Source organism: Camellia sinensis, chromosome 5 (assembly GCF_055761805.1).
Source record: "Camellia sinensis isolate YWXY chromosome 5, ASM5576180v1, whole genome shotgun sequence".
Lineage (NCBI taxonomy): Eukaryota > Viridiplantae > Streptophyta > Magnoliopsida > Ericales > Theaceae > Camellia > Camellia sinensis.
Genome location: NC_138965.1, coordinates 41,889,455 through 41,961,543, shown reverse-complemented (window position 1 = coordinate 41,961,543; position 72,089 = coordinate 41,889,455). Strand labels below are relative to the sequence as shown.

The 72,089-nt window shown below is 36.4% G+C and overlaps 2 protein-coding genes across 3 annotated transcripts; one reads left to right on the top strand and one right to left on the bottom strand.

Annotated features, from left to right (window-relative positions):
• The first annotated feature begins 15,780 nt into the window (after window positions 1-15,780).
• Window positions 15,781-37,405, top strand: DOT2 (SART-1 family). Of its 2 annotated transcripts, none has more exons than XM_028197779.2 (13): window positions 15,781-15,972; window positions 17,133-18,206; window positions 22,565-22,706; window positions 22,783-22,837; window positions 25,619-25,732; window positions 25,854-25,950; window positions 26,034-26,100; window positions 26,189-26,248; window positions 26,341-26,959; window positions 28,779-29,140; window positions 32,772-32,992; window positions 34,573-34,657; window positions 36,961-37,405. In XM_028197779.2, exons 2-13 carry the CDS (start codon window positions 17,257-17,259, stop codon window positions 37,033-37,035), a joined length of 2,847 nt encoding a protein of 948 aa, XP_028053580.2. In that variant the 5' UTR covers window positions 15,781-15,972; window positions 17,133-17,256; the 3' UTR covers window positions 37,036-37,405. The 2 variants fall into 2 exon arrangements, with proteins under 2 accessions (XP_028053580.2, XP_028053581.2); XM_028197780.2 differs by having other exon boundaries at window positions 15,811-15,972; window positions 25,622-25,732.
• A 6,894-nt stretch (window positions 37,406-44,299) lies between these two features.
• Window positions 44,300-55,470, bottom strand: LOC114257956 (nucleic acid binding/RNA binding protein). The gene is made up of 8 exons (XM_028197781.2): window positions 55,155-55,470; window positions 53,456-53,524; window positions 52,695-52,823; window positions 51,278-51,360; window positions 51,079-51,154; window positions 47,282-47,467; window positions 46,881-47,009; window positions 44,300-44,954 (listed from the first exon to the last, which is right to left on the bottom strand). Exons 1-8 carry the CDS (start codon window positions 55,233-55,235, stop codon window positions 44,790-44,792), a joined length of 918 nt encoding a protein of 305 aa, XP_028053582.2. The 5' UTR covers window positions 55,236-55,470; the 3' UTR covers window positions 44,300-44,789.
• Between the last annotated feature and the right edge of the window lie 16,619 nt (window positions 55,471-72,089).

Sequence of the window (72,089 nt, the reverse complement as noted above, 5' to 3'; positions counted from 1 at the left end):
ACGGGGCTTTAAAGGTGACCTTGGCATCCTTCCAGCTGAAGGGAGATGCGGGTCAATGGTGGAAGTACGAGAAGGGCAGTGTTGGTGGTGTATAGGAGGCATTTGTGAATGCTTTCTAGGAGAAGTTTTTGTCTTCAGCTGCCAGAGAAAAGCTGAGGGAGAAGTTTTGCCAGCTCAAACAGCAGGGCTTGTCAGTGGCCGAGTTTGAGGCTACTTTTACTAGTCTGTCCAGGTTTGCACCTGAACTGGTGGCGTCCGAGGAACGCCGTTGCTTTGAGTTTGAGTGGAAGTTGAGGCGCGGGCTCAAGCTGAGGGTTGGAGGGTCGTTTATCCGGGAGTATAGACATTTGGTGGATACGGCAGCTTATATGGAGCTCATGATGGCAGGAGACAGAGGGGTTCTAACCCTCAGCAGTCTCAGGGTGGTGTGGCTAGATCGACCTTTCCAGTGCCGAGTGTGGGCTCTGGGAGAGGTAGTCACGGAGGTTTGACTTGTTTTGCGTGTGGCCAGCTGGGTCACAAGTCTTCGATTTGCCCGCAGAAGGGAGGGGGTCAGCGAGCTGCTTCTTCTTCAGCTAGACCTTGGGGCCAAAGTCAGGACAGGGGCCAGCCTTTGTCTTGCTATCAGTGTGGTCAGCCTGGGCACCTGAAGAGGTATTGCCCACAGTTAAGTGCCACTTCGGGAGCGTCTGGTTCTAGGCAGACGCAAGGTTATCAGCCAGCTCAGTCTGTGCAGGCCTCGAGGGCCAATCCGGGAGCTTCGTCATCCCAGTCAGTGCAGCAATCTTTTACTCCTAGAGGTGAGCAGGTGGATCAGGGGCCTACAGGGCACGTGTATGCTGTTACCGCGTAGGACCTAGTACCGGCTCCATCAGTAGTGAGAGGTACTTTTCTGTTTTGCAACTCGGTAGCTAGTGTTTTGATTGATACGGGTGCATCTCATTCTTTTGTGTCTGCTGCATTTGCATCTGTGTTGGAATTGGAGTTGGCACAATTGGCATCTCCTATATGTGTAGTATCGCCTGTTGGTGGTGAGTTGATCTTGAAACAAGGTGTTAGGGGATGTGATATAGAGGTCGCCGACCATAGGCTTCCTTTTCCTTTTGTTGTCATGCCCATGAAGAGCTTTGATGTTATTTTGGGTATGAACTGGCTATCGTCATACCGGGCTGTTATTGATTGCTACCGCCAGAAGGTCACGGTTTGTACCTTGAGCGGGGAGTGTTTCCATTTCTTGGGGGATCGGGTTGGTAGTGTGTTGCCACCGATGTATGGTCCTCGAGGGCGAAATGAGCTTAGTGGTCTACTTGCTAGCTTTATGAGTGGTGAGTGTGATGAGACACCGATTGTCTTGCCGATGGTGGTTTGTGAGTATTCGGATGTTTTTCCCGAGGATCTTGTTAGTTTACCACCTCACCGAGAGATAGAGTTCTCTATTGATTTAGTACCCGACACAGCACCGATTTCTATGGCACCTTATCGTTTTGTCCCAGCCGAGTTGATTGAGTTGAAGATTCAGCTCCAGGAATTGCTAGATAAAGGTTTTGTTCGCCCTAGTGTTTCGCCGTGGGGAGCACCGGCCCTCTTTGCTAAAAAGAAATATGGTGCCTTGAGATTGTGTATAGACTACCGGAAGTTTAATCGGGCTACGGTCAAGAATAAGTACCCTATGCCCCGTATAGATGATCTGTTTGACCAGTTGAAGGGTTCCCGTTGTTTCTCTAAGATAGACTTGAGATCGGGTTACCACCAGTTGAGGGTCAGGGAGGAGGATATTCCTAAGACGGCATTCCGTACGCGGTATGGCCATTATGAGTTTCTGGTGATGCCATTCGGGCTTACCAATGCACCGGCAGTCTTTATGGATTTGATGAACCGAATCTTTTGGGAATTCTTAGACCGTTTTGTAGTCGTTTTCGTGGACGACATTCTTATCTATTCGCCTTCTGAGGAGGAGCACGAGGAACACTTGAGAGTGGTTCTTGAGTTGCTTAGAGCCCATAGGCTGTATGCCAAATTTGGGAAGTGTGAGTTCTGGCTAGGAGAAGTCAAATTCTTAGGCCATGTGGTATCCGGGAAAGGGGTGTCTGTAGATACATCCAAGGTAGAGGCAGTGCAAGATTGGGCACAACCTAAGAGTGTGTTTGAGATCCGCAGTTTTCTGGGATTAGCTGGGTATTACCGTCGGTTTGTGAAAGATTTCTCCAAGCTAGCTTCGCAGTTGACTAGATTGACGCGAAAAGGGGTCAAGTTTGTGTGGAGTGAGACTTGCGAAAAGTCATTTCAAGAGTTGAAGGTTAGATTGACCACCGCTCCGGTTTTGATTATTCCGGAGAGAGGGTTGGGTTATGCGGTTTATTGTGATGCCTCACGAGAGGGTTTGGGTTGTGTGTTGATACAAGAGGGGAAGGTGGTAGCTTATGGCTCACGTCAGTTGAAAATACACGAGAAGAATTACCCTACACACGACCTAGAGTTGGCAGCAGTGATCTTTGCCTTGAAGATTTGGAGGCACTACCTTTATGGTGAGAGGTTCGAGGTGTTCTCGGACCACAAGAGTTTGAAGTAACTGTTTACATAGAGGGACTTGAATTTGAGGCAGAGGAGATGGATGGAGTTCATTGAGGACTATGATTTTGAGTTGCACTATCACCAGGGAAAGGCCAATGTTGTGGCCGATGCCCTTAGTAGGAAATCCATTAGTGATGTAGCTTGTATAGCCATCCGGGAATGGGAGATGTTGGGTGCGCTTGGCGAGTTTGATTTGCTTCTGGGCGAATCTGTTGAGGCTGAGGCCTTGTTTTCTGTTGTTGCGCAGCCTGCACTTGTGACTAGAGTGTTAGAGGCACAGAGAGGTGACCTTGAGGTAGAATCACTCCGAGAGAAGATCTCAAATGGGAAAGTTGAGAAGGGTTTGACGGTGTATCCCGACCAGAGTGTGAGATACCGAGACCGTTTGTTTGTGCCGGAGTTTTGCCGAGAGGAAGTACTCCGAGAGTTCCATCATTCACGTCTTGCGGTGCATCCGGGAGGCACTAAGATGTATCGGGATTTGGGTCGCCAGTTTTGGTGGCAGGGTATGAAGAGAGATGTGGCTGTTTTCGTGTCTAAGTGCCTTACTTGCCAGCAAGTGAAAGCCGAGCATCAGAGGCCAGCGGGTTTGTTGCAACCCTTGCCTATTGCCGAGTGGAAGTGAGAGCACGTCACTATGGACTTCGTCGTAGGTCTTCCGAGGACTCAGCGGGGTAGTGATGCCATTTGGGTGTTTGTAGACCGGTTGACTAAGTCGGCGCACTTCATTCCTATGCGCGTGAGAGATTCGGCAGATCATCTCGCCGACTTGTATATTCGGGACATAGTGAGATTGCACGGGGTCCCAGTGACGATCGTCTCAGATAGAGATCCTCGTTTTACTGCTAGGTTGTGGCAGAGTTTCCAGAGTGCCTTGGGCACTAAGTTGACCTTTAGTACGGCTTATCATCCTCAGACTGACGGGCAGTCCGAGCGTACTATTCAAATCCTTGAGGATATGCTTCGAGGTTGTGTCCTTGACTTTAGTGGGACGTGGGAGAGGCACTTGCCCTTGGTGGAGTTTGCCTACAACAACAGTTTTTAGTCTAGCATCGGTATGGCACCATTTGAGGCCTTGTATGGCCGACCGTGTAGGTCTCCAGTTTGTTAGGCCAAGGTGGGTGATGCACCTTTGTTGGGTCCGGAGTTAGTTAGGGAGACGACGGAGAAAGTTGAGATTATCCGTAGGAGGCTTGTTACAGCCCAAAGTCGCCAAAAGAGTTATGCCGACCGTAGAAGGAGGCCTTTGGCGTTTGAGGTGGGTGATCATGTTTTCTTGAAAATATCACCTATGCGAGGTTTGATGAGGTTCGGAAAGAGTAGAAAGTTATCCCCTCGGTTTATTGGTCCCTTTGAGATCCTTGAGAGGATTGGGGAAGTTGCTTATCGTTTGGCTTTGCCACCGCAGTTGTCCGGGATTCATGACGTCTTTCATGTTAGTATGCTTCGGAAGTATGAGCCGGATCCGTCCCATGTGCTGGATTGGACCAACTTGGAGGTAGATGAGGATGCCTCGTATGAAGAGAGACCGGTTCGGGTCTTGGATAGGTGGGATCAAGTCTTGCGAGGCAAGACCATTCCCTTGGTAAAGGTTTTGTGGAAACATCACGGAGTGGAGGAAGCCACTTGGGAACGTGAGGTGGATGTCCGTGAGAATTATCCGGACTTGTTTGTTGACGTGTAATTTTGTAATGAAATTCTGTAATATTGTTGGACTTTAAGAGCATTATGTATGTCTTAAGTTGTAAAACATTGTAAATGTTTTGGTTAATGGAAGTTTGTTTTAACATTGCGTATGTTAAGTATATTGTGGAAATGCAAGCATAATACTAATGTTGCATGTGTTAAGAAACTGTGAGAAACAGGTTGAAATTGTTAGATTTCAAAGGAATGCATGTTGATAATGCAGGTTGTTGCATATAATGTGAAATGCCTCTTGAAAAGAGATGGGATTGGCCGGTAATGGCTCGGGTTGTTTAATATTATGTTGTAATATTGTTGAGAATGGAGAAAACCTGTTTTTGAAAAACTTGTGTTTAATTTCGGGGACGAAATTCTTTAAGGGGGGAGGTTATAGTGAGCCCGGTTGTCCCTTTACTGTTCTGTTGTATTCCGAACTCGGTTCCGTGAAGTTGGTAGTTGTATCTATCTTGTTGTCGTCCTTTAATTCCACTTGATTGAGTTTTAGGATGTTTTGGGCAGGGTTGTTACAGGTTGGTTAGGCCTTGGTTTCAATTCCTTGTTGCCCAGTTTTTAGGCGGTCCGTTCGAGCGGGTCTTCTTGCGCTCGAGCGGGGATTGCACACTCCCAGTATTTCGTGTCCCTGTAAAACTTCTACAGGTGTGATTTCTACGCTCGAGCAGGTTTCTTTACGCTCGAGCGGTTGCGCTCGAGCGGGTTTGTTGGCGCTCGAGCGGGTAGTACCTTTTTTGTGTAAGTTCTGGGAGGGGGAAATCTACGCTCGAGCGGACTGGTTTTCGCGCTCGAGCGGATGTGCTTTATTCTTATGTCTTGGCGCTCGAGCGGGCCTTCTTGCGCTCGAGCGTGTCCAGATTTTTGTTCTTGACGCTCGAGCGTTGTGTTCTCCGCTCGAGCGGGAATGTTGTATATCAGTTGGTAGCTGGGCATTTTAAAATCACTTTTTGCATTCTCTCTCTCTCTCTCTTACTTTTCCAAAAGCCATTTGAGAGCTCCTCTCTCTAAAACCTTAACTCCTCTCTAAGTATTAATCTAGCTAGGGTGTTTTCCTCACCTTTGACCTTTACAAAAGAGTTGTTGATCGTTGAGGGCTATCTTTTGATCCGAGAAACTCGTGGTTCGGAGCAATTTCGTTTTCACCATCTTCTTCTTTGGGTGTCATCTTTTGAGGTAGGGATTCCTACTCACTCTTATGATCTTTGACATAGATTATTGTAGTTTTGATAAAGTGTTGTAATTGGGTGATTTTGGGACTTAGGGTTTCAAATTGTGTTAAAGAGGGTTTTGTGATTTTGGTCTCAAAATGTGTATTTTGAGTTTCAAAATAATGATTTTGTTGTTGGTTGTTGATTTATAGGTCATTGGGTCAATATTGGGAAATAGGGTAGAAAACCCTAATTTGTTGAATAAATTAATTGGTATGATTAATTTGAGAAAATGATGGTTATATGGAATTGAGTTGGAAATAATGAAATTGACTCATTATATGGTTGAATAGTGGAGTTGGATTTATAAATCGCTCACTTTTGAAAACATTGATATTTTATCTGTTGAAACTTTTATTATCTGTTTAGAAATAATTGCTTGGATTACCCGTGGAGGGTAATTTTGATTGTTGTAGACAATGCATGATGATTAGGCAAACTAAAACTAATCAATTGGATATGTCATAGAGTATGACTGTTGATAGAATACATTAATGTTATGTATTGATTGATTGAGTATATGACCTATGTGTATATACATTGTGCGTGTGGGAGGAGATAGGGGATGTACTCCACGGTTTAGGGGAAGATAGGGAATGGACCTCTAAACCGGATGTTGTTTGGGAGGAGATAGGGGATGGACTCCACTGATACAACTCATATGCTTGTCAGATACTGTGTGGATATAGCTCATATGCTTATCTTTGGAAGTGTTGATACAGCTCATATGCTTGTCATTGGAAGTGTTGATATAGCTAATATGCATATCTGTTGAAAAGTGGATACAGCTTGTATGCTTATCTGTTGAGATGTTGATACAACTAATAAGTTTATCTATTGTAAAATGGGAAATGTTTAATATGAGTCATTGTCTCATATAAGTGGTTGGCCAGGTTCTGAGCCATTGATGTAAATTGTGAAATTGACAAGAAATGAAAACTGAAATGAAACATGAACATGGTGGTCATGAAATGGAAATGGATTATGAATTGGTTTATGAAAATTAAACATTTATCAATTACTAATGTCTTAGTCATTGCTCATACTGTGTTTAGCATATCTCTACTGGGCGTTGGCTCACCCTTTATGGGACATTATTTTCAGGTACAGGTAGTATGCCACCTCAAAGGACATAGCTTGGATGATGATGAGAGTTGAAGACTCTTTCTTTTGTTTATTTTGATGTGTTACATGTAAATTCAAGCCAAGGGCTTAATATGTATTGAGTTAGTACTCTTCTTTTTGTAACCAAGTGTTAACTTGGAAAGCTGTAAGCCTATAGGGCATTCGCTTTTGTTGTTAACATGTAATACAGTTGTAAGAATTACTCTAATGAATAGAAATTGTTGATTTCTTTTGTATCAATGCATGTCTAAAATGTTGGTTTAATGCTATTATTTCGATGGCGTTACAAGCACCAAATGTCATCATATTTTTCTTTTAAGTAAGAGAGTAAACAAACTGCAAAATAATCATTATGAATCCACTAAATCCAAGCCAATGATTATATAACATCAAACAAGATCCAAAGCCAAAAGTGAAGTATATACCAACAAATGACACAACCTATCAACAATAATTGAAAACATAACAGGTTTTTCATTACCCACATTGAATGAAGCACAACACATACCCACAATCCATCAAGTCCATTCAATCCATAACTACATCCATCAAATTCCCCAAAAGCTATCAACTCAGTAATTTACATTATAAAATAGAAAACAATACAAAATACAATGACATAAAGCATCACATTCAATTTCATCTCTACCCTTCGAAGCCTTCTACCATGCTCCTGAAATTCATTATCCATCTCATAAACCCTTGTGCTTAGATCGTTAAATTCTTCGCTTATTATAGATTTACGAGGTGTAGCATTGGAGATCACGTCGTCATCATTATCATCTACAAGCTTAAAGTAATTGCAATGTTCCTCACTAATCTACAATGCATGACAATCAGTTAATCAAATCAGGCTAATAAATTTCCAAACAAATTTCCATACTGCTTACATATTTCGATGGACACACAAAGTACACACGCCCTTTATTTCCATTTTGATTGGTTCGGACAATGTGCATGGCAGCTGTTCTCCCACAATCGCACAATCTTGGTTTCAATCTTATGTTGCTATTGTTACTAGAGGAACAAGCCATTTTGTAATCTGCATACAAAATGGAAAACACAAACATGATACATACATAGCTATGTCCAAAATTTATATTTAGTTTTCCAAAATTCCAAGCTCTAATATGAGACCTTAACTGCTATGTCCAAACCTCAAAATCAACATTTCCAATCCAAAGAAAAACCCATATGAATTGAATTCAATCCAAAGAAAAGAAAGTTTTAAAACAACTATTTCCAAAGGCAACCCTCTAGAATTTCCAGCTATTTCCTAGATTGAAGTAATCTACACGAAAGTTTTAAAACAACTCACCTTACTAAAATATCAAAGGTGCTTTGACCCGCGCCTAAGAAATGAAGTTGTGCTTAAATTGAAGTGATGAGATTGCAAAGAGAGGGATGTAAGGCTCTATTGACTAAATGTTGATTCTTCGTTTCCTTTAGAATGAAAATAGTTACAAAATTGGGTTTGGGGGATTGTTGCATAGCCTATTGGGCTCATTCTAGAGCAGAAAACCTATATATATTCTATTTAATGCATTTCTTACCAAATATCAAAAAATGCATTTTAAAAAAAAAAAACTAAGATCTGAGCAGAATATTGCACTAGATCCCTCTTATGGCCTCCCAACTCTTGAATTGATAGACCTCACACTGTGCAGGACTTATCAACAACAATTATTTACACATCAGCCCTAACAACACCTTCTCAAGAACCCAAGTCACTAGCTTAAAAGAGGCCATTATCTACTACAATCCGATCAACTTTTTTATTAATAGTAATATAACCAAAAGAGTTGCATAACCATCTAATCCCCAATAATATTATTTAACCATAATCCAATCAAAATCAACACAACAATCAAAAATTGAAGGTAAAACCCATAATGCCCAAACCCTAACAAACAATCATTAATTGATAAGATTCTGTTTCATGTTCTACAAATTCAACCCAAAACCAAAACCCTAACACAAATTGCAAGAAAAATCCAAACATATAAACACAAACCCTAGTTTTTTTGCGATTATGGGTTTACTTTTTGTTGTGGTACCTTTTTTTCTGCTACTCGACACCGCCGTATGCGAGTCCACACCCGTAGCTGAAGATCTGTTATGCGAGTCCACACTCATAGCTGATGAGAGGATTTGCAAGAGATTAAGGGCTCGAGGAGTGAGTGAGTAGAGAGAGATGAGAGGATTTGGAAGAGTAAGAGCTTGAGGAGAGAGTGAGTAAAGAGAGATGAGAGGATTTGGAAGAGATTAAGGGCTCCAATGGAGTCGACTCTGAGGAGAGAGTGAGTAGCGAGTAGCGAGAGATGGTTTTGGAGTCTGATGAGAAGTGGAAGGGAAAGTTTTTGAAACGACGTCGTTTCAAAAATTCGGGCCATTCGGGAGGGAAACATTTTCGAGCTGCAAAACATTTTTGAGTTTAATTAGGGGTCGATAACTTCTAGTTTTTGGTTCTTTTGTATTTTTATTTTTGTTTTTATTCAAATCTTAGTAACAAGTAATAATTTTTTACAATACAATATTAATTTTTAGTTTGTTCCTCTCTGTTGATAATCTTCAAAGAAGTTTTTCAATCTGTCAAGATATAAGACACCAACCACAATTGCCTAATCTGCTTGTTATTTATGAAATTTTGATTATCCTATCGAATCCATTCCGTCGATTTGACCGAAACCAAATTTTGCCAACAGTATAAGAGAAAAAGTGATTAAGAAAAGCAGAGGAGAGAGAAAAAACAAATTGGTTGATGTGTTGTAGAAAAGAAGTGATTTTAGAATTATTTTTTTTCCTAAGTAATTGCTAAATAATCTGTTATGTTTTAAATATATATGAGCGATCCAAAAAATATACGTAAATAATAAATAAAATGTGAATAAATAAAAAACAAATATAATAAATATGAAACGTTTTAAATGTATATACATTGAGTGGATATATATCAGAAAAGCAGATTTAAAATTTTAAAAATGTTCTTACGGACTAATATATGTCCTATAGATTATATTAGATCTATTTACAGAGTATATTTAGATTATGTATTTAAAAGAAGTAAAAAAAATAAAAATAAAAATATATAATGATAACAAAAATATAATAAAATTAATATTGTAAAAAATTTGACTACAAGACCAAAAAAAAAAAAAAGTCCCAAAAAATTGTAATTAAAAACTAGTTTTGAAAATTCCTAACCAAACAAGTTTTTATTTTGTAATTTTTTAAAAATTATATTCAAAATATACAACTCAAAAATTAGTTTCAAAACTCATAACTAGGACTGGGCATAGAGTTGTCCGAACCACCCAACCCGCCCAACCAGAACCGATCCGCATACAAATGGAAAGTTTCCCAAACACAATGCGCGCAGATACGGTTTGGAATATGGCATGAATTGCGGGTTTCGAATGGGTTATGGGTTTAACTCGCATCCGCAATAACCCACCCGCACCTACATTTATTTATTTTTTACTTGGACCGTTGTTATTTTATTATTTTATTTTTGATGAATGTAAAAGTTAATGAATAATTACTTTTAGGTAAACTTAGAATTTTGATTGATTTTACTTTAATTGTATTGTTGGGTAGTAGATAGTGAATGAGATTGATAATCTAGTTTAGGTTTTTGAAAGATGTACTTGTGTTAATTTATGATTTGATTTAAAAGTTAGGATTTTGAATGATTTGTTTGTATTAGGAATTGATTTTATTGTGTTTTTAATTTTATAAGTTTTAATTCATTAATTATAAATGTTTGAGCATTTTAGAAAATGGGGGAAAAGGGCCAACAATAAATATTTACAAAATAGGAAAAAAAGGCTCTAAAATAATTTTTCAAAGAAAAAGGTCTAATCCGCAAATCGCCCGTACATCCGCAAACCTATCCACATAAACCGCAACCTGTACTATGGGTGGTTACGGGTTGAATTTTTCCCAAACCGCATATATGCGGGAATGACCAAATCGATCTGCAAATCATCCAAAACTGAACTGCGACCACCCTTACTCATAACTAAACATGTTTTAAAATTTTAAAACTCTTTTAAAAAACTTATCTTCAAAAATGAATTTTAAAGGGGCAATTTTTAATAAATCCCTTTTTACCTACTTATGTTTCATTTAGTCCACATTATTTTCTTATGTTCTAATAAGTCCTATGAGTGACATAGTTACCAAAATAGCCGTAATAATATTCACATTTACAGTGTGAATGTTCACACCATTAATGCGAATGTTAACATGTCAATGTGAATATTCACACGTCAATGAAAATATTCACATTGTAAAATATGAATGTTCAAATCATCAAATTACTAACCGTTCAAAAAATATTTGTAAATATATAAATATCCATAAAATACCTTAAATATGAGAATTAAGATTTGGTATATCAAATATCCTAATAATAAGACTTATCAGAATATGAGAATACCTTATGGACTAATTAAAATACAAACATTTAAAAGAGGATTTTCTAATAAATTTTTCAATTTTTAAACTAAACCAAACGGAGCCAGGATATGCTAACATAAATTTTTATAGAGAATTGAATTTAAGAATTATGTGATAATAATATTTTTAAAAATATTAATTATTTTGACAAATATTCTGTATTTTTTGTTGACTTATTTTTACTCTATTTTTTAAAAAAATTTAGATTTATAAATTTTACTTGACAAGACAAATCAAAAAATTTTAAAATTGAAACAAAAATAGAAAAAAAAATAGACTCTTTTTGACTTATTTTAACTTTTTAAAATTTGTTTTGAAATTAACATATATTTATTTTTAAAAATTTATTAGATGAATCGAAAAAATAAAAAAATTAACATAATTAAAAAGTTAAATACAATATATAGTTGGTGGGGGAGTTTGAAAAAGAAAAAAATAAAATTTCTTTTTAAACCTCTCAACTAAGGGTGTAATAATGGCCCGGCCCGGTTCATTCGAGCTTTGTGGGCTTGCGATTTTTTAGTGGCCCGGCCTGGGCCGGCCCATGGGCTAAAATGTGGGGCCCAGGCCCAAGTCCACTCATAATAGGGCTGGGCCTAGGGCCGCGGGTCGGGCCTAGTTAGGCTTTTTTTAAATAATAGAAATAAAAAAAAATTAAAAAAAATTATACTAAAGTATTTTAATTACGATTAATGAGATATTTTGTTTGATTATGTAATGTTTTGTAGTGATATTTAAATTTAATTATATATGACTTATGTTTTTTTAATTGTGAACTTATAACTAAAAAAATATGCAATTATGTAATTTTTTTTTCTTTCGAAATGAATAATTTTATATATATGAAATTGAAACTTTCAATATTACAATATTAAATTATTTATATAACATTTATTGAATGAATAATTTTTATTTCAAAATGAAATAAAATATTAAAAAAATTGATATTATTAAACAAATTAGGTGTAGATTACTAATGATGGTATTACAATTGCATCACTATAGATCAAGTACATCCCAACTAGGTTGGCACCTACTAACTTACCAATCATTTGCATTATACTCCACCTCAATAATCTAATACAAACAAAAAGAAGCAAAAACCAAGAAAAAAAAGAAATGAAATGAAATAGTAAAAAATAAATTGTTGATCAATCATCAGAGAAGACAGACATTTTAGTCGCGTTGCTCGATGATATGTCATCCAAATCATATTGAATTCGTTATTTTTCACTAAAATTTTGTCTTCTTGTAAGCGCGTGCATATGATCCCTGGATATCATCAATGCCTCAACCATTTCGGGTGAAAGCCTGCTCCTGTAGTTATTCAGCACCCGTCCATCTACACTAAAAGTTGTTTCTGAAGCAACTGTAAAAATATGAACGGTTAGTATATCACGGGCCATCTGTGAAAACACAGTCCACATAGATTCATTTTGTTTCCACCATTCCAAAATGTCAAAATTATCGGAATCATCCACTGACGGGCTTTCCAAATAACGTTACAGTTCATAACTACTTACACGTGTATGTTAAGATATTCTTCTACTTTTTATTGCTGTGTAAATACTTAATCTCCTGCCTCGAGATTGTTGGACTGCTAGTGTAGTGTGTGTAGGTGTATTTATAGATGCAGATGCAGCTGCAGCCGTCCTGTATTCTTGAAATAATATGTTGCGTGTTTGCATAATAGGGGCAAATTGTATTTGATCATCGAAAATACGCTCTAAAAATTATTGTAAACCAACCTCTTTACATCTAGGATCAAGTATTATAGCTAAACCTAATAGATGAGGCAAATGATGAAAATATTTATCAAAATTTTCTTTCATTGAAGTAATAATTGTTACATAAGGTTCATTACCCATATATTTTATGAAAACTTTAGTTATTTCTGCTAGCATATGTAAAACAAATGGTGAGGTAGGAATATATATATATATATATATATATATATAAATAATTTTGTTGAAGTATCGGAAACTTTTAAAAAATCTTTATACAAGGCTACTTGGCGCCAATTAAGTTCAGCGAGTGTCAGTACTCCTCCTATTGATGTTGTTGCAAAAAATAAATTTATTGCTCTTCTTTGTTTACAAGCTATTTTTAACATATTATATGTTGAATTCCACCTACTATCTATATTTAAAATTAATTTTTTAAATGACATATTTTCTCGTTGACAATTTTTTCTATATTCTGAAATTCGATTACTATAATACATAATAATAACAACTACATTTTTTATTACAAGTATAAAAGTTTCGTATACATGCATAGCTTCTTTAGCAATCAAATTTAAAATATGGGCACAACAACGAACATGAAATAAATCACCATCAACAAGTAATTGTAAAGTTGATTTTAAATGGGTTACAGTTTGATTATAATATGATGCATTATCTAAACTAATCGTAAATATTTTATTTTGTAAAGTCCACTCATATAATACATTTCTTATTTCTACACCAAGCGAATGACCATTGTATGGAAGTTCAATTAATTTAAATAAAATAATTCTTTTATTTAATTTCCAATCATTATCAATAAAATGTGCAGTGATACATTGATATTCAAAACCATTATTTGACCACAAATCATATGTTAAACAAACTCTTCCATTCAAATTTTTAAAGATATCAAATAATTCACTTTTAATATCCTTAAATTTTTTTAAAATCCTGTTTCTAGTAGTATTTCTTGAAAAACTTGGATATTGCGGTGCAAAACTTTCGTGAATTATTTTGATAAAATCAGGACATTCACTAGTACTAAAATATTGTTCTTTTTTAATAATATAATCAACTACAGAATTTTGTGCATGTATAGGATGATATGAAAATGTTTGCAAATTACCAGTTGATGAAGCCCCTAATTGCATTTGATTTCGAATATCAGGTTGTTTACTTCATAAATATTTGTCAGAATGCCTTTTTAAATGACTAGTACATCTTGCAGATGCAACACTAAGTAAACGTGCATAATATTTACATTTTGCTTTAAATATAATTGTGCCATCAGAATTATTTATAGATATTTTTTCAAAATGTTCTCAAACACTACTACTTCTGCTCCTAGATGATGATGTAACTGTTGGAACATGGATATTAGAAGGAGAATCAACAGATTCATGTGGTGTAGTATATGTATCAACATCGACATAAACATTAGGCATATTAGGATCCATAGTAATGCAAGTAAAACAATATATAAGAATTAACAATTAATTTAAATAATGTGTAAATTCAATAAGTAAAAAATAATAATTAATATATGTGCATAAATTTAATTAAACTAATTAATATTACCGACTGGCGAATGCAATATAGAAATTTTCTTCTTCTGCTAAAAGTTTCTTATTGCGCAATTGCAATAGCCACATAGGGACGACACTTCAAATTAATTGAGAGTTGAAAGAGATTGAGAGAGTTGAAGAGAGAGAGAGAATGATTTGTTGTGAAATATATTTTGAAAACTAAAATATATTTATACTAGTTTAAAATCTATCCGTTTGAATTATTATGACCGTTTTATATATATTCCTTTGAGTTTGGCTCAAAATTGTGGCTAGGCTAGGAAATGGTTGCCTCATTCTCAGGCAACTATTTAGACGGTGTTCTTTGGCCAGTGAGAGCCATCACGGGTCCCATTTTGCTAATCGAACCGTGCAATGTGTACAACTCGTCAAGTATTATATATTTGTAAAAAATCACGTTGATCGAATATCTATAACTATCTGATCGGATTAGTTTTTTTTGTAAACCATTAACTGTAACACAATGCATTTTTATACCAAATAGATTTGATCATGTAGTTAGCGATATTCGATTAACGTGGTTTTTTACAGACATATAGTAATGGAAGAGTTCTACACATTGAACGGTTCGGATTATCAAAATGGGACTCGTGGTGAGCCCCCACAAGCCCAGCATTACCTTCCAACTTAATATATATATATATATATATATATATTTTTTTTTTTTCTTTCACGCGAGCTTAGGACCTTAGGTGTACTTTTCGATATATATTATTAAGTGCACTTTCCCACTTTCCCAGCCACACGCACAAATTGTGCTGCTGTGCACACAGTGATACATCATATCATCATTTTTCATTAAATAATTCATAATTTGATTTTAATTTAATAAATTATTATTAATTTTTGTTTTATTTTAAAATTATTAATGTTATTTATTTAAGAAAAATGCCTAACACCCCCAGTAGGGTCACTGGGGTCGCTCCTGATTGGCTGAAAAATCCTTTTTTTTTTTTTTTGAATTCCAGCCACTGGCAGTGTGCCACCTGCCACTGGGGGTGCCCCCAGCTTGGGATCGGTAGCACGGCTGTTTATTCTGGGGTCGGTAGCACGGCTGTTTATTTAATTATATTAATTTTTATTTAATTATTTTATGTTTTTATTTTTATAAGATCAATCTTTTTATTTATTTAATTATTTTATTTTTATGAGATTTATTTATTTATTTATTTTAATTATTTAACTATTGTAAGTTATTTTTTATTATTATTTTTTTGAAATTTATCGGGCCGGGACGGGTTGCCCGCATGCCTCTTTTTTTTGGGGTTGAACCGGGCCCAAAAATAAAAGATCCAAATCCAAGATACTGGGCTGGGCTTAGGCCCGAACTTTACCGTGCCGAAACAAACCGGGCCCGCCGCAAGCTTCAGAGGGACTTCGGGGTCCCTCGGACCATTTTTACGCCCCTGCTCTCAACCAAACACACATAAATAAATAAGTAAATAAATAAATAAATAAAACGTGAGGCTTATTTAGCTCTCATTAACCTGTCTTCTGTTGGGTCAGTTTTCTACTCGTTACTCTCCTCCTCCAAGTTCCGACTTCTTGTATCTTCCAAATCCAGCCAACACGGAACGACCGCAAGCAAAGCATCCGGTGAGTCCTCTCTCTCTCTCTCTCTCTCTCTCTCTCTCTCTCTCTAACACACACACACACACACACTCCTAATGGAAGAAACTTTTCCCTGATTTTTGTGCCCTACTTTTCTTTGCCCTAATTTCTTTACCCAAGCGGTCCAGTTGACATCTACTTCTCCACAAATGGGACCTTTTGTTTTTGTTTTTGTTGTAATTAATTTGATTTGTTTTGATTGATGTTACAAATTCTTATTTTTTGAATATTATGTATAAACACAATCTAACCCCTCGCAAAACAACCATTAGCAGGTACCAATTGGGTGATTTTTTATTTTTTTTCCCATCTTTTTTAAAGTTTTAAGCAATCGTGCAGATTTTTATTTTATTTATTTTTATTTATAATATTTTAGCAATGATGAATATTGTGAAGAACTAGTTGTGAAACCAAATGGGTGATCAATGAATGAATGATAACTTTGTTGTATATATAGAAACAAACATTTTTGTATGGTATGACAAAACCCCAAACTTTCAAAAAATATTTAACTTTTTTATGTTTAATACTAATTTAAAAAATTATTATTATTATTATTATCTTATTGTTGTTGATTACAAAAAGAAAAAGTTCAAGATTGTGATTAATGGGGTCCTGAATCAATTTCCTGGCTCTGTCTCCCTTAATCTAATAGCATGTAATGAAGATGCTAGTAAAAATGATACTACATTCTAAAATTTGTATTTGGTAATTAATCTAATTGCATATACGAGACGATAAAGTGTAGACACAATGGTATCATAAAGTAACACTAATATCTATTTCAAATTTTTTGATGTAATTACTAATTAGAGGGACGGTTTCCTTATCGGATCTTGAAAATATCGAAAAGCTTTGCTGTTCTAGCAACATATTATTTGCACATCTCAATGGATTGTGAATTTGTGTGGATTGTTGATAATAAATTCATGCTCTCTAGAAAGTATATTTTAATCTATGTAAGTAAATTTTAGCTATTATATGCGCAAGTAAACTGTGTATGGAATATGGATACCAGCAAATAATTTTTTTTTTTTTAGTATTTACTAATTGTTTCTTATAGTGATCTGAAACCCGTCTTCTTTTTCTGTATCATGTATATGTGAGTCGAGTAAATTGAGCTTTTGCCTTTCTCCAATTGTCAGGTATCGGCAGTTTGGTGTTTGTGTACAAATTAAGCAAATGGTACACAGTTGGGCTGAGTGCAAAGCTAGTTTGTCTGTGTGTATTTTGCTTTGACATTGAAAATTTGCCATAATTACAATAGACATGGAATCTTCAGAATCAAGGCGTGAGAGAAGTATTGAAATGAGGGATCAAGATGACTCTCATGTGAGAGAAAAGTGGGAAGGAGGATATGATGATTTCGAAGAAAATCGCACAGAGAAGTCGAGAGACACAGGTAAGCATCGGAGTAAGGAGAGGAGTAAGAGCAGCCGAAGAGAAGAGAAGGATCATAGAAGTAGAGACCGAGAAAGGTCAAAGGCTAGTGATGTCACAAAAGACAGAGAGAGAGCAAGTAAAGATTTGGAGAAAGATCGAGCAGCAACTAAAGATGGGAGAAGTAGAGATGATCAAAACAAGGATAGGACCAAAGATAAAAGAAGGGAGAAAGATTATGATTGGGATAAGTACAAAGATAAAGAGCGTGATAAAGATAAAGAGCGTGATAAAGATAAAGATCGTAAGGATCGAGGGAAGGAAAGAGACCGGGATCGAGAAACCGAGGCAACGGAGAAGGATAACGAGCGAGCAAGGGAGAAGGAGAGGTCAAAAGAGAAGGGCAAAGATAGGGATAAAGAAAGAGATAAGGCAAAAGACAAGGAAAGGGAAAAGGAGAGAGACAAAAATAAAGATCGAGATAGGGAAAGGGAGATTGACAATGACCGAGATAGAGATGTGCTTGAGACAGAGAAGGGAAAGGAGAGAATCAGGGAGGAGAGGGAGTCAGGTCAAGATAAAGAGAGGTCTAGAGAAAGAGATAAGGTGGGTCGGAAACACCGGGGTGAAGGTCATGATAGGGGCAAGTATGCAACAAAGGATGATACTGTAAAATTAGACCGTGAAGATGGCCTGGATGGGGATATAACTACCCGGGGGAAGGGTTCTCATCATGAAAAGGATGACATTAGGTCCACTAAGTATCAACAGAGTGTTGAGGGAGGAGAATCCAGAGGTTCACACCCATCAGCTTTGGAGCTTGAAGAGCGCATTTCAAAGTAAGTAATGCTTCCTTTGTGCATTAGTTTTTATTTTTGGGTACTGTCAGGCTGTTTTAAATTTGATATTGTCTCTATTTACCTATTCCTTGACCTTTATACTGTTGAAAATTCTCAGATTTTTAAAAGTTAGATGTTGATTTGCTTCTGGTTATGTTGCATATCTGAAAAATGAACACTTTGGATAAAACTACATGCTTAAAGTTAATGGTGTGTTGCAATTCCAAACTTTAACGCTATTATGCTGATAGATAAGTAATAATATATTCTTGGAACCAGATGTTTGTATAACAAAGAGAATTAAGAGATTCTATTGTAGAAGTTATGCCCATAGAAACAACATAAAAGAAAATATTGGAACAACAATTGCTTTCATTGCTAGTTTCCTCCATTGGTGTGTAAATTTCCTTCAGTAATATGGGAAAATCAAAATTGAGATGTTCTTCATACCAATAGATAGAATACATTGTACCGGGCATGCTCATAGAATACTAATGCCCATTTATTCCTAATTATGTTGGAAGAGCGCAACAACGTCATTTGTATCACTAGTTCTAGTCTCTTGTTGACATGCCTCTTTATTTGTTAATTTATTTCCTAGAATAGTTAATAAAAAAAACTTATCTGCTCTTAAAAAGAAACACATTGTGGAGAATGCTATGGTATGGGGGTGTCTTATGGTGCATGAAGCTTTTTTGTGCCAACATCATGGATTAATGGTGGAAGTGGGTAATAGGGTCCTCTATATCCAAAGACCTACACTATCTAGGAAGAATGTAATTGTGTCGTGAGTTACCCATAGACCCGAATTGCTTCAATGTGTTGTTGTAATGACATTTTCACCAACGTCATTTTAAATTGCATTGTGTCGTGCGGCTTCTTATAGAGCAATCTTCTTGTTGTTTATGTTTTAAGGTCCCAAAATTGCAAATCGGTGAATGATTTGAGGTGTTGGCCTCTTGTCTCCCAATAATGGTTGCCAGCCTAGGGTATAGAGAGAGTACAAAAGGAATTGTTGTTGCTCTGTAATGTTTTTGGTGTATCCTCTACTTTTAAGTGAAGGAAAAGGATACTAAAAAGGTTTTCACTGTTGTGATACATATATTTTTTTTTGATGAGTAAAATATGATTACAATGAACAAGGATCAAAGAGGCTGTTGGAATCCTCTCCCTCCCCACAACGCCCCTTGTTTGGATATTTTTTAATTAATGACCATTTACAATAGGTTTTTCTTAATTAAAAAAATCAAGTTGGAAGTCAAAGGCAAGGGATATAGATGGACACGAAACAAGATTTTTACCAAATAAGAATTTTTTTGATGCTCTTGACATAGGCTTATATTTTTAATTGTAATCTTGATCAAACATTTGCCTCTAGAAATGCCGAAGTTGGCAAAAATTGAGGTAATATCCTTGCTTCTTGTCTAAATTAAATATTTTTTATTCTTATTAATAGAATTTTCGTGATTCTTCATTACAGCATTTGCTATTTTTAGTAGAGATTTAATCTATTCCGCTTTCTGAGGAGGTCCCTCCCGACGAAGTTTCTCCTAGTGTGTATGGTGTAGTAGTGGTTAAAGATGCTTTAGTTTAGTAGTTAGTAGTTTGTTATTTTTATTGGAGATTTAATCTATTGAGTTTTCTAAGGTGGTCCCTTGCTAATAAGTTTTTTTTTGGTGTGTATAGTTTAGTATTGGCTGAAGATGCTCTAGTGGTTGATTGCTCAAGTCAAATGGGTAGTTAGTAATTTGGGATGTTTACTTATATGGACATGTCCATGATTTTGAGGTGCGGTCAACTTTGGATTTTATGGAAATTCTTTGTTGGATTGATAATGCTAGGAGTGAATTGGACGAGGTTCAAGTGTTGATTCCAAGTCAATGAAGTTTGAAGTTAAAGCTTATTATATCTCTTTAATAATACATTCCCTTGGAAAGGTATGTGCATAAGTACCATGAAAATATAAATTTTAATGTGTTCAAAAAAAAAAAAAAAAATATTTATTATATATTATATATTTTCAAATATACAAATAGCTTATTCAAAAGAAATAAAAAAACAATATAACACTATTTAAAATTAAAAAGTCATATATATAGTTTTTCTAACGTAAACATCAAGATATCATTCACATAATGCAATTGCATTGAAAAGAATGCAAAACAACTGTAAAACATTGAAATACACATGATATATTCATCTTGTGAATGTTTCAAAATATATTTGAGATGTGTTTGTGATTGTCTTTTTTAGTGACTTTTTTGTTGATTTTTTTTCGTGTTTAGTGAACTTAAATTAATTTAAAAAAAAGATTTACAGTTGTAGGTTTGACTAGACAAACTAGAAAATTAATAAAAAATAAAAAAATTTGGGAAAAAGTTCATTAAAGAAAAAAAAGGGGCTTTTTTTGGCCACAAATTTGACGCAAAAACCACTAAAGCCAAAAAAGTTCAGAAAACGATGTGTCCTTTATAGGTGGATCCCAAACTCACCCTTGGAGTGCATAAATTGCATTCCAAAGAAGCAGGGCATTGTTGCTTGAAGCGATTAAGCACATAGGTTGTGTTCAAAGGGTTCAAAGTGCCATTGAAGTGTATGTAAAGTGTCTTATATTATGAATTTAAAATTTTAATTATGACGCATTGAATATGTGTTGGACACACTTTTAGGACTGTCTCTAATGTATCGTGTCCGAAACGGTGACAAGCCTTCTCCATAGAAGTGTTTGTGCTTCTTAGATATTTGCCTATTAGGAAATCTAAAGTACCTATCAAGATGACATTTTGTTATTGTTTTTTATCATTTGTGAGCGTGTGTGGAGTCAATAGCCCGTTGCAAAATTTTGATGATTGACAGCTTGTCAGCTATACTGTTGTCTATACTGTTATGTAAATCCTACAAGTCAGTGGTGTGAACAACAAACTGAAGTTTTGTCATCATAATTTCTAATGCCAAAAATTGTTCCGATAGAAACTATTTGTCACATTTGTTTCAATTATTCCTATGATCTATCTATAACTGTTTGGGCGAATTTGTAAAAAAATAAAGACTACACAATGACTCTACATTGCAAACTACCAAGTTTCCCACTCATTCTCATTAAAAGCCATGTTTTGCAACTACATCATCATTAAAAGCTGTGTTTTGTGCACGCATCGTGTGTGCAAGGTTCTCTAGTTTGTAGAAAAGTGAAAATTAAATCCCAAGTTGATGTTTTCTTGCAAGGAAGTGGTACAATTTATGGATCATCTGCTTATTCAGCCGGTGAGTTGTCGAATCTATTCCTTTCTTTGCTTGCATTAGGAATGTGGAAACTTTATATTTAATGTGGTGTATTTGGGGAGAATCCATTTCCTATAGTCATTTTTGGATTTGGTGAAGATATGATTTCTTCTTTTTCTTTGTTTGTTTATTTATTTATTATTTTAAATAAGGGTTTGTGGGTTTTAGTACATGTTAATCTGCTTGGATGTGCCCCTATAGGTACTGCTTATAATATAGTTTAACTCAAAAATTATGAATTGATTTGACAAGGCCATTAAAAGGTGACTCTGGTTTTAGTATTGAGGTGCCATGTTTGAGATGTAGTCTTTATGTAGAGAGTAGGAAATTTGATTTGGCTTGTTGTGAAGATATCAAAATTTTTACTTCAATTAGTGTAAAGTCTTTTACCCTCATCATATTGACATCTTGGCACCTTTTCTTGGACTAGGAAAATTATGTGTGATATGATTTGTTGATGATTTGGCCTTGGTCCATAACGCTAGAATTAGTAGCATACGCCTTGCATTGTTGCAAGAGTCTTTCTGCTTTGAGATACTTGTAAATTAGCCATCTTGTTCTATAACTTTAACAACATTTTGAAGTGGCTTTCAAGTGGAAATCATGCATTGACTGTGTCTATAATTAGCATATCTATTAATTATTTCGACTCTGTGACTTTCAACTTGTAGTAATTCTGTGGCCTAGTATAATTAACATATCTATTGATTTTCAGATGTGTATTTGTATTATTTTTGGATATCTAGGGTATTCTCATGTTTTTAACTCAGTTATGTACTTGGCTTATCTCAGTTGTGCATATTGGCTTCGCTAAAGAATGATGTGATTGGAGAGTACCTCCTTCTTGCATATATCTTATCATAATCAATTTTGCAATTTTTGTTGTTTGAAGTAGTGGAATGCTAGTATGAAATAATATTTTGGAATGTTCTTTTATTTTTTTGGTGATAAAAAGGTAACTACATTTGTGCTTAGGGAACCTTATTCACATATTTGTTTAGGAATTCAGGTAAAGGGGCTTGTATTTATTTCCTTTTCTTCTTCTACATCTTAAACCTTTTATTTTTTATATTTAGGATGAAGGAAGAAAGAATGCGTAATAAATCTGAGGGAGTACCTGAAATTTTAGCATGGGTTAATAAGAGCCGTAAGCTCGAGGAGAGAAGGAGTTCTGAAAAAGAGAAGGCCTTGCAGCTCTCAAAGATTTTTGAGGAGCAGGTTAGTTGGTTTCCTTTGTGCTTCCTCTTTATTTTAGGTCTGAAGTGAACAATTGATCTTACATATAATTTTTCAGGACAATATCAACCAGGGAGAAATTGAAAATGAGGTGGCACCCCAGCATACTGCTCGTATGGTTCCTTTTCACTCTCATTATTATTGTTGTTGTTAGTGTGTTATTATTGTTATTGTTTTTCCAAAGCTTGTCATAGATGATTGATTTTTGGCATTGGATGCCACCTAGGAAGCACGGACACCTTGCTGAAGGCAGTGTACAGATGTCCGACACGTGTCAGACACCGACGCGGTGGACACATGTCGGACACTCTACCACAGTGTTTTAAAAGGCTCTAGGCGCACCGAGGCGATATGGTCTCCTATAGCCTAAGCGCGAGGCGAAGCGCCCCTCACCAAAGTGAAGCTCAAATAGTAGAAGAAAAGCTAAATTATAAAATAGGCAAAATTTTTAACATAAAAAAAATATATATAATTTAAAAAATCATAACAATTTTCGATAACCTCTAAACATAACATTCAATCTTCTAAAAATTAGAAATATAATATCCAACAAGAGATATAAAGCATAGCATTCAATCTTTTATCACTTTCTGCTCTCTTTTGACCACATTTGGTCATTTTATATTAAAGATTTTTGAATCCCTATAGGTATGCCCACAAAAAAAGCACTTAATCGACAATTGGAGTAGAAAAATAGGTAAAGTCCATGAAGCCTGCGCCTTGTGCCTCGAAAAAAAGCCCTCGCCTCAGCGCCTAAGTTGCGCCTCGCCTCGACCTGTTCGAAGCGCAAGGCTGTGCCTCATTGCGCCTCGCGCTTAGGCGTGCGCCTAAGCACCCCTTTTAAAACACTGCTCTACCAGACATGTCCCTTTTTTTTTTTTTGAATTTTTTCATCCAGACATGTTTTTGACATGTAAAGACACGTTGGGACACTCTATAAAAAATAAAGCTTGAAAAATAGAGAGGTGGATTGAAGCCCTAACCCGTTGGAAACAAGAAAGAGAGAGAAAGAGATTGAGAGAGAGAAAGCCCTGACCTGTTTTTCCTTTCTTCTGTTCTCCATTCTTCCCCTGTCTTCTTCGTTTTTCTTCCTCTGCTGCCTTCATTTTTCTTCCTCAGTCTGTCGTCTTTGTTTTCTTCCTCTCTGTTTCCTTTGTTTTCTTCCTCGCTCCCTTCTTTGTTTTCTTTTCTTTACCAAGTTCGTGGAAACCAATGTTGATCTATTTTAAAATGGTATATGAAATAAGTTTGTGGGCCCACTAAAGATTTGTGTCACCATTCCACGAAGCCTCCATCCCACTAACCTCAATATTGCATTTACCTTCATACATCTTCCATTGTAATATTATATATGCATAATATTTTGATATTAAAATACTCCACACCAACACAAATCTTTTGGGTATTGTGTTTATTAATTTTATTATTATTGTAATTTTATAAGAACCTATATTTGATTCTTAAATATGGCATTGACTTTATATTATTTTGTATTTTTAGTTATCTTCTAATGATTTTTATTTTTATTTTTATTGACATATAATAAATAAATAAAATTTATACATATTGAGCGTGTCCCCAGCGTGTCGTATCCCTCATTTTTTGAAAATTTGCGTGTTCGCGTGCCCGTGTTGTGTCCTGTGTCCATGTCCATGTTCATGTTCGTGCATCATAGGATGTCACATTTAACTTGGATCAATTTGTTGTTACATGGCATGGCATTTGAGCACACGAGTTGGTGGTTTAACATGGATTCATCACTTCAACACTGAATTAAGTAGAATGAACTCATGGATATTTCTTTAAATTTTAATAATATCTTACTCCTATCAATTGTAGAACATAAGACTGCCCAATTTCCTTGAGATATTCAAACACAACTTTGAATAACTCATGTCAAGAATTTGTTTTTCATCAATGTTGTTGGAATTGTTAGGTACATGATGTGTATCGTATGAAAAAAGATGCATATTGTGAACTCATATCTTTAGTGACTTGAATCATGAGATATGTTTCCGTATGATATAGTATCTCAACGTGTAGCGCATGATTAATTGAATGTTACCTTGTCCTTCATCTTTGTCTTTGTTAAAGGAGTTTTGACACTATCATTCACCTTGGATGATAATCATTGAATAATCACGAACCATTTTCTTAGACAATTCCATACAAAGGAGACCCAAATCGAGATAAAAAACTTGCATGAAAAATGACTCCCATGCTCCATTTGCTACTAGAAATTTAATTATTCTCATGGATCTATTTCGGGGGGAAGAAACAAAGACTTTACACGTACGGTTGGATTTGAGTTTATTCTGTGATTTGAGCCAAAAAGCTTGTTTGGACAATAATAATAAACCCTCTAACAAGTATGTTTGAGACTACTCATATCCAAACAAATCCAAAAGAAAATATTTAGTTGCAAATCATGCACTAGATGGACCAACCTATCAGATTCGATTAGGAAAAATAAATGATTGTCTTATTTTTTGATGTTTGCAATGAAATGTCATTTATCTCTTGTTATATTAAATTTTTCGATTTTCTTAATTTCTTATGAGTTAGATATGAGATTTTTAATTTTTCTCTTTGACCAATTTGTAAGTTTTTAAGAAATAAATTTTTATGTCATTTATTATATGATTTAGTATTTTATTCTTGCAATATATGTTAGTTTATCTTATGATATTCTTTATGATGCACACAATCCTGTATTCTGCACTCACAGTATTGCATTCTAAAATCTCTCAGTGAGAAAAAGTTTGTGATGATGAACTTCATTTGCATAAAGTTTCCCACTGTTTTATGCATGTTTTTTATTTTGTATGTTCTTGCAACTTAAAAGTTTCAGTTTCTTAGTATCACTCAATTATGTTCACTTTGGTTTTGAACAGAAGACTTAGCAGGGGTTAAAGTTCTTCATGGGCTTGACAAAGTAATTGAAGGTGGGGCAGTTGTTTTGACACTCAAAGATCAGAGCATACTTGCTGATGGTGACATCAATGAAGGTAAACAATTTGTTCATAGCTGCTTCTTCCCCCTTCCCTTCTGCCCTTTTTCTTCCTCCTCTGTTGTGGCATATTTTTTTGCTTCAGATGCCATATGGTGATATGACATCGTATATAACAGAGGTGGACATGCTTGAAAATGTGGAAATTGGAGAGCAAAAGCGGAGGAATGAGGCTTATAGTTCTGCAAAGAAGAAAACGGGGATATATGATGACAAGTAAGACTAAAATTACTGTTAACACTATCTGTAAATGTACTTCAGATAACCGACTCCCCTTTTTGTTCATTGTACAATTTTAGGTTCAACGATGAGCCAGGTTCTGAAAAGAAAATACTCCCAAAATATGATGATCCAGTTGTGGATGAGGTTATATTTTTTTTTCTTAGTATTTGTAGAAATGCTGGGTTTGGTTATTGTATTACCTTTTGTACTTAGCTGCGGTTTACTTCTCCAGGGGATAACTCTGGATGCAAGTGGTCGTTTCACCGGCGACGCAGAGAAGAAACTTGAGGAGGTATTTATTCTTGTTAATGTTGTAGTTTATGAATGTCATTAAGGAAAAAATTTGTTTTGTTATCTTATTGAAAGTGCGTGTTCCTTTGCCAGCTCCGAAGAAGGATACAGGGTGTTCCGACAAACAATCACTATGAAGACCTCAACTCATCTGATCAAATTAAATCAGATTACTACACTCACGAAGAAATGCTTCAGTTTAAAAAGCCCAAGAAAAAGAAATCATTGAGAAAAAAAGAGAAGCTGGACATAGATGCACTTGAAGTGGAAGCTGTCTCTGCTGGATTGGGAGTTGGAGATCTTGGTTCTCGGAATTATGGGAAGAGGCAGGCCATTAGAGAGGAGAACGAGAGATCTGAGGCTGAAAAAAGAAGTAATGCATACCAAGCTGCATATGCTAAAGCAGACGAGGCATCTAAAGCACTGCGACTGGAGCAAACTATCACTGTTAAAACAGAGGAAGATGATAATCCAGTATTTGGTGATGACGATGATGATCTACGCAAATCATTAGAAAGAGCAAGAAAATTTGCACTTAAGAAGCAAGATGAGGCTTCCACATCCGGTCCTCAGGCTATTGCATTCCTTGCCTCTTCAACAGTCAGCAATTCAACTGCAGATGACCAAAACTCTGCATCTGGAGAGACACAAGAAAACAAGGTTGTCTTCACAGAGATGGAAGAATTTGTCTGGGGACTTCAACTCGATGAAGGTATGCTTTCCATGGTCTGTTCCAATGAAATTAAAATTAAGTAGCATTACTTTTAGTTCATGTTTGGTATCACTTATAAGTTAACTTTTATGATTTTAGCATTTTAGATTACTAGCTTAAAAGGCTTAAAATGAGTTGTAAGTATGTTTGGTGTATTGATAATCTGTAAAAAAAAAAAAAAAATTGAGCTTGTTTGGTTAAATAAGTTGTGATATATGTTTTTTATTGTGCAAATATCTATAATACTCTCAAAAGTTATAATTAGGAAAAAAAGAGATGGGGCTCTTTTAATCCCAAGGAGGGGTTGGCCGAGCGGTAAAGACTTGAGGATAAGATCTAAAGTCTTGAGTTTAAGTCACCCCAAGGGGCCATTGGAGCTTTGCCTAGTTGTTAACTTCAAGACCTTGTGATTAGTCGAGGTGCGCGCAAACTGGCCCAGACATCTAGTTGTCAAAAAAAAAAGAAAAAAAAAGATTGGGCTCTTTTGTCCACATTTATCTAAGGGTTTCAAATAAGCTGAAAAAAATCTACAAATTGTGTAGCTTAAGAAAATCTCATTTTTTGTTGCCAAATTAGCTGAAAAAGTCAAGTAAGGTATATTTAAATTTGCAACCGAACACCACTCAATTTTTTTTTAGCAAAAAAACTAATTAAGGCCTCGTTTGGGAACAAATTTTTTTATTAACTTTTTGGTTTTTTATGAAAAGATGTGTAGAAAAGTAGAAAGAGTGATGTGACAACTTATAGTGGCTTTTTGACTTTTTGGCTAAAATAGTTACTCCCCAAACTAGGCCTAAGTTAACATGTAAGTGCTACCAAATGGGGTCTTACCACATTTCTAGAGGTAATAGTAGTATATGTGTCAGCTATCCTGTGGAGTGTTGCTGTTTGGAAACTTCCAAATAAGCCAAATTTTTTTTGAGGAACTTTTTTTGTCTTTAATGACATTTTTTCAAAATTTTGTCAATTTGTTTTGCTTTTTTGGTTCGTCAAAAGTTTTTTTCTTTTGAAAATTCCACAAACCCCCCCCCCCCCCCCCCCCCCCCCCCCCCCCCCGCATCCACCCAAAAAAAAAAAAACTCAACAATTTTTGGCTTATTTGTCTTTTCTAGACTCTTTTTTTGAACTTTTTAAATTTTTTTTATAAGTTTTTCGGTTCGTCTCGTCGAGTAGAATCTAGAAGCATAAAGCTTTTTTGAATTTTTTTTAAAAAAGTTCACTAAAGACAAAAATAAGCCAACAAAAACGTCATCAAAAGAGCAAACCCCAAACACAAATGTCTCTCGATCCTAAAATTAGACCCAATCAAACGGGATTAATTTCATTAAATTCCATGCTTTTCAATGTTGTATGTTCTTTAGTATATAACTGTCAGATGGTAGCCATATTTTGCATCTAGGCAGAAATATGGTTGGGAGTTATTTGGAAGTAGCCCAGCTGCCCGGGAGTAATACTATTCTTCCACCATTTACACTCCTAATGTCAGTATCTGGTAAACTTTTGAATGTATTACAGTTTTTGTTTTATTGTAACTCAAAAGGTTTCTTGACATCTGGTCCATAGATGTTCTGCAAGTAAAATGCTATATTCTTTGTTGACTCCATATGCAGATCCTTAGACTAGTTTATAATGGGTCTTGTTAAGCAAGATTAAAAGGATTTTACATTCTTCATTGTACTCACTTTTATTTTATGCAAAATGTACAATCCTTTTAAGCTTCTTAATATGTGCCTTAAGGGCACACGTTAGCAAAATCCACATATAATATATATGTTAATTTCTGAATTACTGATGTATACTGTCACTTTTGCTCTTTCAGAAGCCCATAAGCCAGATGGTGAAGATGTTTTCATGGAGGAAGATGTAGCACCAATAGCCTCTGATCAAGAAATGAAAGATGAGGATGGTGGTTGGACAGAGGTAAATGATACCGACAAAGAGGAACCCACTGCTTATGAGGATAAAGAGGAGATAGTTCCAGATGAAACGATTCACGAAGCAGCTGTGGGGAAAGGGTTATCTGGTGCTCTTAAGCTGCTTAAAGAGCGAGGATCACTGAAAGAAACTGTTGAATGGGGTGGCAGAAACATGGATAAGAAAAAAAGCAAGCTTGTTGGCATTTATGATACTGATCGGCAAAAGGAGATACGAATTGAAAGGACAGACGAGTTTGGACGAATTGTAAGTAATCTCTTTGCAAAGAAGCAATTGCTTCCATTTTAAATGTTTTAGCATTACAATTAGGTGTAATGTGCATATGTAGCACCTCACATTCAATTGATACCATGAAAGAGAAGAGAATTAATGGATAAAAGCTTACTTCATGGAGTGATAATAAAAATTTGATCAATTGTATTCTCAGCCATGTGTGCCATGACCCAATTTGTCACACTAATCAGTGTGTTTGGTTTCAATTTTCTAGAAATTGAGTTTTTTTTTTTTTGTTTTTCGTGTTGTTTTTAGTGAATAATTTTAAAATTTTAAGTAATTTATTTATTTTTTATTTTTATTATTATTTTTTTTAACTTTTTAAGATGCACCTTACTTATATGTATACCAAACCAAACCAAACTAAGCCTTAAGTCCCATCAAATGGGGTCGGCTACATGAATCCTTCTTCTCCACGCGGCCCTATCAAAGGCCATTTCATTAGTCAAATTAAGTAGATTCATATCTCTATTTATAACGCTAGTCAACGTTAATCTAGGCCTACCCCGTCCCCTAACACTTCCATCTACCGTTACAGCGTCGCATCTCTTCACTACTGCCTCTGTTGGTCTCCGTTGAATATGACCAAACCATCTCAAACGATTCTCTCTCAACTTATCTTCTATCGGTGCTACTCCTACCCATTCTCGAATACACTCATTCCTAATTCTGTCCTGTCTAGTCTTACCACACATCCACCTTAGCATCCTCATCTCAGCCACACTCATCTTATCTACATGTTGTTTCTTAGTTGCCCAACACTCCATCCCATACAACATAGTTGGTCTAATAGCTGTTCTATAAAACTTACCTTTTAGTCTAGTGGGTATTCGTTTATCGCACAATACCCCAGACGCACTTCTCCACTTACACCATCCCGCCTTAATCCTATGGGCCACATCTGCATCAATCTCTCTCGCTGTTGTGATAATCGACCCTAAATAACGAAAATGTTCACTCTTACGCAGTTCTTGGTTCTCAATCTTCACTTCTCCTCTGCTTTCATTGTTACTGTTACTAAATTTACACTCCATGTACTCTCTCTTAGTTCTGCTTATCCGAAATCCTTTAGATTCAAAAGCTTTTCTCCAAATCTCCAACTTTGTGTTAACTCCTTCTCTAGTCTCATCCACTAACACAATATCGTCTGCAAAAAGCATACACCATGGCACGTCATCCTGAATATTTATCGTCAACTCGTCCATAACTAAAGCAAAAAGATAAGGACTTAAGGTAGATCCTTGGTGTAACCCTACAGTGATAGGAAATTCATTTGTTTTTCCAGCTAGCGATCTAATAGTGGTCACCACCCCTTCATACATGTCCCTAATCACGTCAATGTAGCCTTTTGTCACCCCTTTCTTCTCTGACGCCCACCATATTAAGTAGTAAAATATTTTTGAAAAAATATTTTAAAAAATTAATAAATATACAAAAATATGAAAAATGTACTGAATTTTCATATATATATATATATATATATATTTATATTTTTGGTATTTAGTGAATTTTTTAAAGATTTTTTTCACCAATATTATACTTTTTAAAGTGTATTTATGTTAGGTGTGTCTAAATATTAAAAAAATTGCTTAAACATTTTTACCAAGTATGTAGGCCACTATATTGATTTTAACTAGAAGTTGAAAGTATCATCTATTGTGAGGGGGTGTTTGGGAAGTTGGGTTGGAGGCTAAAATAGCTAATAAAGGCAAAATAGGCTAAAATAGTCAATAAGACAAAATGTTACATCCAAATTATAATCCAACCATTATCCCAAACACAGACTCTTTTAGTCAGGCTAAAATAGTCAAAAAGCCAACTAAAATAGCCTATTCTCAAACGGGGTCATATATATATATACACACATTTGGATTCATGTTCATAAGGGATCTGATGGGAATTATTACATGCTAGCTGTTAGGCTACCTAACACAGCCCTCCTCCTTTGTCTGGGCATGTGACCGGCTGTATAAAAGATTAATTGAGCATGTAGCCCTTGAATGGAGAAAAAAGATTAATGTAGCCGACCCTACTTGATTGGGACACAAGGCTTAGTTTGGTTTGGTATATATAAATTTGACTAGGGATGTGTGATATTGTATTGCTATAGCCAAAACACCCCAAGGGTGCAAGCCATTCAAAAGGATTGAAAAAAGCTCAAATATAAAATCCACAAGTAGAAAAGGATTCACATAAAGATCCTTTACACCAAAAAAATAAAAATATGCAGGAGATCTATCATAAGAGATCCATATTGTGTTTATTAGTCCTCCTAAATCCAACTCCTCAAAAGTATGCCTATTCCTCTAGGTTGTCCCTATTCCACTGCCACATCAAGCATGGACAAAGCAAAGCAACCATAGATCGGCAGTAGCGAGTCTAGTAGAAAATGAACAATATTGTTTATTATACAATAGTCTAGATCATAGTTTCGTCTGTGTCGTGCTTAGCATTTAATCTTTTACACAATTAGTCCCAAGCTTGGATAATGAGGGTTGTGTGTGAGCATAAAAATCCTCGTTAGATCCTTTATGAACATGAATCCTAATTTGACTATGTGAGTAAAGACCAAGGCAGCTTAGTATATAGCCCTTGACAGAGCAAAATAGTGAAAGAGGATTCATGTAGATGATCCTACAGGAGTGGGACACAAGATGTAGTTTGGTTTGATTTAGTCTTGATTGCAGTTAGAGAGAAAAGTATGGTAGCAAGTTGCTACTAGTTTTCATTCTATGAAAATAAAACAAGCTTTGATGTTTGACATAGGTAGGAGGAGCATAATGTATTAGGTAGGAAAGAAAAAAATGTGGTGACTTCAAAAGTTCTATTTTTGGAAATGGATTCTCTTCATCTTGGCATCCAACTGGAGAGGTGTTGTTGGGTTTGGTGGGCTCACCTTGAGGTCCACCTCAGTGATCTGGATTGTTCATTTTGTATGGTCCATTTATCAGATGATCCATGCAAAAAACCAGGTTGGTTGGGCATCGCTAGCTATATGATCAGATTTCATTTTAAAATTTGGAAAAAAATGGATGTTAAGTATGATTTTGGAAACAAACCATCCATTTTTTATAAAGACAAATGTGATAAGATCACGTGGCTACTGATGTTTGATCATCTTATGTTTTGCATGGTTGCTTTATCCAATTGATGCTACAAGATGAACAATTCGGATCACAAAGATAGGTCTTGAGATGGGTACACCAAAGCCCAACAACACCTCAATTGGAGAGGAATCCTTTCCCTTGATTTATTTATTTATAAAAATAATCCGTCTGAATTTGTCATGAATCCACTTGTTTATTTGGAAGTGTTAAATGCTACAAAAAGTCTGATATGGACTTTTCTGGAGAATAGATTTTTCCTTGTGACATAATTACTATCAAATGTTGACTGTTAGTCATGGAGACTTCTAGAACCCTGAGTGGCTAAATAGCTGCTCTTTGGAACTGTACTTGGCTTGTTGCATTTATGGTTTCACATTTATGTTTTGTGAATTCCTATGCTAGTTTGGTTTCATAATGTTTTCTAGGATCCAAAACATAATAATGATCAGTAAGCCATATTTTATGATTCATTGAGGTTCTTTGTTTGTGTTTACCAGTTGACCCCAAAGGAAGCTTTTCGGTTGATTTCACACAAATTCCATGGGAAGGGGCCTGGGAAAACGAAACAAGAAAAGCGCATCCGTCAATACCAAGAAGAACTGAAGGTGAAGCAAATGATGCCTTCAGATACGCCATCGTTATCCGTAGAGAGGATGAGGGAAGCTCAAGCTCGATTGAAGACACCCTACCTTGTTCTCAGTGGGCATGTCAAACCAGGGTATGTTTTCTTTTTGCTTATTTGCTTATTTGTTTATTTGTTTATTTTTTGTTGGTTGCTAATTTATGTGCTGAAATTTAATGAAATGAAAGTATATTTGTGGATAGCACGATCTTCATGATTGGGTGATAATGGACTTTTTTGTGTGTGGTTGTATTGGGTGAAGGGGGTTTGGTTATGTGTCAAACGTGGTTTGAATGGGTTGTTATGGGTGTGGGGTCAATGGCCCCTGCCATTTCTCCCTAACATTCCATGCTTTACCATATGTATTGGCAATTGTAGCCATGTATAAATTTTGCCACTGAATCATGGCTGCTTTTGGTAATAAAATGAAGTAGGCATGATCGCTCAAATAGCTAATGGTAATTTCCTGGTACCAGAATGGCGGTGGATGAACCTTCTTTATTGGGTCTTGTCTGGAACTTCCCCATAACATTCAATTTGGGGTTTTAGGGGCTTTTCACTAAGAAAATGTATGCTGTGCCCACCCGTGAATGTTATCAGGTTCTTTATCTAACCTGGGTCTTGTTTTATTTCCCAGCCCCAAGTTAACTTCCATATGGATAGCCTTATTTCACCTAATAACTTGAAGGAACGAGGTAAAATTCAGTTTTTGTAGAGCTGGTGCTGGCATTTGCCAAACCACTTTTTAGCAATCTGAGCTGAGTTCTTTTGCAAGTTTGGATTTTATAATTGAGTTGTTGAGCAGATCAACATGCTTGATCTATCCTGCAGCTATTGAAATTCCCATGGCAGTATAACAGAATGCTGGTCCTTGTTGCAATCCCACTTTATTTATTTTGTAGATGATTGTTCATTTGTTCTAGGAATTTCTTGAATCCTTCAACCTGATTATCTATCATAAATCCAATTTTAAGGATCAAGTACACCAATTTTGGATTCTAAATGATAGTGATGTGGAATGGTTATTAAGAAATCTGTTCGACTATCTAATTGATCCCAAAACCAGAATATATGGAGAATTGATCTAAAACAGAAGATCAAAAAGTTTCAAGAAGATTAAGAAGAGAGAACACAATGGTCATGACCCTAATATCACAAAAACAGCCAGTCTTACACTCAAATAATGTTGTCTTAAAGCTGATCTAAAGTTATTACATAAAATCCATTAATATAGGCAACATAGAAGACCCTAATTAAGGTTACCAAAAATTCAACACTAACCTAATAAATATCTAAATTAAAATAAAACTTATAAATAAATAAAGTTACAAAATCATCAATATTTGTTTATCCAACGCCTTTCTGTTCCGCATCAGATAAGTTTCTGTTTGTGTAGCGTTAAATTTTGTGGCAAGATGTGGTGCAAGGGTGGTTACCACATGTCTCTGTGTGTTTGTGTTTGTTAAAGTAAATAAGTTCATTGAAAAACAACCTTGAAAAGTTTGTACATAACCTGTGGGAATTCCATGCCATTCTGTCAACAGAACTAGGACTTTTAAATGATGAAGCTTAACTAGGATTATGTTTGATGTCTGTAATGCAGATATCCTTCTCACTGCAATCTTCCCAATTTATTTACTTTGCTTGACCTTACATTTTATTTTAATTGATTGCAGTCAAACTAGTGATCCAAGAAGTGGTTTTGCTACAGTTGAGAAGGACCTTCCTGGTGGCTTGACGCCCATGCTTGGGGACAGAAAGGTCAGTGTAGCTTTTCATGTTCTGTACTTTCATGTCTCAAAATCTGTGTGTGCATACATGGATTGATTATGTACAGATTGGTGTAGACTTGTGGCTTGGATGCATTGTGGTTTGCATTTCGTTCTTCTAAATTAAGTGGAAAGCATCATAAGCCTTATTGTTGATAAGTCTTATTTATATAAAATTATTTCCCATCATCAATTTCTAAGATTAATAGTTTAATTGCATTTAATGCCTGCTATGTCTTGGGGTGTTTGTCATATTATTAGGAAGTTATTCTAATTTTCGAAAACCAATGTGGTGGATACCACAGATGCAGTTGATTTTATATAGTACCTGCACCATTTGCAATTAGTGGTCTGAAGTCTGTTTGAATTGGCAGGTTCATGTTGCTTATAATGCAGTATTGGTTGTGTTGGGGTTTGTATATCTTGACCAGATTATAGTTGGATCTGAGTTTTCGGTTGTAGTGGAACTGAGCAGTTTGTCGGATTGGGAGCAATTGATGCTGCAGTAGTTGTGTTCAATGAAATGATGTTTCTGGCTTGGGTCTGTGTGTGTGTTATATGCTTGTATGTATTTGGAAAACTGTGTTTGTATGATAAACTTGAATGACACGCTTCCTAACGTTCATAATTTTTCATCATATGATTGCCTATAGGTTCTTTACTAGTAAATTAAGAAGTACGGATACGGACACGTGACACGACATTGACATGTTGACACAAATTTTCAAAAAATTACATGGAGGACGTGCAAAATATTTAATTTTATATATTTATTATTATATATCATATGTAAGGGTTAATAATTATTATATGTCATAGATATGAATATTTAAACGAAATATAATAATTTTTGAAGTCCAAAAAAAGATAATAGATATAAATTTACATTAAATGTTGAGAAGTGCCTTGTTGTGTCATGTCAGTGCCTAACGTGACACGTAAGCAGGACGGTTAGGGACAGCGCTGTGAGAACGGGACAGTTGGATTTTGTGGGTTTTTATTGTGATTCAAGCTGAAAAGTAATGAAAAATTAGGGCATTTACTAATATATGGAAGAATTAGGGTTAGGGGCTTAATGTAATATGCTCGAAGATTGAATTTGAGGACTCTTCTGGGTACTTACTGTGAACAGTACCCGTGAACAGTATTTTGGGCTGTTAAAAGTGCTGAAATAAAAGAGGGAAAGAAAGAGAAGAAAAAGAAAGATGCAGGAATCACTCTTAGAATCCCTTAGGCATCATATCTAGGGTTAGGGTTAGGGTTAGGGTTAGGGTTAGGGTTAGGGTTGCATCACACAAATCCAAAGAGGCTTCAAAGCTCTCAAAATTGTATAAAATATCAACTCCCTCTCTTCAATTAGAAGTATTACATGAATTTATGTAGACTTGAGACTTCCTAAATCAACTATAACAAAAAAACAAGAAATTATTAAAATATTTTTGACTTCTAAAACCAATTTAAAATTAAATAAGAAATATAAATAAGACCCAATTAAATAACTTGACCCACAAGATGATCCATGGGCGACGCTTACCAGTGTTGTGAAAAGCGCGCCTAGGCGCCAGGCGAGGCGAGGCGTACCCTTTGCGCCTGTACAGGTCCCAGGCGAGGCGACTTGAGCCAGGTGACAGAGGCGCAAGGCGCACGACTAGGTGCGCTTGATGTATTAGCAGCTTGATCTGATCTAACGACTTCGACTGTGGACCTCGATTCCTCGATTCGACTTCGACTTTGCAGTGACTTCGACTGTGGACCTCGATTCGACTTCGCACAGGTATGCTTCGATTCGACTTCGACTGTGGACCTCGATTCCTCGATTCGACTTTGACTGTGGACCTCGATTCCTCTTCGACCTCTTCTGGTCTCCTCGATTCGATTTCATTGGTTTTTTTTTTTTTTTGCTTCGACTTCTTCTGGTCTTCTTTGGATCTCACTCTCTTTCTCTCTCCCCTTCTTCTTCTTCTTATGGCTTCCATTCGACTCTGTTTTATTTTATTTTATTTTATTTTTTTATTATTATTTTTCAATTATGTTAGGAAAATAAATAAATAAATACAAATACAAATACAAAATAAATAAATATAAATACAAATACAAATACAAAATAATAAATAAATAAATACAATGCTACTGGTCTTTTTTTCCCCTTTATCTGTTAGGGGAAAAAAAATAAATTCTGTATTTATTAAATTCTGTATTTATCTGTTAGGGGAAAAAAATAAATTCTGTATTTATTAAATTCTGTAGTTATCAGTATTTAATAAATTCTGTATTTATCTGTATTCCATTTTTCAGGTTGAGCACTTCCTAGGGATAAAGCGGAAGTCCGAGCCCGGAGACATGGGTCCGCCAAAGAAGCCTAAAACATGAAGCTTCACGTAGGAGAGATTTCCGGCTGGATGTCATGCAATTTATGGAAGGCATTCAATTTGGAATGGAATAGGTATATGCTGGTGAGCGACCATTAATTGTCTGTTTCTCCATTGCTGTAGTGTCAGGTTGGGTTTTGCAAGAGTCACAGACAAACATAGCTTGCTTGCTGCTCTAGGTGCCGACATAAACATAGCTCTCTCTCTCTCTCTCTCTCTCTCTCAACCAACCCACCCTAGATTGCGCTTGTTTAAAATTTTTCCTTGCCTTTTGCATTCGACATAAACAAGAAGAGTGTAATTCAAATTTTGGAGAAAATAATTTGCCAATGTATTTTGCAGCTGAGTCAGTCTCCAGTACCAGCTTTCCAGCTTGGTGTTTGTTTGAATATCTTTGATGGGGACCAAACAAAGCCCTTCTCTCTCCTTGGATTGGATAGAAAGAAATTTTTTTCCTTGGCAAGTTGGGTTGGGTTGGTTCTGTACTGGGTAAGAGCAGCGTGAATAGGTCCAATTATGATACACTAACATTGGTTTTGATGCACCTTGCTCTAAATTTTTTATTATTTTTTTTGTTAATATGGCAAATAGGATCAGTTGTTGCAGTAGTAAGAGCGACTCCAACGGTATTCTTCATTTTTTACTAGTTAAAATATAAAAAGATAAGTCTTTTTGTTTTTTTACCTAGTTACTTTTTTATTTGTGATCCAACGTTACTCTTTATCTTATGGGTAAATTAAAAACACCCCCTCGAGGTTTGAGGAAAATACAGATTTCCTCCCGAGGTTTGAAAAATTATATTCCACCCCCTGAGCTTTATATTTTCATAACAAATTGTCTCCTGAGGTTTTTATTTTCATACAGATTCCTCCTTAATTTGTTATGCAAATTTGATCTTCGGGGGGCAATTTGTAATTTTTCAAACCTCAGGGGGAATTTATATTTCCACCAAACCTCGAGGGGGGTGTTTGTAATTTGCCCTTATTTATTTATTTATCTACATAATATATTTAAAGAGTTTTCCAAAACTCTTGAAGTGTAATTAGGCTAGAAGATTTTTGTTAAAATAACTATTGTAATAGATGTCCGTTCAAGAGAGGAAAATAAATTAGTGATAATAGTCAATATGTCTTTTTTTAAAGAATTCGTTGGAAATGCTCTAATTAATCAGATAAGTAGAGTTAATGAAGGTGACTGTTTATTTAAAAAAATGTTTGTCTTTTTCACCAAATGTAAAATATGTGGACAACCACTAGCAAAAGAATGGGTGTAATTAATAATAAGTTTCTTCACAAGTGGTAAATTAGTTGAGTTGGTGAAAATTGTTGAACGCGAAGCAGCATTACGTTGCACTATGAGTTGGTTTGTGAAATGACATTTTTAGTAGTATTCTAGGAAAAATGATTTTTCCCCTGATTTTGAGCCCCTCGAACACCCTGAATGGAGAAAGAGAGAAAGAGAGAAAGAGAAGAGGGAAGAGAGAGAGAGGGCCCCTCCTCCGCTTCCGCCGCCGCTGATCGATCGCAGGTCGATCGGCCGATCGTCGCAGCAGCTCGTCGCAGCCTCGCCGTCGCCTCCGCCTCTGCCTCTGCCCCGCACTCCCCGCCTCTGCCCCCCGCCTCTGCCTTCGCCCCCTGCCCTGCCTCCGCCTCCGGCCCGATTTTGTTGGCCCCTCCAGTTTTTCTCCTTCTTCTTCCTCCTTCTCTTCTTCTTTCTTCTTCCTTCTCTTCTTCTGATTTTCTTCTTTTGAAAAAAATAAATAAATAAAAACGACGAAACGACGTCGTTTTTGAATTCGGGGGGATTCGGGGGCCTTTCTTTCGAGCTATCAATCACTTCTGTTTTTTTTTTTTTGGTTAAAATATGAGGTGAAAAAATTAAAGTATTTGAAAATGTCTTTATGCCAAAAAAAACTCTCTTCCTAGGGTCTGAATTGTCTGCAGTCGATTTTGTGAATTGGACAATGTTATTTCGGCCTGTGTATGAGTTGAGTTTCGTTTCGTTTCGATAACCTAAAATTCATCTTATTTTGTTTGGACTAGTTTTTTGAGAATTGTTTTTATTTTTTGTATTTTTTATTTTTACTATTTTTTTTTAATATTTAAGAATTTTTTTTTTCTACTTTTGTAGATGCATCTAATCTTGATGAATCTAAAAAATAAAATATTTGTGAAAAAATATTTTAAAATTTTAATAAATACAAAGCTGTACTGATATATATATATATATATATATATATATATATATATATATATATATTTTTGTATTTTTCATATTTATTGAATTTTTTAATTTTTTAATTTTTTTTCACGAATCTGATTTTTTTTTTATCAATAGATAAAAGAGTAATTATAAATATAAGAAATATTTATATCATCAAATAAATCACGAGCTCACGATAGTTAGTTAAAAAATCAACAAAGTGTAACAATTAATAAACGAACCAGCCCAAGCCCAATACAACTACTACTAGTTACATAAGCTCACATAATAGGGAAGAAATAAATGGGCCATTAACCCTTTTGGTTTTTTTTATTCACAAATTAAATAATTAGGTTGCTAAATACCTTTTATGTTGAAATTTAAAAAAATAATAATAATTAAGAAAGCGTATTTACGTTTTCATCATAATTTTTTTTAAGAGAAATTTATGAGAAAATCTTTTTTCAAATTTTCATATTCTAATAAGCCTTATTATTTGGACATTTGATTTACCAAATCCTAATTCTCATATTTATGATATTTTATGGACAATTTTAGCTTTACAAATATTTTTTAAACGCTTAACAATTTAGTGATCTGAACATTCATATTATACAGTGTGAATATTCGCATTGACGTGTGAATGTTTACATTGACAGTGTGAATGTTTATATCACAAAACATTCACGTTAATAATGTGAATATTATTATTAGGGATATTTTGGTAAGTATGTCACCCATAATACTTATTGAAATATAAGAAAAATAATTTAGATTTAATGGAACATAAATAGATATAGAAGGATTTATGAAAAAATGTCCCTTTTTTAAATAATTAATACAAAACTGAAACGTGTTTTGTAAATATATTTTCATCATAAATTTTTTGTTAAAATAATTAATAGAAAGCATGTTGAAATAGAAAGCGTATTTCGTAAATACAATTTTATTTTTAAAAAAATATTTAATAGCGTTGAAATAGAAAGTTTATTTTGTAAATATTTTTTTTTTAATTTACAACATACACTTTCAATATAATTTTTTTAAAATAAAACGTGTTTTCTTACAAATAAATCTTTTATTTATGTTAAAAACACGCTTTTAGTTTTTTTTTTTAGTTTTTTTTTTTTTATGCTTTGCATTTTATTACTGTTATACACTTTTTTTTTTATCCACGTCTCTCAATCACCCTCATTCATCTCTCTTTCAACATAATTTTCTTTCATATTGAGTGCTTTCAGTTAAATTTTTTTTAACGCTTTGCATTATAAATATATATATATATATATATATATGTATTAAAATTGTATTGACAAAACACACTTTCAACATAATTTTTTTAAAAACATTTTTATCATTTTATTATCATTGCTTTGAACATAAGTTTTTGTCGATTCCATATTGAAAGCGCATTTTTAAATTATTTTTGGTAATAGTTGCAGCATTTTATTACCGTTGTTTTCAACCCAATGAAAACGTATAAAAGAAAAAAAATAATAAATTTCAATTTTGAGAAAAGGAAAGAGAACGATCAAAAAAATTTAAAAAAATTATTGTAATGATGAAATTTTTTTTATCAACAGCAGTTAAAAACAGAAACAGAGCGATGAAAGAAAAGAAACCCCTAAAATCTAAAACGGAGAAAAAAATATATATAATAAAAACGTACTTATAAGATATGTTTTTAGTTTTTTATTTGAATTTTTTTTTAAAATAAAATAAAATTATGATGAAAACGTAATAAAAACGTACTTGCGTTTTGTCCCATTTCGAGAATTAAATTTCAAAGCAATCTAATTATTTAATTTGTGAATAATAAAAAATCCAAAAGGATTAATAGTCTGAAATAAACCACCACAAAAAGTATCAAACTCCTCTTCATATGAGTTGAATTCGAGATCTTATACCACAAAGAGTGTTACATAATCACTAGGCCAAATGCAGAAAACATCAATCCTGATGAAAGGTTTAAAAAGGTTTTTTAAAAAAATAAATAAATTACTTAACATGGCTCAGCCTCCGTTTGGGAAGTGGGTTGGCTTTTTGGCTTTTTAGCTTTTTTGGCTATTTTAGCCTGGGCTAAAAAGCTTGGTTTGGGAAGGGCTTTTTGGCTTTTTGGCTTTTTTGACTTTTTTTGTGAGAGAAGAAAGTAATGATTATAGGTTGGATGTGATGTTTTGTTTGTTATGGCTAAAATAGCCTATTTTGTTTTTTGTGGCTAAAATAGCCAAAAAAGCCTGAAAAAGCCCTTGCCAAACACAGGCTCAACATCCTATAATTGAAACCCATTTTGTTATCCCCCTACATAGATCAATTGCTATGCTACAACAAAACATGATTTAGTCACTCGAAATTCTATGTCACAGTATAATGCATATGTCCACTCTTGGTTGTTAAATCTCTCTCTCACCTTGGCACATCCGGTTTCATTTGGCAATGACACATTCTAGTTAAAATAAATAAATAAATAAAATCATTAAAAAAATCATATAAATGAATTAAAGAACTCTTCTTTCTTTTTTCTTTTTTTTTTTTCAAAACTATAAGATATTAATTTATTAGTAAAATTAAATTATAACAAAAAAAATCACCGCAGCTCTAACCTCTGACCTTCCCTCAGCACACTTAAAATGCCAAAAAACCCAAAAAACTAAACACTTTATTTCTCCTCATTTTACCCAAAAAGCCACTAAGGACAAGGGTAGTGAACAAGTACAGAAAAAAGTTAACGTCTTGGGTAAATAGACTGACCCCTTTTGAAATTTATGTTTATTATAATTCTTCCTCTCACTTTTTAAAAATTATATCTCTTTTTTTAAGATTTAAAGTTTCATTACAAATTCTCCTCTCAGTAATTTAATTTTTTTAAATATCAATTTTGTCCTCACTAGGTAAATTACATTGACAACCCTCACATTTTAGAAATTATAATCCCCTCCTTAAGGTTTAAAGTAGCATTACCAATTACCCCCTCAATTAGTATTAATTGAAAAAAAAAATTCATTAAAAAAAAAATAATTGAAAAAAAAATTATTAAAAAAAATTATGTTAGTAAAATTTTTAAATTTCTGTTTAAAAACCAACTTAAACTCATTTTTTGAATTTACGTTTTTTTTCTCAAATTCACAAGCTGAGACAACAATTTATAAATCAAAAAAATTATCAAACACGTTTTTATGACAGTTTTTAAAATTTTTGTAAATATAAATTAAAAACTGAAAACGAAATGGTTACCAAATAGGTTTCAGATGGTAAAAATGTCATAAAATTAACAAATAATTAAATAAGCTACCAACGTAAGAAATGACTTATCAAATGATTCTTAGGCTCCAGAAACTGTAGACCCGACTTTCTTCACTCGCCCCCCTTTCGGAGAGAGCGCAAATTGGTCTTTCTACAGTTCGGACTCATGTCATAGTTCTGAATCTAATCTCACAAAGTGTAATGTGAGACTAATAAACACTAAAAAGTCCAAATCTGGCAATTGATTTTGGAAAATCAATTTTAAATAAAAAAGCGTCAAACATAGACTGCTTTACCAGATTACAGAGTCACCACCTAAATATTTTATTTTAGAAAATTTAGGAAACCCTGACTCGTGCCAAAGGCCACGTGTCCGTCATCACCAAAGTTGCCTTGGCTCGGGAACTTGGGTACGAGCGGGGGTGTATGGTTTGATTTTTAGATTGCTTTTTAAAAAAATTAAAAATTAATTTGGTTAAGAAATAAAAAAATATATCATTTAAGGGTAAAAAATAATTATCATTTTAACTTTTGAGCAAGATATATACATACGTATAGCTGTTTCAATTTAATTTGTAAAAAATTATTTCTAACCACTCGAAAGATAAAAATTACATAAAAATGATAATTATTTTTTATTTTTTATTTCTTAACCAAATTAATTTTTAATTTTTAATTTTTTTTTCTAAAAATCAAACCATACATAGCCTAAGAATCTTTTGATAAGTCATTTCTTACGTTGATAACTTATTTAATTATTTGTTAATTTTACGACATTTTTACCATCTGAAGCATGTTTAGTAACTATTTCGTTTTCAATTTTCAATTTATATTTACAAAAATTTTAAAAACTGTCATAAAAACTTTGTTGATAATTTTTTTTGTTTATAAATAGTTGTCTCAGTTTGTAAATTTGAGTAAAAAACATAAATTCAAAAAAAAAAAATTACGTTGGTTTTTAAACAGAAATTTAAAAAATTTATTAACAAAATTTTTTTTCAAATAATTTTTTTTTCCAATGAATTTTTTTTTCCACCTAATACTAACTGATGAGACAATTGGTAATGCTACTTTAAACCTTAGGAAGGGGATTGCAATTTTTAAAACGCGAGAGGTGTCAATATAATTTACCCAGTGAGTGCAAAATTGATATTTAAAAAAATTTAATTGCTAAGGAGAATCTGTAATTAAACTTTAAACCTCAAGGAAGGAGACGTAATTTCCAAAAGATGAGGAGAAAAACTGTAATAAACATATAATTTACCCTAAAATCTTTTTCTGCATTTATTAGCTTGAGTGAAGAAAGAAAAATAAAAAAATAATAATTATCTTCATATATAACTCAAATCAACATGATAATTTAACTAATAGATTTCTTATGGTGAAAAACTACAATGGTCGAAAAAATCTGATGTTCAAAAGAGAGAGGGAGCCAAAGTAGTTGTACCTTAGATTTCTTAAATAAGGTTTGATATTCAAGTGTATGGAAAAACATTAAACACCTAGCCGTGTTAACCTAATTTACTAACTCGCTAACATTCTATAAACAGAAATTAAAATCACCACCAGATTGCAATTGTTGATCCATCTCAATAAATACAGGATGGTTAGGAATGCACGTTCCATCCTCATTCTTCCTAGACACAGATGTTTTTCCTCCATAGAATTCAAGGAGAAACCAAAAAACAAACAAGACATTATAGAAAGTTCCAAATTGCAGCAACTGAAGCAACTTTACATAAGTTGGAGTCAATCTAAATTATTGCTTCATACCATAAAATAACACCATATCAAGTGCATCCAGATTCCAACATTTCATATTCTAACCAAAATATTTGCAATCGCGATCTCTCAATAACTCTTTGAAGCACAGGTGTTACCAGAAGTTGCATCATGTAACAATGAGACTCTTAACTGTGAATCCATGTATATCATACAACTACCACCGTTTCAGTCAGACTCTATTCCATGGTTGTTAATGTTAAATTAGTATCCTTGCATCCTAATCACCTGAATAAACAAGCATCTCAGGGGAATATATTTGAACCCCAAGACCCCCCGCCCAAAAAAAAAATACCAGAAATGAAAGCTGGGATTATTTGAGTAGCGGAAGATGAAAAACCAAGAATGATTAAGAGAGAAACCAAAAATTCTAATTAGAAATCCACTTCCAAAGTCGAGGAATCCTCAGATGGTGCACTTTTCATATATGCAATTCTCTGCCAAATTGCTTGGCCAGTTAGACTAAGAAGCAGATAGAGAATAAACCATACAGACACTGAAGAAACTCAGAGCAACTCAATTATATGTCTATTCATCACCAGAGTCTCCATTTGCCCCCTTGAGATGCAAGTGCTTTTCCCTCTTCTGAAAATCTGTCAAACCTTTCCCACTTCCAGTCACTCCAACTTTCCCATTTGGATCTTCAGGGGACTTAAATATGCTCTCCTTCTTGCGACCGGAGAAAAAACCAATCTGGGAATTTAGAAAATAAATTAGGCATGGCCTTCAAAATTAGAAAAGAAAAAAACCTTACAGCCAGAAAGTTCAATAAAAATATGAAATATCTGCTTGAATGCTGTTTGCCTCACAAGAGGGCTATTGAGATTTTCCATGTGTAGTGAGAGCACAGATTATGCAATTTTCCCCCATATACATCATGGAAAAGCACATTAATTTTCAGTTGAGAAACAAACTTAACGTGCATCTAAAACATATCTTTGCATACATACTGACAAGGATATATTACAGATTACCATGTAGACATGGAATTTTTATTGAATCACATGCCACATTAGATTCCAATGCCTCACAAACTTATTTTGATATATGGCATTCAAATAATAAAAACATGCCCAGGAAATCATTTTGCACTGGCATGAAGTTACACTAATCAACTTATAGCTCATACATAAGATGGATCACACTTAACATGAATTGATTGGAAAGATAGAATGTAAGCTCATATTATATGCTACTCAAATTCTCTAATCAGATGCTATTTATTAACAATAAATAAATGAGAAGGCTCAGATAGGCAAGCCATATCCCACAAATGACTATAGTTGTAAGCCGACAATACTAAGGAACAGTGATGAAATGTTAGAGGATTGAATAAGTTCAAAGAAAAGTAAGGCCAAGCACTCAATATAAATGATGCATAGCTAACAAAACTAGTGATAAAACAAGAAAGTAGTTAGACTTGAATATTGATGAACAAGATATATGAAATATTGACTATTTATGTTATTTGAACTCTGTTCTACGTGCCGGCTCACTACTTTGCTTTGTGCAGTAGTTGTAGCGTCACTCCTCAAACATAGGCAGACAAACATTGGGGCAAGTGGGGAAAATCCCCCACTGAAATTTGAAATTTTTATATAGTCCCCTGGGGAAGAATGGAGCACCATTGATTATGACTTTGCCTGCTCTCAAACATGACCATATATTCATATCTATGTTTCGAGTGCCTCTTAATTTTGTTTCACTAGGGACCCTTTACTATTCATTGAGTTTGTGCATTGATGTCTAAGTTATTTAAGTAATTGGAATAACATGAATAAACACACACAAATTTGGTTGGTCCCTGGGTTTTTTGTTTTTTTTTTTTTTTAATGCAGTGTTTATTTCTCGATTTGTTGTTTTATTTTATGGGGATCTATTTAGGTTGTAAGCCCTAATTTTATCTTCTCGAATCAAAAATGTATTTCTCAATTGTCAATTAGGAAGGCAAGATTTTGCCCCCAATGAACAAGAATATTGGCTCCGCCCTTGCTCAAGCATGCATGGGTTCAAGTCTAAGAAGAGCAACTTCATTTGCATAAAGCTAGAGGGTCTGTGAGGGCTTGCCCCCAAATTTATTTTACATGTTGTCCTTCAAAGTGTGTATTATAGAATTTCCCCTCTTATTATATTTAACAAATTACATTATATATAGATAAATTTACATATAAAAGTTAATTGTTTAATATACTCAGGGAGGGGATGGGAGAAATGGGGTGGGGAAAGCAAATTGCCATCCCTAGCTAATCTGAGGCAAACTAAACATGACGGAACAACTGGGACTATAATCCAAATAAAAATGTCTAGTAACTTCTAAAATTGAAAGTTGAACTATCTGCCATTCAATTGTCCCATATGAAAAACACTCTAGCGAAACAATGGTTGTCACAGAAAGCCACGGTGACGGATTGAGGCACTGTAATTAATGACTTTGAATACAATAATATGAGACATCAGTTTGGAAATTTAATAGCATAGTTCACTTCTGTTTTAAAAGACAATGCATTATATCATGTTTGTAAATGGATGAGTAGTTATATGACCTCCATAACAATTGAAGGTTTTATGAAAGATTACAATAGTTCATTTTGCAAGTTCAAAAAAGGTCATGGAGGATACCTTCTTAGCTCGGCCTTTGTTTGTCTGGAATTGCTGCCAAGCATTTTGTCTTTTATTCTGTGTGACTTCAAGTTGCTCCAGTCGCATCTTTGACTTAAAAGCATGTATCTTCTTACGTTTGGTAGCTTTCTGTAAATAATAGGGCTCACAAATGTCAATAAAAACTAAAAAAGAAAAGAAATTAAGCAAAACAATAATGGAAAAAGCTGGATTCCAAAAATGGTCTACCAACCAGGAAAATAAGAAAATAGATTTTCTTGGAGTGAGTAGATAGGAACAATTGAAGGAAAGTATAAATGGGAAACAACAAATTAGACTCTCTCTTTTGTCAAGTTATACGGTAATATTGGGATTTTGGAATCTGATAAACCAGGCAGCTTATTCAAAATCAACATACTTACCACATCTTCAGGGTCGTTAGGATCTATACGAAGCTTTTCTGGTAAAGTTCGTGACTGGAAGTCTGAGGCAGCAGCTTGTGCAATTTTCCGCTTGATATCTTGTTTGGTGGCTTCAGCTACCTTCTCAGCTTCCAGCAAAGCATTGACAACCCCTTCTTCAACTGGCCTAATGTTAGCAGGATCCACCTGAATTTATTGCAGTTAGTACCACATTAAGAAGCATAAACACTTCTAAAAATGTGACGTATCTAAGGACTTATCGTGAAAACTGTCCTATTAATTTTTATTTTATTTTTTAATTTTATAGAACCGGGCATTCTTCAAACAATTGGGAACACACATGCCCATCACTTAGACACACATAAAATACATTGATAGTTTGAATACAATAACTTGAAAGCTAGTGATTAAATTCGATACAATGTTGATTTACAAGACAATATAGACGTATACCAATTAATTCTTTTACTTCAGACATTTTATTTTTAGGTACTCAAAAGCTCAAAACTTGCAGTTTGTTTGTGAACGAAGTTAAAAGATATATTGGGACATTTTGATCACACTTCTTTTTTTTCAAATATAGAGAATGTCAAAAAAAAAATTCTTACTGTTTCAATATGGTAAAATATCAGCGTATCTGTATCGTGTCATAATCCGTGTCCAATGTCTATATCTATGGCTCTTAGGTAAGGTGATAATTGTGATGACAACAGGTAAAATAAATAGACGGTGAAGAAAGTTGGTAGCCAAGTAATGCTGTTGACCCCCTTATAGATTGGATCCATTGCCGGGAGCCTTGGAAGTAATGTCGTTTCCACTCAGTATGTTTAGACAAAATATTTCTCTGAAAATATGGCAAATATTATCTGGTGTTTGTGTCAGTGTTACTTGAAAACGCTGATAACCTAGTCAATCATGTTTGTTTTTTTTTTTTTTTTTTGAACGTTCCGAACCATGGTACACTTTCATTCCAAAACGGTAAATTTAGCGATCCAAAATGATCCCAAAAGGTTTTTCAATATATTTCTTTGTATCAAATATAATGAATTAAAATCTAAGGTGAGTGAAGTTTTTGTGAAGCGAAATCCCACATCGCCCAAGTACTAAAATAATGTCAAGCATATAAGCGTGAGGCACCCTCACCTCTTGAGCTAGCTTTTGGGGTTAAGTTCTACCCAAGACCGTGTTAAAGCCGAAGCACTTAGGGATAGGTAGGGTGTGTGTCCCTAGCCTGCATGTCGCAAGTGCTGCTGAGTGAACACGTTGGACGTGAAGCGAAATCCCACATCACCTAAGTAGTAAAATAATGTAAAGCATATAAGCGTGAGAGCCTAAGAAGCATGGACACGGACATGTCGACACTCCAATTTTCAAAAAATACAGGACACGACACATAGGTACACGCATAAAATATATAATTCTATATATTTATTATATGTTATATATATAGATATATCATTCAAAGATAATGAAAGATGCAATATGATACTAATTCCTATAAATATATATAGTTTTTGTTTTATTTTGTATCTTAAATTGTTTTGTTCAAACTTATAATTAGTTTCACCTTTGTCTAATTGATAGACACGTGTGTTTAAGTGATAAATACGTGTGTCTTCCAAGTGTCCAAAGAGTGTCCGAATCTTAAAAAAAAATTAAAAATAGGATACGTTTTGAAGAGTGTTGAAAACGTGTCGGGGAAGTGTCTGAAGAGTGTCGGTATCCAACACGGGACAAAACACGGATACATCACCTTCTTAGAAGTGTCCGTGCTTCTTAGCTGAGGGGACCCTCACCTCTTAAGCTAGCTTTTGGGGTTGAGTTCCACCTAAGATTGTGTACTAGTTTTAACAAGGCAAAACGTCATAAATAGGTCACAATGACCATAGAAATGTGTTGTTAGATGATTAATTTGGAAAAAGAACCACATTCTGTTAGATATCTAATTGTTAAAATAAATTACTCAAAAGTACCTTAAATTCTTGTAGTGTAAACTATACAAGTCCACCCCTATCATACCATAATTCAGAACATGTTGTGTACCCTGTTCCACATACTGGAACGATCCACGTTCCAAGTAACATAGGTTTGTGTAAACAAAGTCATAAAAAAATATATATATATATATTTACATCAAATAGTTGGAATATAACTACCCAGTCCAACTTTGGTATGTTATTTTCCAAACAAATTTCATGAGTTTCCACCCATCCTTTCAACCCCAAGCGAACAAGAGAGAGAGAGAGAGAGAGAGGGCAACAGAGTTCTTCTGATTTTAATCAATTGTTAATATTATTTAAAAGGTGTAGTTTGATTTCATTTCTTTAGGCTGGTGGTTTTCCTGAGTTTCCTTGGTTTCGGTGATTTGTATGGATTTTGATTGTTTTAAATAATTCTATTCAAATTAAAGCACAATGTCATAGTTACCAATGTCGCTTTGAAGTTTCTATGATTGTAAAACTGACTTGGGATTATGTGATGCAATTATAACCCTAGGTGTGATGCCTATAGTAATAAAGGTGCGAATCTTGATGCCCACAGTTCTGCTTCATCTTCTCTTTCTCATTTTCTACAATCGTAAGCCTTTTAAAGCCCTCAATCAAATCTACTCAACCTTCATTTTTACCCTTAAATTCCCAATTAGCAAATCTATTTCCATTATACAACTATAGCACTTCAAACACAAAATCTGCAAAAAGTCCCTATTCTCAGGTACTTTTTTGGGGGCAAGTACTATTCTCAGGTGTTGCCAATGAACTAAGCTCCAAATTTTCTTGCTTCATAATGGCCCCACCACTATTTTTTTAGTTCCATACAAAACCTTCATGCTATATATTTTAACGATCTTTGTCCACAAAAACTAGATATCAATCAGCCTTATAGAAAAGCCCTCCACTGCTGCCCTAAATCAATTTTGATGGTGTAGCTTGTAAAGAGTGTTCCCCACACTCATCTTACATCAAAACAACTTGAAGGAATCCTAAAATTAAAATTTCACTTCTTTGAATTAACTTTTCGTTTATATTTTCATGGCTTATATAACAGTGATTCAATGAAGATGGTAGGTGAAGGAGGAAGGGATGAAGCAGGAAAATAAACATTAAATGATTTGATTAATTAATATTATTATGGTTCAAGAGAGAAACTAACAATATCTACTCTAACACTATAGTGGAAGTGTGTTGAATCAAGGGCAGACAGTAAGCATTTATTATGGATGCTTTATTTTGTCTCCACTTAGAGAGAGAGAGAGAGAGAGAGTGATCACATTCTCTTTCTTATGTCACTCAATGAGATTACATTTCCATTGTTCTAATACTACTAAGAACTCACTTTACTTTCCGAAGACTTGAACAAGAGTCAAAAGTTTTTAGAGAGATGTGGTCTAAACCACTGGTATGTCCATCAAGATTCTAATCACTACATGATAGATTAATTTGAAGAAAAAAAATCAGTAACTCTGACCAAATCAGTTTGTTGTTTATAGAAAATAATAATAATAATAATAATTAATGTTTCACTTTTAAATTGTTAATTATGATCAAATCAACTTAAATCAGTGTGAACTTCTACCAAATTTAGTTTGATTTGTACAAGTAATAAGAGTTAGAAAGATGTGATTTTCCCGTACATTTTCCCATTCCAAAGCAATAAAGGGGAAAAAATGGTAAATACGATATCATAAAATTAACATATCACAAAATAAATAACACCTTGACCAAAATTAAAGCAAGCTAGGATAAATGAAATCTGGAAAGAGGATGCACTTGAAAAGTAGAACACAACAAAAATCATACCTCTTCTTTATTACCCCACCCATCATAGCAAACAAAATAACCATTTGGAGTAATTGCCTCAATTGTCGCATCATACCTGCACATTCAACTAATCAAACACAGAAAAGAAGAGGAAAAAGGTAAAGCATACGAAAATGAAAAAAATAAACATGGAAAGTTTGTTGTTTATCTCTAATCATTTTTTTTTGAAGTAACGTACCACTCCCCATCATCACTCCAAACTGCTTGAACTTTGGTGCCAACAGGAAACCTGTCAGAAAGGTCAGACATGCTTCTTGGTTCCTGATTGATAAAAGAGGGAGAAAAACAAAATATGAGCTCCAATATATGTGTCCAACCAAGACAAGGAAAGAAGCAGACAGACAGAAAGGTGGGGGGCAGGGAATGGCATCATGTGCCTCACTCTTGAAAAAAAAACTAAATTAGTCATTGGACAAGCAACTTCTTCAAATCAGGACGAGGATAAAAGGATATCTTGTGCTGAGTTGTACAAATGAGCAAATGCGAAAAACATAAAAAATTCAAGGCAGTGTATCATTTTTTATGTACATATAAGCCAAATACAAAGAGCAATAACAAGATAGCAGAAGATAAGGAACAGAACAGCCATACATACAAGCCATTATGCACATGATCCAACTGCTATATCACCACAAATGGTGCACATAAAATTTTTACATGCTACAAAAGCAGTGTCTCATGCATTTAATGAGAAAGCTCAGAGTTTCTAGTTGGCACACCATTTTCAAGGTGCCACATTACATGCAGTATAACAGAAGAATATCATGTGAAACAAAATTAGTTTCCCCCAAAAAAAGGCTTGCTTCAATGGGTGATTTGGGGTGTTTGAGGCTGTCTCTGAAGATTTTCCTACTGCCTTTTGTGTTTGAGGCTTCTTGTTTCTTTAGAGAAGATTCCTCATCTCTCCTGTACAATTTCTTCTCAGCCTCATCAAATTCTCATATAAAAAAATATAAAATAAAATTAAAAAAAAATCATTTTCTATCATATAAGGGAGGGAAGGTTCGAATGATTAAAGAAAATTGGCAAATAAGTAAACTATTGCCTTTAGGCCCACTGAAATTCTATCATATATGAATGACACAAAAATTGTTTCCAGTTGTCCAAACTCAGTCTAAGCGCCCATTTGGGAACTTGACTTTTTTAATGACTTTTTGGCCTTCTTATGAGATGAAAAAAGTTAATGTGTTTGGAATGGTTTTTTTTAGTTAAATAGATAATTGTGAGGGAAAAAGTGATTGATGTGTATGACGTGACATTTTGCTAATGGGGTCGAATTTGTTGGCTTTTCAACTTTTTTAGCCAAAAAGCCTCTTTCGAAACGGGCCTTAAATAAAAAAGGTTGTGTTCCATCTAAATGACTTGAAAACTATTCCTACGTAAAGCTATTGAAACTCGTGGGAATCTAACTCCACATGCATTCCAAATATCTATTGCCTGAAGCACACTGCTTCTCATCAAATATTTTACTTTTTCCTATGCTAAAGTAGATCACCTTCATAGGCCATAGAGTAAATGTCCCACGAAACTCAGACAAACAAAATTAATCAACTTACAGGAAGAGACAATATACGGATACTTTTAAATATATTTACTTTATCATGCTCAGAGGAACCCCAGGCATTGTTCAAACTGGGAGATGCATAATCAGCTATCCCAATATTCAATACAGAATTCTCACTTTGCTTTGCAGTTGCCAAGAGTTCTTCTGTCAAAGAAATCACCTGCATGCCCAAGAATTTAGCGAAATCCTTCAAAATAATAATAATTATTTATAAAGATCAGACTATAGTACAATATCAACTTAGAATCTCAGTGTCAAAATCTGAAATCAGGACAGACGAGGCAGGCTGGCCATCACGACACATAGCACACCTGCACAGGAACCAATATAGAAGTGATGGACACTTGATGAAGTATCTAGCTTGAATAATTTTGTAAATTCTCCATAGTGTTCCCATTTCCGGGTTTATGAATTTCATTTTAACATTAACATCCTCACCTCTTGAACTCGAGAAAGAAGCAATCCTCTCTAGTCATGGGCACTTGTTATGAAGAAAAGATAATTAATTGTGAGAGATAGAAAGGGCAGGGAGGGGGAAGATAAAAAGTCGCACTGAGAAGTTAGAAAACCAAATGATCACCTATAGTCAAATCTGAGAGCCCTTTATGCATGAAGGGAGCAAACTCTGTTTCCCCGAAACAGATGTTCAGATACCAACTCCACATGACAAACTAGAGAGGTTCAATCCTATACATTTCATGATAGGAACTGAATGAAATACCCAAGGAAGACATCTCTATAAGATAAAAGTAAGGAAAGGAGAGAAATGAGAATAAATTGAATATTGATCACCTCTGCAAGCTCCTTTTCCATGTCCACATATTCAGAGTTTCCAGGGTCATCATCCAAAAGCTTTCTGACCTGATGCATAGGCAGGGAAGAAGTAAACGTTACAAAGAGATATATGCAAGAAGAATAGAGAGCACACGTAATTCAATCCCGAATTACAACTAGGTCGCATAAACATCTGTACGGTTAAGGGATAGGCACATAACACAACTAACTTCAACACAAACCCACAACTCCGACAAAGGAAAAACATCACAAACAAATGGATCATATTGATTAAACTGTTAAATCAATTATAGGCCCGTGCCCATAAGTATATACCGTACAGAGACTTCATTCTAGAGCAGGGTAGGAATGATGAAATTTGTGAAAATTCAAAGTCGATGGGATCCAAAAATTTGGCAACATATTTGGCACCTCCTACATTCAAGATGCTTTCCAAAGTCGACGCATCATAGTTTACTATTGAATAATTCCATATTTATGCCATGCTTTACCAAAGAAAGATTACAGAAACAGATCATGCCTAGGTACTTTAATTGCTGCACACTATCACTTAAACAACCAGTAAAAACTGCTTTACTTCAATTTTTGAGTTAGTTGTGGAATGCCATTTGGGGAAATACTATTTATAATTTTGTATACTTTTAATTTTTGTTTTGGTTTTGGTGGTGTTAAGAAAATCATTTCACATAACACATTCCAACAAACTTGAATTTCTTCAAGAATTTCTAAGTGCATTCTACAAAGCTTGAGGCAAAGTTATGACCAATAAGAACTTTTTATTTAAGCTTCAAGACCATACAACCCCTCACCCCCCACCCCGGCACACATCTTTTACTTGAAACTATCACCAGGAACCATTAGCCTAGAAGCCCAAGAAAAATTCAATGAACATTATCAACTTTCATTCTAGCTTTTAAGATACCACAAAACATGACAGTGCCACATGATGAATTAAAAATTGTCACCATCATGCAAATGAGTTATAAAGAGTGGTTGAAACTTGAAATACCTTTTGGTTAGTAAACCATTCAACAGACATGTTCCAATCCAACAAATTTTCACCAATATGAATTATCATACCCCATATTAGCAAGCCCCAAACTTCGGCTTCAAAAAGGGGCCCGCCCAGGTGAATCAAGACTACATACTAATAAGCACCACAATTCAGTATCTAAAGAACCCAAAAGCTTCCAAAATGCCCTAATTACAAGAAACATCATCAAGACTCCATCAATTAAAACAAACCCTAGAGATATATATCTCAGATGAATAGACGGATTTCAAGAAGCTCTCAGTTTCATTAATTACGAGTTCAAAAAATGCAAAGCGTGAAATTTCAGTAACTAAAGAACCCAAAAGCTTCCAAAATGCCCTAATTACAAGAAACATCATCAAGACTTGAACAATTCAAACAAACCCTAAAAACATATATCTCACTTGAATTGACAGGGACTTCAATAAGCTCTCAACTTCATTAATTAAGAGTTCAAACAATGCAAAGGCTGAAAATTTCACATCACAGAAACTCATAACACTGAACTAAAACAACACACAAAATTGAAATTTCAGGAAAAAGGGTGTTCAAAAAACAAGCCAATTCACCACAAAATTGAGAAGGCATGGTATGATAAACTTGAAGAGAAGGCCACGTACGTATCCAAAGACATAATAAACTAGAGAGAGAAAGAGAGGGTACCTGTTGAAGTTGGTCTTTGTAAGTGGAGAGGTTTGAAGCAAGTTCTTCTATGCTGAGCTCTTCGGAGCCGCCGCCTTGCATGTTGTAAATGGTGTTTATTGAATTTTTGATGAATCAATTTCTCAGATGTTTGATTATTCGATTCAAATGGATTTCTACACACAAAAAATAAACTCTCTGTGATATATATATATATATAGAGAGAGAGAGAGAGAGAGAGAGAGAGAACAATGTCGATGAAGTATCGGGATGATCCGTGGAGAGAGAACAAATCAAAGGAAAAAAACCCTTACGCTATTTATTCATTTTTTATTTTATTTTTTTTAGGGGGGTAAATTTTAATTTTTGAGGGAGTAAAGTATTAAATTAATGATAAATTTTATAGATTTTAATTATTAAGGACATAAAAAAAATTATGTATTAATAATTATTTTTTAAAAGTACAATTAATTTTTATTTTATTATTATTTTTTTGAATAAATTACACTGACATCCCCTGAGGTTTATGTTTATTACAATTCTCTCCTCACCTTTTGAAAATTACATCTCCCCCTGAGGTTTGAAGTATCATTGCAGATTTCCCCCTCAGCAATTTAATCTTTGGGTAAATTACATTGACACCCCCTGAGGTTTATATTTATTACACTTCCCCCTCACGTTTTGGAAATTACATCTCCCATGAGGTTTAAAGTTTCATTACAGATTTTCCCCTTCAGCAATTTAATTTTTTTAAATACCAATTTTGCCCTCACTTGGTAGATTGCACTGACACCCCTCACATTTTAGAAATTACAATCCCCTCCTTAAGGTTTAAAGTAGCATTACCAATTGCCCCCGAGTTAATATTAGTTGGAAAAAAAATTAATTGAAAAAAAAATTAATTGGAAAAAAAATTATTTGAAAAAAAAAATTATTTGAGAAAAAATTATTTGAAAAAAAATTTGTTAGTAAAATTTTTAAATTTCTATTTAAAAACCAACATAAACTCATTTTTTAAATTTATGTTTTTTCCTCAAATTTACAAACTGAGACAACAATTTTATAAACAAAAAAAATTATCAAACAAGTTTTTATGACAGTTTTTTAAATTTTGTAAATATAAATTAAAAACTGAAAATGAAATGGTTACTAAACAGGCCTCAAATAGTAAAAATGTTGTAAAATTAACAAATAATTAAATAAGTTACCAACGTAAGAAATGACTTATCAAAAGATTCTTAAGCTATGTATGGTTTGATTTTTAGAATTTTTTTTTAAAAATTAAAAATTAATTTGGTTAAGATATAAAAAATAAAAGATAATTATCATTTAAGGGTAAAAAATAATTATCATATATGTGTATGGCTGTTTCAATTTAATTTGTAAAAAATTATTTCTAATCGCTCGAAAGATAAAAATTATATAAAAATAATAATTATTTTTTATTTTTTATTTTTTAACCAAATTAATTTTTAATTTTAAAAAAAATTCTAAAAATCAAACCACACATAACCTAAGAATCTTTTAATAAGTCATTCCTTACGTTGGTAACTTATTTAATTATTTGTCAATTTTATGATATTTTTACCATCGGAAACTTGTTTGGTAATCATTTCATTTTCAATTTTCAATTTATATTTACAAAAATTTTAAAAACTGTCATAAAAACTTGTTTGATAATTTTTTTAGTTTATAAATGGTTGTCCCAGTTTGTAAATTTGAGGAAAAAACGTAAATTCAAAAAATGAGTTTACGTTGGTTTTTAAACAGAAATTAAAAAATTTTACTAACAATTTTTTTTTTCAATTAATTATTTTTCCAATTAATTTTTTTTTCAATTTTTTTTTTCCTAATGAATACTAACCGAGAGGGCAATTGGTAATGCTACTTTAAACCTTAGGAAGGGGATTGTAATTTTTAAAATGTGAGGGGTGTCAATGTAATTTACCTTATGAGGGCAAAATTGGTATTTAAAAAAATTAAATTGCTAAGGGGGAATCTGTAATGAAACTTCAAACCTCAGGAGGGAGATGTAATTTTCAAAACGTGGGGGGAACTGTAATAAACATAAACCTCATGGGGTGTCAGTGTAATTTACCCTTAATCTTTTTAAATACCAATTTTGCCCTCATTAGGCAAATTACATTGACATCCCTCACATTTTAGAAATTACAATCCCCTCCCTAAGGTTTAAAGCAGCATTACCAATTACCACATCGGTTAGTATTTGATGGAAAAAAATTCATTGAAAACAAAAATTAATTGAAAAAAAAAATTGTTAGTAAAATTTTTTAATTTTTATTTAAAAACCAACGAAAACTCATTTTTTAAATTTACGTTTTTTTCTCAAATTTACAAGCTGAGACAACCATTTATAAACCAAAAAAAATTATCAAACAAGGTTTTATGACAGTTTTTAAAATGTTTGTAAATATAAATTGAAAACTGAAAACGAAATGGACCAAACAGATCTCAGATGGTAAAAATGTCATAAAATTAACAAATAATTAAATAAGTTACCAACGTAAGAAATGACTTATCAAAAGATTCTTAGGCTATGTATGGTTTGATTTTTAGAATTTTTTTTTAAAATTAAAAATTAATTTGGTTAAGAAATAAAAAATAAAAATGATTATCATTTAAGGGTAAAAAATAATTATCGTTTTAACTTTTGAGCAGGTTATATACATACGTATGGCTGTTTCAATTTAATTTGTAAAAATTATTTCTAACCACTTGAAAGATAAAAATTATATAAAAATGATAATTATTTTTTATTTTTTTTATTTCTTAACCAAATTAATTTTTAATTTTTTTAAAAAAAATTCTAAAAATCAAACCATACATAGTATAGCGATCCCGGTCTTTCCCCATTTGGTTGTTATATCCGGACTTAGGTTCCGTGGAGCTCGTTGTTGTATATATATTGTTGTCATCCTTTAATTCATTATTTTTGAGTTATAGGATGTGTTGGGCAGGTTTGTTACAGGTTTAATGTGCTTGGGAGCAAATGGTTGCTGCCCAGATTTCGGTGTCTTCGCTCGAGCGAGAACTTTGTCGCTCGAGCGAGCTCTTTGTTTTAGATCCTTCGCTCGAGCCAGGGTTTGTTCGTTGGAGCGAGAGTTGAGTTTTGTATCTGGTGGCTCGAGCGAGAAGTCCTTCGCTCGAGCTTGCGTCTGCGTCTGATTCTGGATATGAGAGCTGCATTTCTTGGCTCGAGCGAGCTTTCCTTCGCTCGAGCGAGCAAGGTGTATGTTTTGAGTTTCCTCGCTCGAGCGAGCATTTTGTCACTCGAGCGTGCTTCTAGGTTGCAGACCTGAAGCTTCGGATTGTTGGCTCGAGCGAGACTTTCTTCGCTCGAGCGACCAATCCTTTGCTCGAGCGAGCCTGTGTTATATCAGTAGGCAGCAACGGGTAAACACTTCACTTTTTCATCTCCTTTGATTTCAAAACCCTAGATCCGAGCTCTCTCTCTCTCTACACATCTTCTCTTTAGGGTTTCATCTACTTATAGTGAGTTTCTAGCCTAGTCTCTTTGCAAGAAAGATAGAGGGTCGCAAGGGCTTTCTTTTAATCTGAAAAATCTCAGATTTGGAGCACTTTGAGTTTTGGCCATCTTCTCCTTTGGGCTTCTAATTTCGAGGTAGGAATACCCTACTCCATCTTATGAGTTTTGTCATAAATTTTGGGCATTTTGATATGTTAGGGTTGTTGGGTAATTTTTGGAAAAATTAGGGATTGATTTGTAAATTATAGAAAGGAAATTTTTGAAGTATTAACTCCTATGGGTGTATGAGACCAACAAAAATGGAATTAATGTTGTTGTATTGGTGAAATCAAACCTTAGGGTTGATATGTGAAATATAGGAAAATGCCCTAGTTATTATGATAAATTAATTTGTATAATTAATTGTGGGAAATGAGAAATTGAGTTGAGAATATTGAAATTGGAAAATTATGGGATTAAATGGTGTAGTTGGATTAATTTATCACTCACCTATGAAAATGTTGATATTATATCCACTTGATGTATTTATTTTCTGTTTAGAAATAATTGCTTTGGGCTATTGGTGGACGATAGTCTTGAATGTTGTAGACAATGCATGATGATTAGGCGAACTAAAATTAATCAATTGAATATGTCATCGAATATGGCGGTTGGAATAATACATCAAATTTATGTATTGATTGACCTTGTATATGATATGTGTTTATATACATTGCGGTGTGTGGGAGGAGATAGGGGATGTGCTCCACGGTTTATGGGAAGATAGGGGATGTACTCCATTGATACAGCAAATGTGTGTATCTATTGAAGTATTGATATAGCAAATCTGTATATCATATATGAAGTATGGAAGTGTTTTGTTTGAGATTGATACAGCAATTATGTGTACCTATTGTGAAGTAAGAAGTGTTTAATACGAGTTGTTATCCCAATTGAAATGGATGTACTATTAATATGAGATGTAATCTCATTTAAATTATCTGGCCAGGTTCTGAGCCACGTTTATGAAATGATTCGAGTAAGTAAAGGGAAAATGAAATGTAATATGGACACAAGTGTCACGGAATTATATTGTGATATAACTGGTTTTATAAGTGTTAACCATCTATCAAATGTTATTGTTTTAGTCATCGCTTATATTTGGTTTAGTATATCTCTACTGGGCTGTGGCTCACCCTATATGGGACATCATTTTCAGGTACAGATGATATGCCACCTCCAAGGACGTAACTTGGGAGGCTAGAGGCTGGCAGACTTTTTGTGTTATATTTTGTTGTATTACATGTAAATTCAGGCCAAGGGCTTAATATGATATGAGTTAGTATTCTCTTTTGTATGACCAAGTGTTGGCTTGGAAAGTTGTAAGCCGTTGGGCATTTACTTTTGTTGCCAACATGTAATACTTTTGTAAGGACTACTCAGATGAATGGAAAAGTGTTTATTTCTCTTATATCAATGCATGTCAAGAATGTGGGGTTTATGTATTATTTTGAGGGCGTTACACATAGCCTAAGAATCTTTGATAAGTCATTTATTGCGTTGATAACTTCTTTAATTGTTTGTTAATTGTACGACATTATTACCATCTGAAACCTGTTTGGTAACCATTTCGTTTTAAGTTTTAATTTATAATTACAAAAATTTTAAAAACTGTGATAAAAACTTATTTGATAATTTTTTTGGTTTATAAATGGTTGTGTCAGTTTGTAAATTTGAGAAAAAAATATAAATTCAAAAAATAAACTTACGTTGGTTTTAAACAGAAATTTAAAAATTTTACTAACAATTTTTTTTTTTCAAATAATTTTTTTTTCCATTTATTTTTTTTTCAATGAATTTTTTTTTCCAACCAATACTAGCCGAAGGGGTAATTGGTAATGCTACTTTAAACCTTAAAGAAGGGATTGTAATTTCTAAAATGTAAGGGGTGTCAATGTAATTTGCCTAACGAGGGCAAAATTGGTATTTAAAAAAATTAATTGCTGAGGGAGGAATCTGTAATGAAACTTCAAACCTCAGGGAGAGATGTAATTTCCAAAAGGTAAGGGGAAGAATTGTAATAAACACAAACCTCAAGGGGTGTTAGTGTAATTTATCCTTTTTTTTTTTTAATGAGGATGGACTCACCTCAAACCTAATTCAACTCTTGGAACTGATCTGACTGCAAGATATTAGATTTTTTTTGAGTTAATTATTGGACACATTTTTAGTGATATTTTTTATAATAAAATTATTTTTGTCACAAAAAGTATTTAAAAACTAAGATAATTGATCGTTAAAAGTTATATATGTTAGAGCATCCGCATCAGTCTCTTCAAGTTATAACCCAAGATCCATTTTTGCTATTTTAACTAATCACTTTTTTAGTATTCATTGCATCAAACTCTCTATTCTAACTCAATCTTATTAAAATATTAATTTCTTATTGTATTTGTTATTCTTTTCTTTTTTTTATTAAATTGATGAGTGTCATCCAAACAATTCTTAAAAAATGTAAAAAAATAAAAAAATTACTGTTGACCGGTTAACCGGTTAGGCTAATTTTAGGCATTTTTCTTTTTTTACTACAAGAACTCACGGAACATCCAGTAAGATACCCGAGAGGACATTCGAATAGACGATCGATTTAAAGATTTTTGCCTAGTTTTGCTTCATAAAATATCTCAACAAAGTTGTTAAGGTATTGTAGCAAATTTAACAAAAAATTAATTTTAAAAAAAATTGTTAAAACTAATGAAGGAACAATTTTATAATTTTTGAATTATATTTTACATTTTTATTGTTTTGTCTATATTAATGCGGATGCTCTTATAGTGCTACTTTGTGGATTTTGATTAGAGCATTTTCTAGGGTCATTTCATTTGTCCTCAATCTATGGATTTGTGGTTGTGCTCTTACTTCCGTAGTTTTGAATATTGATTTGCATTGGAAATTGAATTATTTGTGGAACCATACACCATAATGTGGATTATAGTGATTGATAATACAGTTTGTTCCAGTGAATGGGTCGGACAGGTCCAAGCTCCTTGAGCCCAAGCTAAAATGATCAAGCCCACCGGATAACCTGCAAACAAGTTCAATGGGGAACGGGATAGTCCCCCAGTGAACCCTCCGACGAGCAAGTTAGGAAGAGAAGTAGAGTATATAGGGAGAGATTAGGGATAGAAAGCTTAACATTCTTCTTGTCTTCAACGTTTGCTTATATCCTTTGGTAATCATTTCGTTGTCCCTTCCGACCTGCCCTCCTCGCTGAAAGTCTATGCTGTAACTTACCTTGTTCAGGGTGAGGGGGTCCTGTTTCGACGGTGAGGTGTTGTCGTAATAAATGTTGTGATGGGCTGCATTAATGGTGATGTGCAGTAGCAATAACTTTACAGATCTTTGTCTGCTGATGTGGCTTGTCCTTTGCCTGCCATATGTCTGAATGTCATTGGCTCTTTGTGCCATGCTGGATTCCAGCTGTCCTGGACCTCACCAGCTGGGTTATGCATTGGGCTCCAAGTGATGGGCTTGGATTGTCCATAGGTTATTCGTGGCCTTTATGGGCTTATACACGTCAGTAGTCCCCCATTCCCGAGTGCAGCTTTAGTCCAACGAAGGGGATGACGTAGATGAGTGTGTTAGGGATTGGCAGGATGGAGGTCGACCGGCAGGGGTGATCGAGGGGGTGAACCGACCGGGAGGTGGTCCGACTATGCAGGGCGACCGAGTGGAAGGGTCGACCACGGAGAGGACCGACCGCAAGACCGACCGCAAGGTTGGCCGAGTAGGATGGTCGACACCAAGGAGGGCTGGCCGCGAAGGGGGGCTGACCGCGGTGGTTGGCAAAGCGGAAGGGCCGACCACAAGGAGGGCCGACTGCGAAGGAGGGCCGACCGCGGTGGTTGGCCGAGCGGGAGGGCCGACCATGATGAGGGCCGACCGCGGCGTTGGCCGAGTGAGATGGTCGACATCAAGGAGGGCCGACCGCGAAGGGTGAGGTGGAGGGGCGTGGGGCTTGAGACGCAGTGTGTCACGTGGTGATTTGAAGTAGAAAAGACTGGGTAAGGGGAGGATACAGTGGACCGTGGTCGTACACGTGGCAACATCCCGTAGGGGGGGAAGATTAGGCGTTGGATCAGAAATGAAACGTTAGGTCATTATGGGTGTTGAAGAGAAAATTTTGGCGGATGATTTTGAAAAGTTTTCAAACTGGCGAAAATTAGTTGGGATCCTTGGAATACGGACAAACCGTGGGCTTTTGGCATTATTCGATTCACCTACTTGTTTACGAAAAATCAAAATATTCCAAGTGTGAATTCCTTTGTTGCTCACGATACACCTCTGCGACACTTTTTCGATTTCCTTGCACCTGCCTCCGAAGCGATTCGCAGACATACCACGAAAATGGCCCAAGAAGGAACTGCGATTGTCAGGGTGGATCCACTTGGAGATGATGATGCGGTGGAGTTAGCGCAACAATATCGGATGGAGATGGTGGGGGAGTTGATTGTACGATCCCACGGTTCCACCATGATAGCAGCTCCAAAGCCAATCAACCAGGCAGAACCTGATCACTGGCACACAAAGGCAGATAAATCAACGGTCACTGCAGCGGATTTTGAGGCTATTCGCGAGAGATACCAGGTGCCTGCCGAAATAGAGTTGTCGTTGCCGACGTTGACGGAGAGGCCATCCGATGCCAGACTAGGGCAGTTTGCCCTTTATGAGAAGGCATTGAAAGGAGGGCTGAGGCTGCCCCTGCCGCAGGTGGTAGTAGATGTCCTAAATCGCTTGGAGGTGGCGTCGAGCCAACTGATGCCCAATGCGTGGAAGATCTTGCTGTCCTGTGCAAGTGCTTGGCCGAAGGCGAATGAAGGGGCGGCCATGACAGTGGACGAATTCTTCGCGTGCTACAAGACCTCGGGGCAGCAAGAGACTTGGGCCACTCTGCAGGCAGCAGCAAGCAAAGGGCTGGTGGCGGGGCTACCGTCGTCGATCAAGGGGTAGAGACCACGGTGGTTCTATGTGTCTGCCAGTGGTGGAGTTGGAGTGCGGACCATTTGGAAGGTGCCCACCAAGTCGATGGAGCCAAAGTTGAGGGTAGCAGTAGAGGAGAGGGTGAAGAGGGTAAATGAGTGGAGGGAGAAAGAAGGGGCCAAGTGGGAAGAACTCGTTTAGCCGTCTGCATTGTTTGAGGCAGGGTTGGGTCCACAGCCGAGCAGTGGGGACCTCGACCGAGCGGAGTTAGAAGCGAGGAGGAGGGCGCAAGAGGCGGAGGATCGGACCATCCTTGTGAAAGCCCAAAAATTCAAAGAGTCCCAGGCCGACCGACCACCAAAACCAGTTGTAAGGGAGAGAATTCGACCGCGCCCCAAACCCTTGGGAGAGAAAGACTTAGGCGAATTTGTGCCGCGTCCGCCCCTAATAGACCCTTTGAAGGAGAGGTCTTTGAAGGAGATGGAGGCGTTGGGCGTGGTGAAGAAGAAGAAGAGGGTGAGGCAGAGCGAAGAAGAGCCTGCCCAGAAGAGGATGAGGGAGACGAGGGTAAAGAAGACTAGTGTGGCGAAGGAGGCAGAGGGGGGGAAAGTGGGGGGGGACCCCAGGAAGAGTGATTGCCTCAGAAGTGGTGGACATCGCTTCAGAGGGCATGGAGGTGGTGCAGTGGTGGCGGCGATCGCCGCAGGGGTCGCAAGGGCCGCCCTTGAAGGGCAAGTAGAAGATGGGGCAACTGGCCCTGGGCCAAGGAGGGAAGAACAGCCCCAGAGGGGTCTTGCACCTCAAGGAGGGGGAGTCAGTCTGACCACAGCGATCTACCATGCTCGTGCAGTAGCGGGGCGGCTGGAGGGAGAAGAAGGCCCAGCCAAGGCAAGGGCAGACCACCTGGTAGGAATTGTAGAAGAGGCAGCCTTGCGCTCGGCATCCAGATTCAACGAGGCTGAACTGCTAAGGGGGTTATGCTCCACTTAAATGGAGGTAACTACCTTAGCAGGGGCTCTGCTGAGAAAGGCGGGGGCCGCCAAACTCAAGGCAAATGAGGCCAAGGCTCAGCTTGCAAAGTTGAAGAAGAAGAGTGCAAGTTGGGAGAGTGCCCACGCTGATCTGCAAGCAGTTAGTGTGGAGCTGGAGAACACACGCTGCCAGGTTGTGTCGCTCGAGTTCCAACTAGCTGGCGAGCAGAAGAAGTTGGATGAGGCCCAAAAAGCTTGCGCAGTTGCGATTGAACGCCATGAAGAGGCGATGAGCAGTAATGAAGAGCTGGTCAGGCAGAAAGATGAGGCAGATGCGAAGATTGGCGATCTGCAGAAAGAGCTGGAGGGCGAGCGGGCTAAAGCAGTGGAGGAGAGGAGGAGCCTTCAGAAGGAGTTGGAAGTAAAGAGAGCCAAGGCGACGGCGGAAAATAAGAGCCTGAAAAAGGAGTTGGAGGAGGAGAGGGCTAAGGCTGCGTCTGAAAGGGCGACCCTGCAGAAGGAGCTGGGCGAAGAGAGGGCGAAGGCAGCCTCTGAGAGGGCGGCCTACCCCGATCTGTGCGTCGCAGCGGTAGAGCAATTCAAAGGGTCTGCTGAATTTCAAATGACAGTTGATGCCGCGGTCGCCAGGGGCTTGGCTGGGCAAGAATCTGGGAGGGCGGGCCCATCGAGGACGACCGATGGAGGCAGAACTGAAGCAGAAGTTATTGAGAGCTTCCAGCAGTCAGATTTCTATAAACACGAAATGGCTGAGTTCTGGGACAGTGGTTGGAAGATGTTCAAGCATAGAGCTGAAGAACTATTCCCAGACTTAGACCTCAGTAGTGTAACAAATGGTGAGGACGATGTGACCCAAACCCCCCTGGATGAGGGTATTGAAGAAGAGGACCTCATCTCCAGTGAGGAGGATTGACTGGAGAAGAAGAAGAAAAAGACTGCACATATATTGTTTTTGTTTTTTTTTTTTTTTTTTTTGAATTGCTGTAATGAATTTTTGTACAAAGTTGTGGATAAATAAAATTTCAGTTGTGTTGTGCATTTCACGGTTTTTGCTTGTGCGTCTAAAATGGATGAAAACTGATGATAAAAACTTGTGATAGACTTGTGATAAAAACTGAATTTAGGAATTCCTCAAGGCAGAGTGGGATTGAAATCGTAATAAAAACTGAGTGCAGAGTAAAGTTAGGAACTCCTTAATGCAGAGTGAAATTGAACTGGTAACAATACAGAGTGAAGTTGAACTTGTAATAAAAACTCCATGCAGAGTGAAGGTGAACTTATAACAAAAACTTAATGCAGAGTAAAGTTAGGAACTCCTCAATGCAGAGTGAAATTGAACTGGTAACAATGCAGAGTGAAGTTGAACTTGTAATAAAAACTCAATGCAGAGTAAAGTTAGGAACTCCTTAATGCAAACTGAAATTTAAAATGTAGTAAAATTACAAGTTTGCGTTTGCCACACTGCTCAAGTAGTTTAGTGGTTTACAGAGTGAGGCTTGGTTTGTGAGTTTGATTGGGAAAAGAATAACCTGACTTGTGTACGAACGGCTTTGGAATTCGTCTGAGCAAAGAGTGGTGTAGAGAGTTGGAGCTGGAATTGTGACTAAGTGTGTCTACTAATTCCATGATCATGGAGTTTGCATGGGTGGCCTTGACCGAGTCCTGCATGCGTGCTCATTTGGGGCAAGACATTGTAGGTAATTGAGTCTGACCCTGAAACTGTGGCGCTCGGTCTGGCTGAGACTTTGTCAGGCAAGCCGAGTACTTAAAGTTTGGTCTGGCAGAGGCTGTTAGTGCTCGGTTTGGCCGAGGCTTTTTAGCGCTCAATCTGGCTGAGGCTTTTAGTGCTCAGTCTGGCTGAGATTTGTCCGGCAAGCCGAGTACTTCATGTTCGGTCTGGCAGAGGCTGTTAGTGCTCGATCTGGCCGAGGCTTTTTAGTGCTCAGTCTGGCTGAGGCTTTTGGTACTCAGTCTGGCTGAGGCTTTTAGTGCTTAGTCCGGCTGAGGCTTTGAGTGCTCAGTCCGGCTGAGGCTGTTGACGCTCGGACTGGCCGAGGCTTATGGAGTGACGTTTGGTCTAACTGAGTCTCGTAATAAGTGCTGCAAATGAGAATGTTATTGATACAACACATAGATAGCCAATGTATAGAATTGTTGTCACGATCAGTGTAATCCAGTCGATCCAAGTCTACATTATGTAACAAAACCAAAAGAAAATACAACAACCGAGCAATACAACAGTAGGAACTTATTGAAAGTAGCGTTTCAAGTGTTCAGCGTTCCAGGGGTGGGGGAGATCTCGACCTTCCATGTCCTGAAGTCGGTAAGTGCTCGGACGTGGTCGGGCCTTCACAACGTAAGGTCCCTCCCATTTGGGTGCCAGTTTACCCTCGGTCGGATTTTTGGTGGCAAGGGTTGCTTCTCTCAAGACAAGGTCCCCTACAGAGAACTCCCTTGGTCGGACTTTGCGGTTGTAGTGTGTTCTCATTTTCTGCTGGTATGAGGCCAGTCTGACAGCGGTGGTTTCTCTGAGTTCTTCAATTAGGCCCAGGTCTGCCCGATGGAGTTCTTCCATTAGTGTTGGATCTGGATGTAAAACTCTAGGGGTAGGCAGATCGACTTCTACCGGAATAACCGCCTCAGCGCCGTATGTTAAGCAAAAAGGAGTTTCCCCAGTGGGAGTCCGCGCTGTAGTTTGGTAGGCCCAAAGTACATTTGGTAGTTCCTCAGCCCAAAGCCCCTTGGCAGCTTCTAGCTTGGTTTTGATGATCTTCAGAAGAGAACGGTTGGTGACCTCAACTTGGCCATTGGCTTGGGGATGTCCGGGGGAAGAAAAACATGGTTGAATTTGGAGGTCCGCACAGAACTTCCTGTACTTGGCGTTGTCGAATTATTTGCCGTTGTCGGAAACAATGGCCTGGGGAATGCCAAATCTGCAAACGATCGACTGCCAGATGAACTTGGTTGTGTTCCGCTCGGTAATGGTGGCAAGGGGTTCTGCCTCTACCCACTTAGTAAAGTAATCAATGGAGACAATGGCAATTTGGTCTGGCCTCGGCCGGTGGGTAAAGGGCCAACTAAGTCGATCCCCCACTTGGCGAACGGGTAGGGGCTGCAAAGTGTGATCAATTCAGTAGGAGGGGCATGGGGGATATTGGCAAAACGCTGACACTTATCACATTTGAGCACGAAGTCAGCCGCATATTGGTTGAGAGTAGGCCAGAAATATCCAGTGCGAAGTATCTTGTGGGCCAGGGACCTGCCGCCCGAGTGATTGCCGCAGATGCCCGCATGAATTTCTTGCATCACATAAGTTGCTTGAGTCGGATTGAGGCACTGCAGATAGGGGCGTGAGAAATCACATTTGTGCAAAATGCCGCTGACGAGGATGTAATTGGACGACCGGACCCTGACTTTGGCGGCTTGCTGTTGGTCGTCTGGAAGTTCCCCCGTTGTCAGAAATAGAAAGATGTCCGACGCCCAAGGGATGGGCTCATTTTGGAGGAATTGTATTTCATGCTGGTCGGGGGAAATGGCGGGGTGGGATAGGTATTCGAGGCGGACACAACTGCTGAGGTCGGACTGGTCTGCGGAAGCCAACTGGGCCATCTCATATGCCTTAGAGTTCTCCGCCCGAAGAATGTACTTGATGTGGAAGGTATTGAAGAGGCGAACAAGGGGAAGTGCAAGATCCTTGTAAGCCCGCATTGTGTCCTCCTTGGCATTGAATTCTCCCGTGATCTGTCCGATGATGAGCTGGGAGTCACTGAGCACTCGGATGTGGCTGACACCAATGTCCCTGGCTAGGCGACGGCCTGCTATCAGTGCCTCATATTCGGCCTCATTGTTACTAGCCTCAAATAAGAAACGAAGTGCACATTTGAAATAACCACCCTCAGGGACGGTGAGGATAAGGCCAACCCCACTACCTTGCCTGCGGGATGATCCGTCGACGTTGAGAGTCCAAGAGTGAGGGTCTTCTGGCTCGATGGGAGCTGGTGGGGGTGGAGAGGCAGTGGTTGGGGTAGGATTGGTGAATTCCAAGATGAAGTCGGCGATAGCCTGCCCCTTAATTGCCGTTTGAGGACGGTAAGAGATGTCAAACTGGCTGAGTTCCACTGACCACTGCATGAGTCTGCCGGAAAGTTCTGGTTGCTGCATGACCTTCTTCAAGGGTTGGTCGGTGAGGACCACTATGGAATGGGCTTGGAAGTAAGGACGGAGTCGTCTGGAGGCGGTGACCAAGGCCAAGGATAATTTTTCTAACAGTGGGTAGTTCTGTTCCGCTCCCTTGAGGGCCCGACTGATGTAGTAGACCGGTCGTTGGACAGAGCCGTCTTCCCTGATAAGTGTTGCACTGATAGCGGTGTTTGATACGGCTAAGTAGAGGAAGAGGGGCTCGCCCGTGATTGCCTGTGAAAGGAGGGGGGGTTGGCCATGCACTGTTTCAACTGTTGAAAAGCCTCTTCGGATTCAGCCGTCCATTCAAAAGTTTGCCGAAGAACTTTGAAGAATGGTAGGCACTTATCTGTTACGCGAGAAATGAAGCGGTTGAGGGCTGCAATTCGGCTAGTGAGTCTTTGGACCTCCTTAACCGTTCTGGGTTAGCTGCAATTCGGCTAGTGAGTCTTTGGACCCCCGCTGACTGACCATAAAACCCAGAAACTTTTGTAGACACCTCATTTTTGACCGACCTTAAGACTCAGACGTCACCAACTGAGCGCTCGGTGATGTTGCATATTGTGCTCGCTCTGAGGTTGCGGAGTCTCGGCTGCGAGCCTTGCCTCCGAACTTCGGGGCTCTTTTGTGCTTTGCTTTGGTTTGCAAACCAGGTCCTGTTTTCTCTGTTTTCTCTTCCCGAAGGGAGGGAGAGGTCTCGTAGACCATCTCTCAGTGGCCGTAGGCTACGTTTCGTGGTCGTAGGCCATTTTTCCCGTTTGGAGCCCAGTTTTCGGTTTTCGGAGCCGTCGGCCGTGTGCCTCGGTTCGGGGCCGCTTAACTACCTCCGTTTGCTCCAGTTTTTGGCACACACCTTGTTTTCTCCCTTTTGAGGGACACTGTGGCCCGGGAGACCACCTTCGTGGTCATGTGTTACTTCCGGTGCCTAACAGCCTGTTTTCGGGGCCCTAGACTGCGCGTTTTGGCCCCCGAACCCTCATTTTGCATCTGTCTTGGTCCATTTTTGGTAGGGACCCTATTTTCATTGTTAGGGAGGTGGTAGGATGGTGGGAGGCCACCTTTTCCCCTGAAAAACCAGTTTTCTCTTTTTCTCTCTCCAAAAGCCGATTTTTCTGACAGAAAGCTGGTTTTTTTGGCTTTTCATACCACCATTGCGTTGTACTCATCTGGGAGGCCACCAATATGGGTAGGCCAACCACCTTTTTGAAAGTGACTTTTTTGACCTGGCTGGCCGACTACAAAAAGTGGCTGGCCGACCACTTGAACCTTTTGACCTGGTCGGCCGACTAGGGCAAGTGGTCGGCCGACCACCTGAACTGGTCGGCCAGCTTTCTCCTTTCTTGTCTCATTGAGTTGAAACTAGCTGTGCCAGCTGGAAGCCTCAGAATGCATCCTCCATACACGTGTATGGAGGATGTTTAAGCTAGCTCTTAAGAAGCTTTAGAGCCTCTCCTCTATAAAGGAGGGGCTGAGCTTCCATTGCAAGGGTTAAAAAGTTTTGGCTGGAGCATACATACAACTCCCTCTATCTCTATACTTCAAGCCTCCAAACCCTAATATTCTTGGCTATTTTACACTACACCTCATAGCCTACCACCTCCACCATCCATTCCAGCACCTTGGAGGTCATTTGCAGAGGTTGAGAGCTCACATTCTTGGTCCAGAAGTTGCTGCATTGCTGTGCTACAAGGGTAAGTTTTCATTTACCCCTTTTTTGCACTATTTTGCTCTATACTTTAGCTCCATTTGCAAGCATTTTAGAGCTTTCGTATGAACTGAAAAGTGTCTTATTTTGAGCCCCTCTTGAGCTTTGTTTAAGGACACTTTTTTGTTTGAGGCCATCTACATCCTTGTATGCTTCTTCTCTCTTTTAGGGCTTATTTTGCATGATATCTTATCCCCATTTGAAAGCATTTCTAGGTTTTGTTATAAACTGTAAAGTGTCTTATTTTGAGCTCCTCTTGAATTTTGATTAAGGATACTTTTCTGTTTGAGGTCTCCTACATCCTTGTATGCTTCATCTCTCCTTTAGGGCTTATTTTGCATGATATCTTAACCCTATTTGCAAGCATTTTTGGATTTTGACATAAACTAGAAAAAGTATTGTTTTGATCTTCTAAACATGTTTGTTTAAGGACTTTTTATTTTTGGGGTCATCTTCCCCCTTCCATGCTTTATTTCCCCATGTTTTGAGCTATACATGTGAGCATTTGCATTGGCCTTGGTTTGGCCTCTTAGCCACTGAAATCCAGTGGATTTTCAGTGGTTTGGATGTGTTTTGGAGAGCTAAAATCAGAGAGGGGTGACCCCCTCTCTCCTTGTCATGTTTGTTGGCCCTTTTACCTTCCAAAGGGCCCCTTACTTGCATGTTGTGAAGTCACTTTTTGGGCTCAATTTGGTGAGTTTTAAGGTCTTCCTTGACTCTATCCGGAGCCCATTTTGCCATATTTTATGTCTATGATGCATGTGTAGAGAAATCCCATTCAAGGCCTTTCAAAGGGACCTTTCTTTGCATGTTTCCTAGACTGATTTCAGGGCCTATTTGGTGGGTTTTAGGGCTGTCATAACTTATTTCCAGAGGTGGTTTTGCCCTTTTGTTTGTCTATTATATAGGTGTAGAATAACCCCTTGCATGGCCTTCCAAAGGAGTCCCTCATTTTTGCATGCATTGACTGCATTTCAGTGGTTATTTGGGCATATTTTAGCATATCATGTTCTTGTTTTTGGCTGGTTTGGTGACCTCTCTTATGCTTCATGTACATGCCATGTAAACCATGCGTACTAGCCTAGGTTGCATGTTGTTTTAGCCCCTCATGTTAGCACTTTTTGGCCATGCTTTGAACTAATATTGTGCATATTTTGGGACTGCCTTGGCTCTGTTTTTATACTTCATGATCAAATAATGCTTGCTTTGCATGATATAGTTCAATGCATTTGCCTAGTTTTGAGTTTCGGGGTCTCTTTCATGCATTGGGTGCCATATTTCCATGATTCGGGACCATTGCGCATCATATTTCAGTGCTGGAAATTGCATGTTTGTATGCCATATTGCATCCTTTTCCATGCTTTGGTAGAGTGGCATTTGATATCTTAGGTTAGGTCCTTGGTATTCGTGCATGTGTGCACGCATTTCGGTTGTCTCATTTTCATCTAATGGCCACTGATGTGAGTGTGGCTGAGGTCCACTCATGTTAGTGTAAGTCCATCGTGCATTGTATATGCCATTTCGGTCCATAGCATTGCGTATGCTAGGTTGCATGTTAGAGCATTGTGTATGCCATGTTACTTCGAGCATTGTATATGTCATTTCATAGCATTGCG

Coding starts and splice junctions, on each gene's coding strand:
- DOT2 (XM_028197779.2), top strand. CDS start 17,257: ATGGAATCTTCAGAATCAAGGCGTGAGAGAAGTATTGAAATGAGGGAT. Junction 32,993..34,572: donor AGTGGGCATGTCAAACCAGG/GTATGTTTTCTT, acceptor AATTGATTGCAG/TCAAACTAGTGATCCAAGAA. Junction 34,658..36,960: donor CCATGCTTGGGGACAGAAAG/GTCAGTGTAGCT, acceptor TCCATTTTTCAG/GTTGAGCACTTCCTAGGGAT.
- LOC114257956 (XM_028197781.2), bottom strand. CDS start 55,235: ATGCAAGGCGGCGGCTCCGAAGAGCTCAGCATAGAAGAACTTGCTTCA. Junction 47,468..51,078: donor GGTGGGGTAATAAAGAAGAG/GTATGATTTTTG, acceptor CAATAAATTCAG/GTGGATCCTGCTAACATTAG. Junction 44,955..46,880: donor ACAAAGGCCGAGCTAAGAAG/GTATCCTCCATG, acceptor CTAAATTCCCAG/ATTGGTTTTTTCTCCGGTCG.